This window comes from Talpa europaea (genome assembly GCF_964194135.1).
Source record: "Talpa europaea genome assembly, chromosome: 6".
Classification (NCBI taxonomy): domain Eukaryota; kingdom Metazoa; phylum Chordata; class Mammalia; order Eulipotyphla; family Talpidae; genus Talpa; species Talpa europaea.
The window spans coordinates 85,816,217-85,877,164 of record NC_140072.1 but is presented as its reverse complement, the minus strand read 5'-3'; the positions used below and the strand labels follow the sequence as shown (position 1 = coordinate 85,877,164).

General features: G+C 38.0%; 1 protein-coding gene across 1 annotated transcript; it reads right to left on the bottom strand.

Annotated features, from left to right (window-relative positions):
• Positions 1-12,594: 12,594 nt before the first annotated feature.
• SPART (spartin) lies at positions 12,595-28,549 on the bottom strand (the record flags this gene model as incomplete). The annotated part of the gene is made up of 8 exons (XM_084235305.1): positions 12,595-12,868; positions 16,942-17,032; positions 17,113-17,271; positions 18,703-18,897; positions 20,966-21,089; positions 21,798-21,965; positions 24,254-24,451; positions 27,746-28,549. 8 exons carry the CDS (start codon positions 28,547-28,549, stop codon positions 12,595-12,597), a joined length of 2,013 nt encoding a protein of 670 aa, XP_084091431.1.
• Between the last annotated feature and the right edge of the window lie 32,399 nt (positions 28,550-60,948).

Genomic DNA, 60,948 nt, shown 5'->3' with positions numbered 1-60,948 from the left:
CCCAGTTTTCTCTACCTTGAAATTGTGTCCTCTTAACCACTATACAAACAATACTGTTTGTGTCTAGCTACTTATTCAGGTATCTTATTTTAAAGCAGTTTTCTTTCAACTAGGTAACATTGGTTTAGAATGTTGTTTATGTTTTAAAGGTTTCATAGGACCTCCAGTGTTGGTACCACACCACACCCTCCATTCAAGCACCCATAGTCCACCTCTAATCCTCCATTGTGATCCTTCCTCTCTGGTTTGTCTCCCCTCATCCTTCCCCTCACTTTCTGGTAGCCTTGGTTCTACAGATAGATTTCTAGGGTTTCTTGTTAGGTTAGGTTTGTCTGATCCTTTGTTTCTCTATTCCACATATAAGTGACACCATCAAATATTTGTCTTTCTCCTTCGGACTTATTTTGCTTAGCAAAATCCTTTCTAGTTCTACCAATGTTGTCACAAATGGCATAATTAATCTTTTTTAATAGCTGAGTAATATCCATTGTGTATATGTACTATTTTGGAGATTCAGATTGTTTCCATAGCTTGGCTATTGTAAATAGTGCTGCAACACTATTTGGGCGTGCACATTTCCCTTCAAAGTAGTGTTTTTGTATTTTCTTTAAAAAAAAAAAAAAAGATTTATTTATTTATTTATACAAGAAACGGGGTACCAGATCTGGCCAGATCCACGGGAGAGTGAGAAGATTCACTAGAGACAGAGGAGGGAAAAGAACAGGCAGACTGATGAAATACACTGCTGAGGGGAGCAGCGGGCGAGGCAGGACAGGTCTGTTTCACCATGTGGTTCACCTCCCTGGCCAGGGATCAAACTCATGCTGCAGAGGCTGCAGGCAGCTTCACAGTGCTGTGCTCAACCGCCTGCGCCACCAGGGGAGGCCCAGTAGTGTTTTTGTATTCTTTAGGTAGATGTCTAGGAGAAGAACTTCTGGGTCATAGAGTAGAACTGCTTTTACTATTTTCAGAAACCTTCATACTGTTTCCTATAGGTGCTGGACCAATCTACATTCCCACCAACAGTGTAAGAGGGTTCTTTTTCTCTACATCCTTGCCAGCACTTGTTGATTTTTTTAAGGTGGGTCACTCTCGTAGGTAAGAAGTGATATCTTATTGTGGTTTTGATTTACATTTCTCTGATAAGTGTTGATGAGGATTTTTTTATGTGTCATCTGTATGCCTTCTTTGGAGCAGTATTTATTTAGCTCTTTAGCCCATTTTTCGATGGGGTTACTTGTTTTCTTTTTGTTGAGTTGTGTGAGCTCTTTGTAGGCCTTTGATATCAGCCCTTTATAAAGGCTATAAGTTAATGTAACCCAGAACCATCACCGATTTATATTTATATTTATACCAAAGTAGCTGTGTTGGCATTTCTGATTTCTTAGCAAGTGAATGGAAGAGAAGCCACAAAAATGGAGATTAATAAAATTTAAAATACCTTTTATTTTCTTTTCAGAAAATGATATTGGATCTCACAAGTCAGGTCAACTGTTCTTTTCTAAAACAGGACCACACTGAGTTTTATTTTTCCTACCACACTTTGTTCTGTGATAACCTGAAAATATTGTATTACTAAAAATGCTGTATTTGTAATGTTTGCATTATTTTTATGTCTTTGTTGAAATTATGTTTCAACTAGGGATAAAATTCACAGTTAAAAATAGCAAGTTTGGGCCTCCCTGGTGGCACAAGCGGTTGAGCACCGCACTGTGAAGCTGTAGCCTCTGCAGCGTGGGTTCAACCCCAGCCGGCCAGAGAGAAACCCACATGGCACAGCAGACCCCTTCTGTCTCTCCTGCTGCTTCCCTCAGCAGTGTAATTTTTTGTCAGTCTGCCTGTTCTGTTCCCCGCTGTCTCTGGTGAATCCTCTCACCCTCCCACACATCTGGCCTGGACCTGGTTCATGTATAAATAAATAAATCTATTTAAAAAAAATAGCAAGTTTGGGGCCTCCCTGGTGGCACAAGGGGTTAAGACACAACCTATGAGCTATCTGCAGCCACTGCAGCACAAGTTCGATCCCAGGCCAGGGAGGTGACCCACATGGTGAAACAGACCTCTCCTGACTCGCCTGCTGCGCCCTTCAGCAGTGTATTTCAGTACATCTGCCTTTTCTGCTCTCCACTCTGTCTCTGGTGAATCCTCTCACCCTCAGCACCTCTGACTTATACCCCAGTTCTTGTATGCATAAATAAATAAATCCTTAAAAAGATAGCAAATTTGGGGGAGAGATTTGATACTAGATTAATAGCAAGCATTTGGAATAGTCTTGATACAATGAGAAGTTCAGAATCATTTAGAACATGCACCAAGTAAGAAATGTGGTGGTGTCTTTGGACTGCCACAATAAACTTGATAGCAAAATACATGATACCTGATGCCTCTGAACACAAAAACAGTCTATTTAAGGATACCTTTGATGCATTTATTATTAATAAATCATTATTTAAAATACATTTTCTCTTTGGAGAAGTTTCTTTTTAGTTCTTCTGCCCATTTTTTGACTGGATTATTTATTTTGTTTTTGTTGAGTCTCATGAGCTCTTTGTAAATTCTTGTGATCAGTCCTTCATCATTAGTGTTGTGCGCAAAAATTTTCTCCCAGTCGGTGGGGTTTCTCTTTGTTTTGGTTTTATTGTCTCTTTGTTGTACAGAAGCTCTTTAATTCGATGTAGTCCCATGCAATTTGCAGCAACATGGATGGAGCTGGAAGGGGTGTCATGCTCAGTGAAATAAGCCAGAAAGAAAAAGAAAAATACCAGATGGCCTCACTCATAGCAGGAATTTAGAAAACCTAAGTAAGGGACCAGGAAAAAGACTAATTATAATAAAGAAAAAATCAAAATCAACAAGCACTGTAGACCAGAGACACACTACTAGGGGAGGTGGGAGGAGACAAGGGATTACGGTCAAAATAAGGGGGGTGGGAATTGTATGGGGAATATAACCAAAATGAAAATGCATACATTGTGCAAAATGAAAAATGATGTAAGAATTATATTAAATAATAAAAAATTAAAACAACAAAACAAAACAAAAATACCATAACTGTAACTCTATGAAACCATTGCTCCTGCAATAAACATGAAAACAAACAAAATAAGAATTGTACTTTTTAACAGAAAAATAAAATTACTTTGCAATCTCAAAGAAGGATTTTGTTTAGGATAAGTTCTAGAAAAATACAATCAAACCAAATATCGAAAAATTCTAGATGTTTGATTCATGGTCACATTTATTAATTGACCCTGGAAAGGGGCATTCATTGGGGGAGACTTCTCTTTGAAATATTGATTGATTGATTGATTGATTGATTGATTAATTTTTGCCAAAGAAAGACAATAATGTTAACAAAACAAAATTAAAGCAAACCATACTACACCATCATGCTAAATAATACATTTTTAAATGATAAGAACACAGCTGAATTTGTTGAGATTTGATGGAATTTAATAATTCAGTCATGTTTGTGTAGTTCACTATATTGAAGTTATGTTAATTTTAAAAGACTGTAGCGGTGGCACAGCAGGTTGAGCACAGTGCTGTGAAGCTGTCCATAGCCTCTGCAGCGCGGGTTCGATCCTGGCTGGCCAGGGAGATACCCACATGGCACAGCAGACCTCTCCTGTCTCGCTGTTCCCCTCAGCAGTGTATTTTGTCAGTCTGCCTGTTCTGTTCCCCGCTCTGTCTCTGGTGAATCCTCTCACCCTCCCGCGCATCTGGCCTGTACCCTGATTCTTGTATAAATAAATTAATTAAAAAAATTAACATGATAAAAGTAATACATAGTATTCCACCACTACTTCAAGAATATTTATTATGAAATATCACTTATAGAAAGCATGTTTGAGAACCAGGAGTCAGGCAAATAAAGGATTCTGATTACCCAGTTTCAGAAGGACACAAATTGGCAGCTTAGGGGGCTTTTGGTTTTAGTGCATACAGACTTCCTATTAAATGTGACTATTAGGGCCTCCCCGGTGGCGCAGCGGTTGAGCGCTGGGTTGCGAGGCTGCCCGCGGCCTCTGCGGCGCCGGTTCGATCCCCGGCTGCTCCCAGGCCACCAGAGGAGGGTCCCACATGGCGCGCAGACCTCTCCTGCCGCCCGCTGCTCCCCTCAGCAGTGTACTTGGGTCTTTCTGCCTGCTCTGCTCCCCGCTCTGGCTCTGGTGAATTCTCTCGCCCTCCCGCGCTTCTGACTGTACCCAGTGCATGTATAAACAAAGCAAGCAAACAAACAAATAAATAAATAAAACATGCCTCTATTAAAAAAAAAATAAATGTGACTATTAAACATGACTATTAAATATGACTCCAAGAAGTTGTATATCTGGTTTCTCAAAGCCCAGCAAATTAGCTACAAATTACTATGAAAAGAAATAGTTAGGGCAACAGGTAACAACTAACATTCTGAAACAAAAAAGGAAAACCTGGGCCTCCCCTGGTGGCGCAGCGGTTGAGTGCTGGGCTGCGAGGCTGCCAGCAGCCTCTGCATCGCTGGTTCATTCCCCAGCTGTCTGCAAGGGTCCCACCAAAAAAAAAAAAATACAAACACATTAACAAAAACAGCATTCCAGAGCTTATCTATTTAGGAAATTAGTAAAGAGCACATTAATTATCAAACTATAATGATAGAATAATTTATTCAATACATATTTTTGAATGTCTATTGTGTTCAATGCATTGCGCTAAAATGCTAGATGCTACAGTGAATAAGTGAATAAAACAATAATAGCAGCAGCTAAATCACCCTTTATATGCCTTTAAGTCAATATTAAGCCCTTTATATGCCTTTCACTCAGTCCTGGTAACAAATGCCTGAAGTATGATAAAGATTTGTAAAATGATATGAAAGTTGAGAAAACTGGTTTAAAGAGGTTCATGAACTTGCTCAAATTCCAGGTGATATTGACTGCTAAGAGCTTAGATTTGAATTTGTCCAGGATTCCTCTAAGGAATTTTCTCTTATCCTTCACTGTCTCGGGGAATACAGAACCTGTCTTCAGAGCACTTATAATCTACCACAAGATCAAGAAATAACCAATCCATTAAAATAGTGTGAAGCTACAACAGAGGACAGCAAAAGATGCTATAGGGATACATAGAGACCAGAATGAACTGAACCTGCAGGTGGGGTTAGGGTAAAAAAAAAAAAAAAAAAACACTTAGAATGTTCCAAAGATTTATAGGACGCACCCAGATTGAATATTTTTAAAAGTACATAAGAGGGGCATTATCTTTCACAAAACATCACCATTTCTTAAGTTCTTCTAAAGGGATAAAAGAGAAGTGTAACTAAATAAAACTTTATATCTGGAACAGACACCCTGAATTTAGTGGGTATCAAAACTAAACACATATGTACACAATACATACACTCCCATTTGATTTGATATTGAAAGGTAAAACATTCTATCTCAAAATCTGGCTATTTGTAATAACAAATGCTTGACTAGAAATAAATGATTCTTTCCTATGCAAGTCTTTAGATTTTGCCAGATCCACTGGGATATTAATCACACTGCTGGGGTCACATTGACCTCAGCACAGGCAGTGCTGGTGGAGGCCCTAGAGGGGCTGGGGCCTGTGCAAGGCTCTCCAACTCACTTCCTATGGATTTCTTTCTTTTTTTTTTTTTTTTTTGCATTTTATTTTTTTATTTTATATATTTTTTACAGCATTTTTCATTTTTTTGCAAATGTATGCATTTTCATCTGGGTTATAGTCCCCATACAATTCCCACCCCCCCTTATTTTGACCCTAATCCCTATCTCCCCCCCCACCCCGTGTGTCTGATTTATAGTTGCTTGTTGATTTTGATTTGACTTTATTATAATTAGTCTTTTTCTTAGTCCTTTATTAAGGTTTTCTTTTTTTTTCTTTTTTTTAAAGATTTATTTATGCATACAAGAGCTGGGGTACAGGCCAGAAATGGGGGTGGGGTGAGAGAATTCAGAGACAGAGTGGGGAACAGAACAGGGAGACTGACCGAAGTACACTGCTGAGGGGAGCAGCGGGCGAGAGGCTGCGGACAGCTTCACAGCGCGGCGCTCAACCCGCTGTGCCACCGGGGAGGCCCCCCCCTCCTTTTTATTTAGGTTTTCTATGGATTTCTTTTAGTAACTTTTTAAAGGCGTCCGGTGCTCACACCATCGAAGCTGTCGCCTCTTCCTTTCTCCATAGTGTCAGATCAAAGATCTCCTACACAGCTTAGAACACAAGCCCTGCAGAGCCCCCACGAGCAGAGGAGAAAGCACGTCACAGCCCGAGGACTCACCGTCGCGGCCTCCCCGCGCCCGGCGATGGCGTCACGGGGCCGCGCCGCGGGCGGGGAAAGGGCCGGCGGGCGGGGCGCGGGCGGGGCGGGACGGGGCGCGGGCGGGGCGGGGCGGGGCGGGGCGGGGCGGGGCGGGCGCACACAAGCTGGGGTCTGTGCAGCTAAAGCCGCCCCCGCTGTCTATCCTCGAACACGTCCTCCAGAAAAGCGCCATTGCAGGTGGGAAGATCGCGCTTCTTTCCCCAAACTGAAGGGGCGAGTCCTGCTTAGGGTTGGCAGGGGTAGGTGAGGGGTCGCGCCGGCCGCAGGCTGAGTGTTAGGGATTCACGAACTGGCGGCCTTGGCTGCTTCAACACTGACCCATGTACTTTTACTCTTAGCCCTGCTCAGAAAATGCTGAATCCCAGAAAGGTCATACCTTTTTCTTTGAGTCAATTTACTGCGCACCAGAGACTCGGGGTAGGAGAGTTCAAAGACGAATGAGACTTGAAGCACTGCCTAAACTGAGAGTTTGAGGGTCCAGGGCAGACAGTGTGAGTATAGGCAAATCTGGGGACTATCCACGGACATAACTCAAAGCTGCACACTACCACTTTGAATTTCATTTGTAATTTGCAAATTTTGTATTCTACTCCCGATGTATGTATGCCTTAGAATCATCCTTGACTCCCATCCATTTTTGAGTAAAAATACATGTCCTCTGTGGGCTGTATCTCTGACTCTGCTACATTTTTTTTCTTTTAAGATTTATTTATTTATTTATACAAGCACTGGGTACAGTCAGAAGCACAAGAGGGTGAGAGAATTCACCAGAGCCAGAGTGGGGAGCAGAGCAGGCAGACTGATGAAACACACTGCTGAGGGGAGCAGCAGGCGAAGCAGGAGAGGTCTGTCACGCCATGTGGGACTCTCGCCCTGGGGCTGGGGAGCTAACCAGCTGCTGCAGAGGCTGTGGGCAGCTTCGCAGCCCAGCATTCAACCGCTGCACCACCAGGGGAGGCCCTCTGGTACATTTTTCTTGTCTTGAATCTGAATCTGAGAAGTGTGAGCATGGGACCCTATTTTCTGACAATCAGCACAAGCAGTCTGGCAAAGAATTCCATTCTTCTGTTTACTGCCACATCTTCAGTGCTGAGAGGAATAACCCTAAGTAGTGGTTATAAACTGGTTATATACAGCAAATATAAAAGGAAGCTCAAAAAAAAGTAAGAGGAACATTTGGCCAATGCTTGTTTCTTTCACTTGGTTGGAACTTACCAACATAATTTTTGAAAACTGGTAGCAGAAAAACATGAGAGACAATGTAAAATAGACTATAGAATGGTTTGCAAGATAGATGCTGGAGTTAAGGAAAGTCTTCAATTAGATTTTGCTAAGAGGGAAGATAAGAGTTTATAAATTTGAAGATTCTGTACTGGGGGAGGTTTATACATGGGAACAGTTTAGTATTGAATTGTTAAAATAGAACATAGATTGAGAGTGTGCTTAATATCCAAAAGCACCACCAAATTTGTAAGCAAAAGATAATTTGAAGCATTTTGAGGATTCAGCTCAATTAATAGCAATTGACAGGTAATTATGTTCAAAGAAGTTTGTAGATGTTCAGTATGTTCACTGTTTCCACAGAACCCAGTATGAGAAAACAAATTTAACAAAAGAATTCTTGTATCAAGAAGTCATGTGACATGGAGGAAAGCCTTTACTCTTTTGTGTTCAGCCGGAGGCAGGTTGTGGGAAGCAAAGTGCCCATCTCCTCTTAAGACACTCACCATGTCTATTCTCTACCTTGGTGGCACAGTGCCCCCTTCTCCCCCAGAGCTCTGATAGAACGAGGGGTAAAGGGTGAGAGTGCCTGGGACAGGTAGAGCAGTAGTCATCTATTATATATTCCAATTCTGATTCACACCTAAACCATATTTTTAAAAATATCAAAAGGCAAGAGTTGATTTTTTTGTTGTTTTCTGGTTTCTCTGTGGAACTTCTAGGTCCTTTGGGTTAGATTACCACCTCTACAATTCTTGTGTAAAAACCCACTCCTGTGTAGCTCACATTCTTAGTGTAAATCCAATCTACCTCCCCCTTGCTTCACACAGACTTTCACTGTGTCTGCTTTAGTGAGTGACCTTTCCACTGACCAAGGCTTACAGGTCAATTTTGCACTTTAACTTGCAACTCTGATCACTTGACGCTACTTCCACAGCTACACTGTCACACAGTACCTCAAAAACCTTACTTTCTAAAACTGCCTACCAAAGCCTCATTAATTAGCACCCAACTCCGTTAACTCCCTAAATAGTAGTGTTTTTATTAATTAGGGATATTGTCTTTGGAGCTTCTTAAACATGTAAATGCTGGGGCCAAACCTTTATTGCAGAACTCTATCTTCTTTCTTTTATAGCATTCTAGCAATTTACTCTTCAACTGGCTTCCAAATTTGCCTTCCAATTTTGAACAGAATAGGGATGGAGATGTGGGGAGAAGGATGGTGGTGGAATGAATACTTTCCTCTTCTATGAAGTCACTGAACGAATATCTCCTCCAAGAGTGATCAAACCACATTGACAACTTCTGCATTGAATACAATTAAAGACATCATTTGCGGTTCTTGTCTTCTGACTTGTGTTCTTAAAGTTTTTTTTTTTAATAGAGGCATGTTTTATTTATTTGTTTATTTGTTCATACATGCACTGGGTACAGTCAGAAGTGCGGGAAGGTGAGAGAATTCACCAGAGCCAGAGCGGGGAGCAGAGCAGGCAGAAGGACCGAAGTACACTGCTGAGGGGAGAAGCGGGCGGCAGGAGAGGTCTGCGCGCCTTGTGGGACCCTCCTCCTCCGTGGCCGGGGAGCAGCCGGGGATCAAACCAGCGCAGCAGAGGCTGCGGGCAGCTTCGCAACCCAGCGCTCAACCACTGCGCCACCGGGGAGGCCCTTAAAGATTTTTTTAAAGTTAATCTTTCTGGATCTTTAAAATATGTGGTGAATAAAGAAAATTTCTGAAGACAAGCTATTCAGAAAAAAAAATCAATGAAATGTCCCCCTTTTAAGAATTTCTATTGCTACTCTAAATGCAAAAGAGCAAAACTCATTAGGTAGTCTGTTTAAAAACACCAAGTCCTGAGTTTGACAAGAGAAATAGTTTGTTTTGAGGACAGCATTATTTATCAGACTTACTTAAAAAGTAGAATATGAAATTTATAGCTAACAAGCTCTAAGCCTGGCTTTTCTTAATGTACTCTGTAATACCTATGAAGACAGAGAAAAAGGCAAAAGCTCACACTAGCACCAAAATCTTAAGACTGCTTATGTATTTGTTAATATCTTGGAAAACTTAATACAAAATATCAAACCAATGAATTGTAAATTAACACTAAACATACTAATAGTGTTAAACAACTGGAATCAGAATATCTAAAAACCAGTTTTCCTTCCCATCTACCTCTGTTAAAAAAAAAAAAAAAAGACATCTAGCCTAAATATTACTCTGCTGTGTAAATCCCTCCTTTTGGAGGCTAGTGAGATCTTCTTTCATACTGTTCTATTCAATTTTGTGAAGGTTACTTAAGGTCTCTATACCTGTTCCCTATTCTGTATAGTGAGGATTGTGAAATTACGTACCTCACAAGAATGCTGTGAGGTTGAAATGACTTAATATTTATGTAAAAGCACTTGCAACATTACTGGTACATAGCAAGCATTATATAAATATTACTGTCATTATTTCTATAGCTGGTTAGGGCTTGAGGTGGTCCCAGAAAACTATGTAGTACAGCATAGGGAAGAAACAGTCTGTAGAAGCAAGTGTAGAAAAACCCCAGTAGCAATAAATATTGAGAACTGTTTTTTATGAATCTGCTGAATCTCAAAAGAACTTAGAGCTAGGGGAAAAGTCTCGACAATGAAAACTAAGATGCTATAATAGTCAATTTTGTCAGCTTGACAGAGCCATGGGCTTTCCAGACATTTGGCCAGGTATTATTTTGGATGTTTATGAGGGTATTTCTGGATGAGATTAACATTTCAATCAGTAAGCTGAGTATGGCAGATTGCTCTCCCTAAGATGAGTTGTCCTCTTCCACTCAAATGAAGATCTGAATAGAATCTCCTAACTGCTTTAATTGGTATAGTGTCTTTCTTGGCCTTCAGACTTAGTGTGAAACAGGCTGTTATCGGGTCTCAAGCCTGCCAGCTTTCAGACCAGAACACAGTTGGCACTCCTGGTCCTCAGGCTATCATACTTGGACTTGGAACTCCAACTCACTAACAACAGGTCTTGGGAACGATCAGCTTCTGTAATTTCATGATTAAATTCCTGATAATCTTGCTCTCTCTCTCTCTTTATGTATGTACATACAAATAAAAAAGTAGCTGACCACTGAACAACATAGGTTAAACTCTGCTGTTCCACTTACATATGGATTTTCTTATAAATGGGAGATGTAAACTTATGGTATGAATAAATACAATCATGTAAATTTATTTGCTATGATTTTTTTAGTATTTTCAATAGCTTACTCTAAACATGTATATAACATATATAACATGTAAAAAAGTATGTGTGAATCAACTGTTTATGTTTTCAGTAAGGCTTCTAGTCAATAGTAGACTACTAAATTTTGTGGGGCCAACAGTTATATGCTGATTGCACAGGGGGTTGGTGCCCCTAACCTCTGTTGTACAAAAGTCAACTTCCGTTGACTCTGTTTCTCTGGAGAATGCAAACATTGCAGCTATTTTGATCAAAATTTATCTAGCTATTAATCCAAAGAATTAACCCACAACCAGGTAAACAGAACGAATTGAAATGGGTAACTACATACCTAGTTGGCAAATCCAGATTTGCTAACTTCTGGTCTAAGGTAACTTTTTAATCTTTAGGCTATACTATTTGTCATTCCATTTCTTAAACAAAGCAGAGATGGATCGGCAGCCATTTACCAAGTGAATTTTATTTCCATTTTAACACTAGTACAATATCCTTGGTTTTAGGGAAAGGCACTACCAATTCAATGTGTTCCTGAAATCCAAGCTCATGTATACATTTGAAGCCAATTAACTCAGGGGCACTTTATTCACAAATATATTCTTTGGACAATTTTACATGAATTCAATAAACTGTAGCCATTAGAGGTTCGGAAATATCAGAATGGACTACAGCCATAAAAACCAACACCAATCTTTTAAAATCAGTAAACAAAATTAAATGCCATTAGGTATTTACTTACATATTTATAGCTTATAAGTCTGTGAAACAGCTTGGTCTGCCAGAGTGTAAACTATTATGCCCACCCAAAATGGGTTAGTTAAAGCTACGTTCTTCACAACTTTATCCTGATTATGAATAGAAACTTTTCTAATAATATCCTTTGTTGGTTTCTTAATATATAAAATTCCACTGACTGAATCCCAAATAAAAATATATTTACCATCTGTAAACACAACTGTTTTGTGTTGGAGTTTTTACAAAATTTTAGTCTTCTGGAAAAACTTACAGAAGTAAATATGGTAACATGTTTTGTTAAAGTCCTCTTTTGTCTAATTAAGCTGGTAATAATCATTTCAAATTTTAGTAGGCTGCCACTCATCCCCCAATATTTCTAAGACTCCTAACAGATCAATACCAGTCTAAATCCAGAATATTTAAAAATCTGTACTTATTTTAAATAAAAAAGATAATCATGTTTTCTAACAGAGATAAGCTATCAAATAATTTTATAGAACCTCATTTTACTATTCACGAGTAGTCTCTTCATGTTTTGAAGGCTTTTAAATGTTAAATGAAAGTTCTTTTAGTTTAAGATTACAGTTTTTTAGCTTATACACTTAAAATTCTGACAAGCACCTATAAAAAAAAATTCACCATTAGTACATAAAGAGGAAACAATATTTTAAGTGATCCTTTGCCAGTACAAATTGAACTAAGTTTTATGTAAATATATAATCTCCTACCTTGTTACTTCCTCATACTTTCCTACTTTCTGAAAGATAGTAAATACAAAAATAGTTTAACAATAGGTTTAATGAGGTTTATAATATACATATGATTAGTCTTAACTGCAAAAATATTTTAGCCACATTTAGAAAAAAATAAACTTACTGAGAATATAACTGTATATTTCCAAGGGCCAGATGCAAGAATACTGATTCTTTTCCTTTTAAGTAGAATACATGCCATAAAGCTTATGAAACAAGTCACTTAGTAAGAATGAATACATTGTTTAAATACTGGTTAATCTGTGGGAAATCCACATCTGCCTATTTAACAAAACTGCATTCATTTTATAAGGCTTTGGTATAGGTAATTCACAGCATTTCCATCATTTATCGTTCTTCTTTGACTCCTTCTTCTTTAGTTCCTTGGTCTGATCATCATTCTCCCCTTTCACATTTACATTTTCTCCCACTTCTTGATTTCCCCCCTTAGAATTATCAACTAGTTTATAGTCCTCAAGGAGTGTATGTCCAGTTTGTTTTGCAGTTCTCTTCACCATTGCTTTGATACCAATGTTGTCAATATTATAGGCAGTTACACCAACATTGATGGCAGAATCTACTGCATCATGTGTAGCTTCTCCCGCAGTATGCCCATACCTTTAAAAGAAATAATAAAGAAACTACAATGTTATAAATTAAGATCTTCTGAGTTAATATTAAATAAGTCACACAATTAGTATGTTATCCCTGAAAGCAAAATCAAAGGTTAGTTTTCAACTTAATAGCTTAAGACATAGTAACGGATAAAATCACACTATATAACAAGGCTGTATTTTTTCTTTTAGCAAAAACTGTGAAAATAAACTCAGGTTAATTGAAATTAATGTGATAAATAAAGACTATGTTGAAGAATAAAACGTAAGTTTTAATAAAAGTTGTTAATCAGTCATTATTAACAACTTCTCGAAGTATAAGAGAATTTTCATTGAAGCAACTGCAGGACACCAGTAATTTAGTCACCAAAAATGGTTTGAGGTCTACCAAAGGTTAAGTCTTTTAAACTACTAGAATCTGAGTTTGTCTTTAAGCTGCGATTCTCTAATACTATTTCCCTCACTCCACACTTTACTACAGACTCACTGGTAGACCAGCTGGACTTTGAACCCACCAAGCACAATATGCCACCTTAGGACCTTTGGACTGGCTGGTATTTGCTCAGACTACTCTCATTCCAAGTATTCACACAGCTAACTGCCTTACCTTCTTTAAGTTTGCCTACTAATTAAGCTGCCTTATCCCACATGCCCCACTCCACTGTCAATCGATTCCCCTTTAAACTGCTTTTTTTTTTCTTCTATAACTTATCACCTGCCATTTACTATAGAACTTATTTACAGCTATTGTTTCTTTTTCGTTTATTGTCTTACTAGACTATAAGGTCCCACATGAGAAGGAACTCTTTCCTTTGTTCATTAATTTACCTAAGCAATCAAAACAGTTACTGGCATTCAATATTTGTTTCTTCCTTAGTCAATTTCACAGTTTCTAAATCATTCAATGTATACAAAGTACTTGAAAAATTACAAAGAACTACAGAAATGTACTTATTTTTTATGATAAAAATATCCTACATGTCATTTATATGAGAAAATACAATTTGAGGACCCATACAAGGTTACTAAAACTTACCCTGTTTTAAGTACCAGTCTTTTATAACTTTCTTGCCATAGATTTCCTCAGTTACAGGACTGTTTAAACAACAGACAGGTAAAACTTTGACAATTTTGTCTTAATACACTGAAGATTCCTAGGTGTTTTGTAAACTGTAACTGGACATTTTAGACTAACACAGGATTTGTGCTTTGAATGAAAGAAATCCTCTATGACATTAACCTGGCCTAGATCCATGATTTGCAATCCTACTGGCTTAAGCTTGGTTTTCTGAACCTCAGTATTAGAAATGTGAGGTAATTTCACTGTTATGCTCCTGAATAATGATTCTGTTGTGTCCTTTGCCTTAATAATTAGTCAGAGAATAGCAGAAGCCACAATCTGTCAAGCACTCCTGACAGGAATAGTCTCACCAGAAAACAGACTGAAATGCTTCCTATAACCGCCTTCTACCAGTTACCTTGCAACCCTCAATTACACATAATTTGCTGTGTTGCAAAGACTTGGGGCCTTCCCATTGTCACAAATATCATCAGTTGGCACTGGCTAAAACCAAATGAGAAAAAGCAGTGTTGGCAGTTTTAGCACTGGAAGAATAACCTTAATTTCAGTTGAGCACATTTCCATTAAAGCTTCTCTCTTCAGGATTTTGTGAACTCCAGTGAAGTGATATCAAAACAAGAATTTCCCCCATCAGTGTTTTTGAACACTGGAATTCCTCCACATAAAAATTTCCACTTCTGAATACTGGATGTCCCTTATTCTACTGGTCCAGTTTGATAGATCTAACTGCCCTCATGATGTTTCTTCTATATGTATTACAATTCTAAAAGCTGTATTATTTTTAACAATGTATTAAAAAGGGATCTGTTTTGGTACCCTGATGATTTTACTTGTTTTCCATGAAGACTTCTCTTGTATGCCATATTTATCAAGTGCAAAAATCTTACCAACACTGTATTCAATCTGATCATAACGTATCTGGTATATTAGATTCACTTCTCGGTGCCATGTTTTGAGACCACCAGTAAAGGACTTGGAAACCATACTGTATATAGAAACCATACTGTTACAGAAACTAGGAAGGATATTTACAATACAAGAAAAAATAAATGAAGGACATTGTGATGGTGTTTAAATATTTATATAGTTACCATATTCAAAAGAGATGGTTGATTCTGTAAGTCCTGACTAGTACATGTTATATAGCAGATTTGGGGTAGTATGACATCTGCCAAAGGAGTTAACCTTATCAGATTTAAATTACCCCTTCGCCCAGGGCAAATTTAAGGACAGTTTAGTTAAAATTCACTAAACAAACTAATAAAATATATTTAAAAAGTAAATTCTTTACAGAAAAATATTTTTTGCTAAGTTTATTCTTCACAAATAAGTGTTCTAAGAAAATATTCTAAGGGGAAAACAAAAACCTAATTTACTGAAGTGGTATTATTTTCCCCTGAACAATTTAGAGTGGAAACAAAGGAGCTTCAATGTGATATTTAGCTACTAGTGATAAATTATCTAATAGATACCATATTGCATTTAAACTATAGCAGGTTGACTTATTGCTTTTCATTATTCCTGTCTTAATGATCCTAAAATGAAAGTACTAAGGTAGCTGATAAAGGTAAACTATTAACAATTCTATACATTTTCCTAAACATTTTAAGAGCATAATTATATGAATCCTTTTGTGAACCATTCATAACCCTGAATCACAATCAAAACCATAAAAGGCATGGATAAATATTCCTTTAATACAATCTACTTTTGAACATGCTTAAATAACAAGATATTCCTCTGTATTGACCGATACCACCAGAACTCTCATACAGAAGTTCAATAACACATTTGTTTTCCTCCTGAGCATAATACATATAATTAAGGCAATTTAAAACAACTATTGCCTATTAGCATAGGAGGGATTACCATAGGCAGTAAGAACACCTTGTATTTTCTTTTCCAGATCTTTTTTCTTGACACATCAAGATGTTTTGCCATGTTGCTTCTATTCAAATATATGCATGCCCAAGACTGAACAGATCAAACTAACTTGGGCTGGAAAAAGTTAGTATTTCCTAAGTCAAAGACAATTCACTGTGTGGTGGGGGGTAATTTAAAGACATGCCAGACAGTGGTGGAAAATAACTCCATATATTAAAGTTAAACAAATAACCCACCGAGGAGAATGGTGATGCAGCACCATTCTCTGACAGTGCATGACAGAGAGAGATTTGGTTTATATCCCAGCTATACTACTTAATAGGGCATAATCTCTAACAAGGTACTTAACATTCTGTGCTTTGGTTTCCTCATCTAGAAAATGGAGGGAATAGTGATGAAGATAAAATAATACAGATGAAAAACTCTAAATAAAATGTCTGATACTTAAGTATAAATTCAAATGTATAAATTCAAATGTTTGAATCCTGTGAGTGGATAATTAACACAGATCACCAAGAGGAGAGAATACCATTAAGAGAATATGCTTTCTAAATAAACATTAAATACTAAGATCTAAGATCTAAATGAACTCAAAGCTAAGAAAAGCAACTCAGGTTCTTCATACTAGATTTAGGTTTTTGTTTATTTTTAAGTTTGATTCCTCTAGTATTTGTAAGGACAGTATTAAGAACTAAAATCAGAAGATCCTATTTTTTTAGTCTCATCTTTAAAACACTTATGGGCAAATCATTCTACTTTTGTCCATTTTGTATTACATGGAATAGATGACATCCATCTGACATCCATCTAAAACAGCTTAATTATAATTCAAGTTTTTCCCATAAAACCTATAGACAAATATCATACATCATGAACATAATTAAGGCATATAGTAACTCTAGGCACTAATGGTAAACAAATATTGATAATAAATAGTAAATTATAAACAAAATCACAGCAATCCTATTAATTTGTTAAAAACATGTTTCTTCCTACTTAAGAAAAATAGTGAAAAAATTGTTTTGTCAGACACTTAATAAAAATAACTTCTTTGATGTCCTGGATTTCTATAAATGCATAAGAGGCATACAAACTGACAAAATTCAACTTACTTGTATCTGACAGTTTGTACGGTTTCTGCTGAAACATTGTTAACAATGCATTTAGCTGCACATTCCAATCCTTGCCAGACAGTTGAAAATCCTGAAAATACATTTAAAAGTAAGTAAAACTGGCCTAAGCCAATAGACCTTCCTAGTTAAATTTCTGGGCCTTTATGTTACCTTGAACACTACTTGCTGCTACAACCATGGCACCATCCAGAGGAGACTTCCCATTTCTGTCTTTTTTAAGAGATTCGGGAACAAGTTTGCTTCCATGCTTCTTGACATGTGGAGCTAGTTCCTTTCCAACACAATTTGCTACAGTGCAAACTCCATCTACTAATACAACCGGTAAAAAAAAAATCTTAGGAAAAAAATGTGTTCTTTCCTTGATGTTATGAGTTTTATTTAACAAAATTCTTACAGGGGCATCTAAACTTGTTTTACTGCATAATGTTAGCATTTCTATTTAAGGATAGAACTAAAATTGGCTGTTTTTTAAACAAAAGCTATTATTTAGTTTAAGGAATATTTGCTGAGCCTACATTAGTAGCAAATTACCTGCCTCTTATAACTACATGTCTCTCAAATACAATGTTCTTTTTGGTATTTTTACTTAAAAGAAAACCTTTTCTATCTGATTGTTGCAATGCAAAATGGGTAGGTTCACTTTTTGTGTTTTCCAGTTAAGTGTACTTGATTTTTTTTTCTACATCAGCAAACTCACTGAAATAGAAATGAAAATTAAGTTTATATAGAAGTAAAAAAAAAAAAATCTGATTTAAAAGAACACTAAATACCCAACTTTTTTTTTTTAAATAATTAAATGATAATACTGTAAGTAGCTATTTGACCACTTTAAAATACCGAATTTAGAGCTCTGATTCTCAAGAGAAGGGATTAAAAAGGAAATGTTTGGGAAGGCTGGCACAAGAATCTATTAAACATCCTTTCTCAAACAATACCTCCTGCCTCCCAGGCTCTTGGCTACTAAGGAGTCAGTTGTCCTTGAAAGAATGTATCATATTCATATTCAGAGAAATAAGTCAGAAGGAAAAAGAAAAACATGGGATTGTTTCACTAATAGGAATATAGGGAAACCAAATAAGGGATCAGGGAAAAAATAATAAAAATAAACACAACAAAACAAAAATAATCAGGCAACTATAAATCAGAGACATTGTGTGGGGGAGGAGGAGGAAGAGGTATCAAAAGGAGGGCGGGAAGAGCACACTATGGTGATGGTACACTGGCGAATTGGCGGTGGAAATTCTATGGGGACTACACCTGAGAAAAGTAAGCAAACATTGTACAAAAATGAACAATGATATAAAATATATATAAATAATTTATTTTTAAAAAGTTAGAATTATGTTTTTCATGAGGGAAGATAAAAAAATAAATGTATCATATTCCAGGATAGCACATATAGTCAAAACCATTCCAAAGGCAAAGACAAATCCCCTCTCCAACACATTAAAACAACCCTTTAACCAGTGTTTCTTGAACTTTAGTATGTAAATAAGAGACATCTAGGAATTTTAAGGAAAAAATGCAGGTTCTTAATCAGATGTGGCAAGTGCTTAAAATTCTTATTTCTAAGACTCAGATAAATACATGTTTTTCTGTAGATCCCACTGTAGTAGCAAGGTAAAACTTTGTTCTTAGAAAAAATTCTTTATTCTTAAACCATCTAAATGAGCACTTAGGTTAACCTGGATTAACAAATTATTTTTAATTTAACTGAAAAGTAATCTAAAGTTACTTTACCCAAGAACTGGCTGACTTTCGCTGCTCCTCCTGTGGCCTGCTTTGCTATATGAAGTCCCCTGGTCACAGCTGGGCTAACTTCCACAGGTTTTTCTTCTGGCTGAATCCGTTCTCGAAGTTTAGAAGCGCCTTTCTGGATTGCTTTGCCAGTAAATTCTGCACCTTTGACTAAACCCCAACTCACCCAGGAAGCACCTTTTCAAAGAAAAATGTTAAGTTGAATAATATTAAGGCTAATTATACTTTTAAATCCTAATTTAATTAATAACCGATTAATAGGAAAAATATTCAATTTTAGATGCCATAAATTTTCAAGCAAACTTCCCACTTACAGTTTTCTAAATAAATTTATCTTTCAACATTTATATATCACTCAGTAGCAGAATTCTGTATTAATCTATGTTGCCATGTGTAGGCATCTCTATGTTACAACAGTATACTACTAAAGATGGCATTTGACTAGCAGACCCAGCTATCCTTGTTCTAGTTGCCTTAGTCCAGGTACCACTTCCTTCCTCACAAACCCTCTTCATCCCCCTCCACCTCCCCTTGAAGAGCTGAAGGAGAATGACACAAACAACACAAACCATTATAGAAATGAACAAATCTTTACCACTATCTACTCCTGCTTGTTTGATTTAGGCTAAAAGCGCAGAGCAGGTGATCCCATTCCTCCCTAAATCCCACATCTTAACACCTTGACCTTAAGCACCTTTAAGCTTCTAACATAAAACTGACTGACTGAGAGACATAAAAACACCCAAAGAAAGTGCAAGAAGAAAAAAACCCAAGAGATTAAAACTGAGAGGCCTAGATGATTTAATTTATTTTTCATGGGAGCAGCCCCCAGTTGTTTCTTGCTGCATGAACAAAGGGATAGGGAGAATACAGACACTTCTCTAAAGAGAAAGGCCCCGAGGGAGGGAACATGTGAGAAAAGGGGAAATGGGAACTAGATGAGAGAAGCAAAGAAAGACACATAAGGAGGAAGGGTTGTCCCCTAAAAAGCAAAGTATTACTCTCCTCTGGAAAGAACTTATAATTTTAAATAGTCCCTTTGTGATTATACCCTGAAAAAAAAAAATGGAACTTTTAAAGTTAGACATATGAAATACTTGAGGTGCTTCTCCCCTAAGGTCTGTGGAATGGTTTGTACATAATTACTTTAGCCATTGAGTGAGAAGACATCCAGTGATCATGGAAAAATCAGACCTGTTTATTTAAAAATACTAAGCCAAAATTCTATAAAGGTAAATTTAAAGGATAAGACTATAGCTTTTACTGATCTTTATTCATCCTTCAACAGTGGACAGGAACCAGTGATGGGCTATGGTGAATGAGCTCAATTTAGATCTCTGGTTCTAGTTACTCATCTTGTGAAGTTAAGATACATGATGCGAGTGCAAGTACAATCACATTAAAAGTCTCTTGACAGGTAATTTTTCATATATATATTCTCTGTGCCTTTCTTTGTCATTTGTACCTTAAGTATTGGTGAGCTAATTGTTTTTTATTGTACCTATTAAAAAGAACAAAAGAAGACATATACTTATAGCCAGCTAGGAAGTTTGAATATTACCATTATGCCTATTACTAAACTCTAGCCCTGAGGTTATAAGATGAAAAGGAAAAGAATTACAAACATGAAGACAATGAGATCAGCAGAATGTAGTTTTTGTTCATTTTTAAATGATGCACTGCTTAGAGTTCTTTTGAAATATCTGAAGAGATCTTTTCCAGAATTAACTGGGTCTAAGAAGCTCTATTCCTTTGAGTAGAATCAGTGTGTGGAATCTATGTGCTAGCAGACTTTTTTTTTCCCTGTAGTAGCTGACTTTTCCAAAAATGGCCAGCAGCCATATCTCCTGTTTCATATATTCTTTCAACATAATCTTGACATTCCCCTCTTAAGAAATGGTTTCCCCTGAATCTGGAAAGATGTGTTTATAATGAATGATGCTGGAAATTTCCAAGAATATGCCAGATTATATGCAGCTTATGCCTGTTTGCTAGACCATTCACCCTTGGAGCGAGACTAACTTAAGACTGCCATGTCAATTTTACAGAGTACAAACAGAGAATAACTGGCCACGAAAAACTTACACCTATATGACAATTGATGTTCTAAGCGATGTTCCTTCTATTTTTGTTTAAATATTTATAACTGATTATCTAGAACTAAAATACAAAATATAGCTCAGTATTCCCTTATGGATACCAAAAGTTTCACATTACAGTGAATAAAAGTCTGTTACTGTAATACCTGACAAAATGTTCTGAGCCACTTTTTCACTCCATTCAGGTAATTCCTTTGCTTTTTCTTCTGAAACTGGCTCATAGGGTACAATGTTACTCAGATTAACTTCTTCATTTGAAGTATCTTTTGTCTAAAAGTAAAAATGTTTCAAAATGTGAAATAGTAAGGTAGTAAGGGGCAAATTGTAAACATTATATAAAAAAATACTAGATGTAGTTAATGAAAATATCTCCAACCAACCTAGTTACCAGAATACTTTAAAACAAAATGCAATACCATGATAGAATGAAATTTTCTCTTTGCTGATCTGCTTATCAAGTAAATTTCTCAAGTTAAAAATCTGAACTTTTGCCACTGCATTCTAACACTTTAACATTTATAGAATAGTATCTACTCAGACTAAGAAATGAAAAAGAAATTAGTAAGTATATTTTTAAAAATCCAATCTCTGTCTTATTGACCACCCATGAAGAAATAAGAAACCCGAATAAAAACAGCAGTGGAAGAAACACGAGACAGGAGCATACCTAGTCCTAAGATCCTGGCATATTTATATACAGGAAGGTAGAGAAGACCACAACACAAAACTAAAAAAAAGTATATGCATCACTAATGTAATTATAAAAATATTTCAATTAGTTGAAAAAATATCTATTCCTCCTCCCAATACGAAATATCTTTTAAAACAATTCAAGCAACGGAAAGGGACATTCTAATTACTTTTACCAGTATTTACTGACTGACACCACAAGTTGCAGAAGGGGATCTCATAAATAATTGGAACTGGTGAAAGGTATCATCAGAATAGACACGCACACCTTACTGCTCTTTTACTTACCTTTTTCCCTCGTTTTCCTTTATGACGCACATCCTTACTGCCTTGGTCCAATGAAGGATCTAACTGTCTCACATCAGTGCCACTGGCTTCTTTCAATTGGTCAGGGGGAGCTCTTGATCTTCCAGGGATTTGGAATTCATTTTCTCCTTCTGCCCGGTTCCAGTTGGTCTAAAGAGTAAAGGACTAAGCTTAGGTCAAATCCAGATTTTCTCAAATGACTTCCCTCTAAGCTCTGTCCAATGCTCTAATAATACATGTGCTCAAATGTTAGTATTTTCCTTTAGATTTTTTTCAAATGTCAGTGTTTGACAATCTATAGATACAACTACTTTTGCCTATTTTTTCCCCATACTTTTGTTTTATCTCATATCAAACCTCAAACCTTTTTCTTTGGTTCAGAGCTTATGGCCTAAAGCAATTTTCAAAAGGTATTATAAAAGATAAACTTAAAGCTTGTTGGTATAAATGATAAATCAGATGCAGCCACATTTGAATTTAAGTAATTACTACTGAATTGAATTAAATAGTAAGGCTTAGAAAAACACACATAAGACTAAATGAATTTAAAGGCAATTAAGAAAACACGTGCAGGTCAAAAACTCTGCAAGGTTGATTTTGTTTTTTTGGTTGCCTTTGCACTTAATACTAAATTTATTCTGCAAGCATACACTTTGCTGGATGAATGCTTAAGAGAAAAGACAATTAAATCAACGAATTACCGTTTGTTTACAGCTAAAGTTCTGGGACAATAGAGCATGCTAAAAATAACATGCAACCAAAAAACAAAACTGAACAGAGAAAAAAAATAACCTATAAGACAGTTTAATGTCTTTCCAGTAATATAGGTTGAATGAATGTTAAGGGTCAAGGGACAAACAACTCTCTAATACGTCAGAAGGATTTTAGAATGTCCACTTCATTGAAGTAGTAAATTTCCAAGCTAAGATTTGAATCTATATCCATTTGACCATGTTCCTGCCTTTGTGAACTCTCCATTAGCACACCGTACAGGGATCAAGTATTTTGTTAATATAGTTCAAATGTACAGCACTGGCTATGCTAACATATATGTTAGTAATCAGGTCATTTTCATATATAGTTTATACAGCCTAATACTTAGGGAACTCTCTGACCTTCTGCTTAGCTGATGATATGCTCTATCACTTTTGATATTTTAAAGGACTGAAAATGTGTCCTGCTTACTGAGAAAATATGAACAACTCTTTTAAGACTAAAATTCAATGGGAAAAATTTTATGAAATTCCCCCAACCTCCTTCCTGAACTTTGCATATACTTTTACTTCATTTCTTATCACACTGCGCTGTGCTTATCAAGACTATAAGATGCCTGATATAGGAGTTGTTACACATATATAATATTTATAGTCTCCCGTTCTCTCTTCTTGTCCCAACATTTAACACCATACACCTAGTTAAATAATAGATTCTAAATAATATGCTGAGAATGAAAGATTGTACTATCATGCTGTCAATCTACTTCAACCCCAGATAACAATTCAAATATTCACAATAAAAAATATTTCCCCATCTTGTTCTATATTACGGTAGGCAGTAACCCCTAAACAAAGCTTTTCCGGAGCCTCCCTGGTGGCCTAGGGGTTAAGTCTCAGCTCTATCACTGTTACCAGGGAGCTAACCCATATACAGTCAGCAGACTCTCCTGTCTCACTTGCTGCTCCCCTTAGCAACATATTTCAGTAAATCCAACTACTCTGCTCCTCACTCTGTCCCTGATGAATTCTCTCACCACCCGTACCTTTGGCCTACACCTCAGTTCTTCAACACAAAAAAAAGGGGAAAAAAAGTTAAAAAAAGAAAGGTTTTCCATGATATTTCAGCTCCCTTTAACAGATAAGGGCATGCACAATGGAGACAGGATAAAATTCACATTTTAATTTTTTGCCTTTATTTGGCCTTTATTTACCATTAGAACAAAGATAATTCTCACAAACAAAAACTGTTTCTATTTCAAAATGCCAGTCATACGTATACCCTGAAATTACTTGCACTTCACTATTTAGTTCCATTAACCCACTTTTCCAATTGAGCAGCAAAGCAGTAATATTCACAGAACATTACCACTTGCTAGCACTGATATAAATGCCTTAAGGTATTAAATTTTAGTCTTTACCATGGCCCAAGGAAGTGGATGTTATTATTATCCCCATTTTATGGTAAGAGAACTAAGTTTAGAGAAGATCCGTAAACTGAGATAAATAGCTGTAGTAAGTGAGGGAAATTTGAATTAAAAAACCAGGCAATTTGATTCCAAAGTCCACAATTTTAATCATCATTTGCAGCCAATCCCCAATTTGTATATGTGAATACACATGCACATTGCATACACAGATTCCTAACTTTGATCATATTAGAGCCTACAACAATTTCTCATGTTAGGGTAGATTTTCATCCTGAACATTATCATACAAAGTCACCTGGAGCCGAAGGTCAGACATTTGTCTTAACAGATCCTCAAAGAGTTCTCTATCATCTTCCGGTAATTCAGAAGACAAGACGACTCCCACAAAGCATCCTGATGCTTGTAACATTGTATCAGGAAACATGTAGGCTCCCACAGTACATTTAAGAACTGGAGATCTATCAGGAACTAAAGGATACAACCAGTCACAAACCTGAAGAGATTAGTTAAAAAATATATATAATTAGAACAAGATTTTCACCAAGGGTTTTAAAATTCACATAACAAAAAATAACTATTTTCAAGTTTGAAGTACCTTTTACCAGATCTTTAAAAAAATATCAGCGTCAACAAATCCTCCATGAAAAATCTACCACTTGCTAGTTTGATGCTCCTGTAAACTACTCAGGAAGAACTGTGCTACAAATCACTAATCATAACTTAAAACCTGGGCTTTATATAGTCCACTGTTAACCAATAATGAGAATCACTTTGAATAAATACTGGTCAAAGTAAATTAACATTTATTCAAATTAGACATCGTTTTTTGTGGAAATTTAAAAAAGCAAACATTTTTCAAGGACTCTACATTGATTTGCTGGTTTAATTCTCATCAATAATCCCATAAAGTTGGTTAAGGTTGTCCTTTTATGTACAAAAAACATGAAGCACAGAGAAGTTGCTCAGTCAATAACTAAAAAGTGGAACACATGCAATCTGGCACGAGAGAAGCAAAAAATTATTTTAATTAGAAGCCAGTAATCTAGGGGGCCTCCCTGGTGGCACAGGCTGTTGAGCACAGCACTGTGAAGCAATCTGCAGCCTCTGCAGCATGAGTTCGATCCCCACCAGCCTTGGAGCAACCCATATTGTGACCAGACCTCTCCTGTCTCACCCGCTGCTCCCCTCAAAATACAGCAGTGTATTTTGCCAGTCTGCCTGTTCTGTTCCCCGCTCTGCCTCTGGTGAATCCTCTCACTGTCCCGTGCATCTGGCCTGTACCCCAGAGCTTGTATAAATAAAATAAATCTTTTAAAAAAAAAAGAAACCAGTAATCAACACACTGAATAATTTTTTTTTTTTAAAGATTTATTTATTTATTTATACAAGCACTGGGTACAGTCAGAAGCGCAGGAGGGTGAGAGAATTCACCAGAGCCAGAGCAGGGAGCAGAGCAGGCAGAAGGACCGAAGCACACCGCTGAGAGGAGCAGCGGGCGGCAGGAGAGGTCTGCACGCCATGTGGGACCCTTCTCCGGTGGCCGGGGAGCAGCCGGGGATCGAACCGGTGCTGCAGAGGCTTCAGGCAGCTTCGCAGCCCAGCGCTCAACCGCTGTGCCACCGGGGAGGCCCTGAATAATTTTTTAAAGCCCAACAGAAGTGAAATGACAGAGCTAGAATGGAATATATTATTTTTATCGCTAAATCAGAATGACACAAAGCTGCCCTGAAATGTCACCTGAGAGGTTAGACTGTTGATGCACGAAGACTTAAGCTTACATTTTGAAGCTCTAACTTGAGAAGAGTCTAAGTTAAAATTCAAATATCCAAACATATTAATTGCCATTAACATACATGCTTTAAGTGAGCAGAATATAACTGTGCCCCTCTCTCAGGACACTATCTTCCTAATCTTAGAAAAGCTGCAAGGACAATTTACCATGGAAACATTGTATGGTGTATATGAGTCAAAGACCATGAAAAATTTTATGTACCAATGGAAAATTCTACATTGGTAGAATTGGTAGAATTCTACATCATCTCTCACAGAATATAAATGTGGAGGGATAAGGCTACCCACGTATGACTCTTTCCTTGATAGTGCTTAATAAAAAATTTCAAATTAATTTTCTTGATGTATTTTTTTCATTGTCTCAAAAGCTACTATCGCATATAAAGTTAGAATAAAACACTACTGTTTTTTCAAAGTATTATACATAAGCATCTATGGTATGTGAAATAATTTCAAGTACTATGCAAACTATTTAAATTTGAATAGCTAAACATTTTTACATTAGGGATAAATAAAATAGCTTTCCCTCAATTTCAGTTGTTACTGGTTAGGATGAAATTCATAAATGAAACATTAAAATAACAATATTTTAAAAAAATAAAATTTGACAAAAAGTTTGTAATGGTTATACTTAAATAACTACCCTTTAGCTAAAGTTTCTTGTACTATGCCATGAGTTCTGTAAGATTAACTGGAGAACCCCCAAAAATCCCCAAACAAAATCTACTGACTTTTCTTAGAGTGGATTATTACAAACTGATGAACTCATCCATTACTGGCTGATTTTTTCCAGTTTCACTTTGAAAGGGTAAACTGACATAAATGTTTGTATGAATGACGTGCAGGTTAAACAGGTTTTAAAAGTCTGTCAAAACTCAAAGCATGAGAAAAAATAGCTTTTAGAGACCCTAGACTTTTTTAAAAAACATTTATCAGAAGAGATGAGCTTTAATACTACATGAATACACACACATCCATTTGCAAAGGAAAAATACATAGGAATGGTAATTTAAGGAACATATTTTAGGATGATTATTCTCCTATAAGGCGGATATATTTATTTAAATAATCACCACAGGGTAGATGGCCTAAATTCTAAGCCTGCCTACTTAAAATCAAATTATCTTACTCTGATTTCTAAAACAGACTATTGCAATTAAAGCATAAATTGTATTTAACGTCTCATAACTGGCTTATTGTTTTTTAGAATAAAAAATTCAATAAGCATGTGAAAATTCTCTTTTAAGACACTAAAAGATGCTACAAATATCTTAATACATACAAATGAGAGCCACTTAAAAGAGACTCAAACTTTGAATGCAATTTTATTTTTTATTTAGGACCATAAATAGGAGATATCTGTAGTGCTAGTCTTTGATCTTGGACTGAGAGCATTTGATAAATTTTCATGCTTGGAGTCTCAGTACTGCACCTTAAATCATCAGTCTACTTCCACACCAGGGTTTCTCAAACTTGGCACTACTGACATACTTGGTTGGACAATTTTTTTATTGATGGGAGCTCAATTGTTTAAATGTTGAAGAGCACCCCTGGCCTCTTAACTATTATATGTCAGTAGCAACAGCAACTCTCCCTGGTCCAGTTGTGACAGCTGGTCACTAGACTGAACCTAGCCCAGTTTAGCCCCTCAGCTGGTGCATGACAACAGTTGTGAATATTTATAGGTATATATTCACATGAATTATAGTTTGAAATTAGTTATTAGGTTTTTTTCTTCAGATAAAGGATTAAAAATTCAAGGATGAATATTCTGCTACCCTTCAGGTCTATCTTAATACTAATAAAAGATTTCATATCTTAAAAAAGAAAAAGGCTACCAAACACATGGATGTTGAAGCCCCATACATTTTATGAAATCAATTTTAAAAGAGAACTGACGATCTTTTGGTTCAGTGTACTGGACACATTATAAATATTAACAAACAAAAATGATGAATTCTACATCTAAGTCAAATTATGGTATTCTCTGGCTTACCTGAAGAAACCCAGGAGGACGGTTTAGTACTGTGTCAAGAGAATTGTCCAGGAACCGCACGATTCGAAGGTACCCAGGATATGAAGGTGCGCTAACCTCTCCTGCAGGATTTACAAAAAAAATCTGGACTCCATTTGGTATCAAAATCAACTCATCTGCGTCTAGCCCTAAGGTCTCAAGAGGAGGTGGCTGGGAATGATTTCTATAAAACTCTTCTCCAACTGATGAAAATTCCCCAGATTCTGTTCCATAGGATACAGTGTAGTGACCCTCAGCAGCTTGCGGGGTATAAGCAGGAGGTGCTTCTGCTGGATGACTCGGAGATGGTAAGGCTACAGAATTAGGTGCAGGAAGTGGCCCTGTATTTGAAGTATTTCCATTTACTTCAGGGTGCAGAGTAGGTGAACTAATGGATGGAGGCTCTGGAGACTTTTCAGACATGTCTTTAGGAGGAAATTCTGGATATAACTTGGGTACCTCCTGAAGATCATTACGTAGAGAAGTGGCAAGACCTTTCTCTAGAATTTCCAACCTGGTACGTACGTTCTGTAGTGTTTCTTTCAATTTCTGTTGCATCTGTCTAGCAGATTCCCACTCAGGGCCTGTGTGTTCAGGCTCTGTTGATGAAATGCTGATTCCTCTGAGCAGATGTCCTATTCCTTGCTTGTAATAGTTCTTTGCTTCTTCCTTCTGCCCTAATTCATCTGTACTCAGTCCTTTATTAACAAACAGAAAGGCTTTCTCGTATGCTTCCTTAATGATCTTAATTTCAGCAGGTTCTCCATTTTGTGGTTCTTGATCCATTTCTGCAAAACAGATATTATCTTTAATTATCTTATTTAGCTATTTCTTTACTAATATCATCTCTGGCTGAGTATATTTCAAGAGAACAGGAGTCTTGCTTGTCTGTCTTGTTCACTATGTATTACTTCAACCTACTATTAGATCTGAAATGTAGTAAACCACTCAACATGGATTTGTTAAATGAATAATGCTGTTGGCCCTAAATGTCTTTTTAATTTAAAATAGCAAAGAATAAGTTAGAATATATCTATTGAAGGATTTCCTTGTTCCAGTTTAAGAAATAAAAGTTTCCTATCATAATATTTAAGGTTGGAATCAAAGAGGCACATGTAAATTTGTTAAAATATAAATGCAGAGTATATCCAACTAATTAAAAATGAGGCTGAAGGATGCACTGGAGAGGACAAAAGTCAGGAAAATATTGGGATGAAGCTTTAAATTTCTCTGCATTCTATTTAAAGGTGACCAGTGACTTGGAAGCAGGTAGCCCAGTTTCCTCCCAAAACACCATTAAAATAACTAACAAGATTATTTAAAAGCAACCATTCTTTTAATGAAAAAGGCAAACAGGCACTTCTTTAAAAAGAATATTTAAATGGGGGGCCTCCCTGGTGGCACAAGGGGTTAAGCACCCCCCTATGAAGCAATCCGCAGCCTCCGCAGCATGTGTTCAATCCCTGGCTGGCCAGGGAGCAACCCACATGGCGAGGCAGTCCTCTCCCGTCTCACCGGCTGCTCCCCTCAGCAGTGTACTTCAGTTGATCCACCTGTTCTGTTCCCCACTGTCTCTGGTAAATCCTGTCACCCCCGCCACCCATCTCTGGCCTGTGCCCCAGCTCTTGTATGCATAAATAAATAAATCTTTAAAAAAAAAGAATATTTAAATGGCATGTGAAATAGTATTTATTACTATATTCCTCAGGCTAATGATATTAAAATCCACAATATGACCAAACACTGAAAAGACTGGCAAGTATTAAGGAAGCCATTTGAGGCCTCATAGTTTGCTGGCAGAAGTAAAAAAAAAAAAAAAAAAAAAAAAAAATGGTTTAGCCACTTTGGCAAACTGGTAATTTCCAGTAAAACCAAACATTCACCCACTCTATGACACACCAATTCCTCTAGAAGGTATATAACCAAGAGAAATGAATATCTACTTCAAGAACACATACAACAATATTCACAGTAGCCTTATTCACAAAACCAGAAATGCAAAATAATCCAAATGTCCACTTACAAGAAAAGGAATAAATGGTGGACATTTATACAATGCAGTCAATATACAGAAATTACACAAAACTAGAAAGAATCCTGCAATACCCAAGAATTTCACCAATCTTTGAGCAAAAGAAGTCAGATACAAATGACTTCATGAGACTATATAGTAAAAGACTTTGTAAGTGAAGTTGAAGAACAAGCAAAACCTGTCTGTGATGACAGAAATAAAAACAATGCTGACAGGTGGGGGATGACCTTATGGTAAATGGAAATGTTCTGTAACCTTGATCTGACTATTACATGTGTGTATACAGTATGTCATTATGTTGTAAATTCAATTACACTATACACACTTTCTGTGTGTGCACTATACACACACAGAAAGTGTGCACTATACACACTTTCTGTTATTCCTTAATTGAACAGATAAATGAACTCACAAGGACAAAGAAGGCAGAAGAAGAATTAACAGCGCTTTGGTTCTGAAAAAGACAGAGAAGCGGTAACTCACAAAACACAGTTTAAGAAAGGTGAAGCCTAAGCTAAGGTGGGGGGGTTAGAGAAACAGCTTCATTTATATCACATCACAGTATCTCCAAAAGGCAAAACAACTGATGGAATTCAATCTTCTTTGGAAGAGGGAGTCTATGTAGCAACAGAGCTTATTAAAAAGCTATTTACTGGGCCTCCCCTGGTGGCGCAGCGGTTGAGCACTGGGCTGCGAGGCTGCCCGCCAGCCTCTGCAGCGCCGGTTCATTCCCCAGCTGCCGGTGAGGATCCCACAAAAAAAAAAAAAAAAAGCTATTTACTAAATAAGACCCTTGGGAGGAAGGGACCTCAGATTTTCACTATAAGACTTATAAAAATATTTAATTCTATATGAATGATAAATTACTAATTTAGAAAACAGTTACAATGCAAGCTATATACTTAAATTTGCTTGCAGCAACATCAAAAAGAAAAAAGAGGTGAAATTAATTTCAGTGACATTTTATTTATCCAAATACATCCAAAATACTATTTAACATGTAGTCAAATAAAAAATTTGAGATATTTTATCTTCTTTTTTGAATTCAGTCTTCCAAACTCAGTGTGTATTTTGTCTACAAAACATATCTCAATTCCACCTAGTCCCATTTCAAATGCTCAATACCCACATGCCCATTGTTATTGGATACCACAGTTTGAGATTTTTTTTTTCCCTGTCATCTCATTAAACTGTGGCAGGATAATCTAAATGGTCTAAGGCTGTTTTAGCAACAATCTACACTATCAAAACATCACAGAAACTGTGGTCTAGTTTTTGATTAAGTACCTTCCAACCTGAAAAATAGAGAAACTGTTGGTCCAAGAACTTCATTATTGTTAGTATATTTAGTCCTCAATTTACAAAACATCACATATAACTGACCACAAACAGACCAACCTCACCCTCCCTACCTCAAAACCCCTTATCAAAATTAACAATCCCTTTCCCTGCAATTCTGGCCTTTGCTTTTGACTTGTCATTAAAACACCCTAGCCTTTCCACAGACCCCACCTCTTTCTTCCCTCAGAACAAGAGGACAGGAATTCTGTTCTCTACCTTCCATAGGGTAAAGGAAAACTCAGAGTTCAGGAAACAAGACAGCAGAGGTTACGCAAGTTTTTGTGAGCTGATTGAGGAACTTAACCAGCATGTGAAGTTTTGTCCAATTGACTTTAATAAGGTCTTGAACAACACTGTGACTTGGCAGTCAGTTCTTCGGGTACATGCTAAAGTACCACAACAAGCAAGCATTGTTCACAGTGTTTAATGTGTGCTAGACACTATACTATTCCATGTATTTATCTCATTGAATCTTACAGACAATTCTTGAGGCATTATACTATTACTACTTTGCAGAGAAAAGTTGATGTTTGAACCTGTCAATTGCCCTAGATCACCTGTTTCTCAAAGAACCCAGAATTGAGAATTTACATTTTAAACTACTATAAAACAAAGGGTGTAAAGGGTATAAAAGCCATGATATATGGCCTTGAAAGCCCAGAATATTTACTATCTGACACTTAGACTCAAAACTGCCGAAATCAAGGTTTCCCAACCTCAGCATCATCAACATTTTGAGGTGGATAATTCTTTGTCAGTGGAGTCCTATTCACCTCGTAGGATGTTCAGCAGCATCTCAGATCTCTATTTACTGGGTGCCAATAGCAGCACCTTTTTGTACCACCATGACACAAAATGTCTCAAAGACACTGCAAAATACATCTGAGCAGTAAAATCATCCCTGTCTATAATCACCACTGTAAATGGTCTTCAAACCAATGAATGTGTCCCGCTGGGGCATACGAAGACTTCAAAGGAACATTATAATTTTTAGAAAATAGCTTCCAGATCCTTCTGCTTCCATTTTTGCATGCCTAAAACTCATCTCTCTGGGAATATGCTTGCAGTCCAGCTATCATGTTGTTCTTCTATTCTCCCAGGTTCATTTCACAATCTTCCCACTTGACAAAAACAAAGTCATACCTCTCACCCACTCCCATTCTTACTATGGTGCTTCACCCAGGATGGAAAAGCCCCTCTAAAAGAACAGCTCAAAGTCAATGGTGTAAAATGTAATTTAGGCCTAACTCTAACCTCCCTCCATTAAGACAAATTTCCACTGAATTTTGACTTTTCATGTTTACTATTTAATAAAATCTGACCAACTGCTCCCACCTGTAGTAACTCAATCCAGAAGAAAACAATCTCCTAGAGTCGTAGAAATTCTTAAATTAGTTTCAATTTATACAAATATTTTTATTAAAGTTATATATGACAGAACAGAAAGCTTTCAAGTGTAAACAAATTACATTAAGATAACCTTCGGTGGGGGGTATAAATCAATATACAATTTCAATAAAAAGGAATTGTGTGAAATACCATGTATTTTTAAAATTGATGATGATGGATACAAAAGTGCAATATTATACTTTTTTAGTACAGTTAAGAGTGACGAACAAATTTTATATTAGAATGTCAGCAACTATACCATGTGAAATTGCATCTTTAAATGTTAAGAATCAGTTGAAATGTGTGTGGGGAGGGCAGTTTTACAAAGATTACCTTTAGGGGTACAAACAAAAGCACTACTCTTAAACTACTCACTATGAGTTATAGTGCCAACATAAAATACATATGATTTCTGGCCCTTAGAATCACCACCATAACTTACTGGGTTTTTTTTTAAAGATTTATTTGTTTGTTTATTTATTTATACAAGAGCTGGGGTTCAGGACAGATGTGTGGGAGGGTGAGAGAATTCACCAGAGACAGAGTGGGGAGCAGAACAGGCACACTGACTGAAATACACTGCTGAGGGGAGCAGCAGGCAAGACAGGAGAGGTCTGCCGCTCCATGTGGGACTCTCGCCAGCCAGCCAGGATTGACCCCGTGCTGCAGAGACTGCGGACAGCTTCACAGCACAGCGCCACCAGGGGAGGCCCCATCAATTACTGTTTATCATCAGATTCTTTGAATATATTTGGCATTGTTCTGGCGTCCATTTAATTCTCACATACTTGCAGTTTAATATCTGATGCAGAGACTGTTTTAGAAATATTAAGCATCTTGGCCAAGACAGATTGTAAATAAATATAAGGATTCAAAAAAAGAATAAGGCTCAACAGATATTTGTGAAGAAAATGAAATTAAATGTCTGATTCCAAAGCTAAAGTTCTTACCATGCTTACAAGTTAAGAGTTCGAGGAAGGGATATGGTGCTTGTAGTTTTACAGTTGGAAGATTTTTGTTTTAAACCTTAAAGAATAGATACCATTAGAAGGAAAGCATGATGAAAGAACTCTAGATAGAAGCAATATTACCTTTGTTTACTTTAATTTCAAAGCTCTTTTTTACTTGGTGTGTAGCCGTATTTCCTAAACAATGTGTCACTGGAAAAAACAGAAATGGAAAGGGAAGGGGAGAGGGTGCGCACTGCAGCTGAACTGCCTTCCTTGCTGGGCATTTTTAAAAAAATGTTTAGCAGAAGAGACTAGATGTTAAGCCAGTGGTATGTAGTCAGTCATCTCAGCACAGAAAGAAATAAGTTCCTATTAAAATATTATATGTTTATTTTATGATTTATTCTGGATTTGCTATATTTCTCCATAATTGGAGTGCTTCACAGGAATAGGGACTACAGAATGGTGAATTAAAAAAAAAACAAAACACTATCAAACCCCTAGGCACAATTACATATTTACCAGGCATCTTTTGAAAAGATAAAAAAAATTATTACATGAAATCACATACTTTAATTTTTAAAGTTGATTAAGTCTTTTAAGTGTCGATCTGATTTAAAAACCAGAATCTACACAAGTATAATCGTTCTAAATTACAAACCAAAACTAGTTCAGATACCAAAGGTGCATTGAAGTTGTTTCCTAAACAACTTCTTTCTAGTAAAAGAAGTAAAATATATTTTTTGTTTTAAGCGGGGGGGGGGGGGGGGGGGGGCGCTAGAGCAAGGTGTGGAGAGAAGGGAGGCAGCAGGGCATGCTCACTCTTTAAAAAATACTCAGAAACAAAAGGCAAATTTCTGAGCCAAACGTTTGGCTCAATCCCATAAACAGCATAAACAACCGTGCTTACTACAGCATTTCTCTCCCTAGAACGAGCAGAAGTTGCTCCACTGTTAGCCTATATGGCACTTTACAAAAACACACACACACACACACACAACTTTCCAAGTGACTATGCAACTCCCCGTGGTAGAATCCCACACTGTTCTGGCTTACTAGACCTATATATATATATACATTTCAGAAAGCCCCACAGCTGAGAGAAGGCCAGGTGAGAGAAAAGCTTCCCATTCTACTAAGTCACCTTGTTCGTTTTGCTTTCGGAAATTTAAAGGTAAAACTTTAATTCTTTAATTACTTAATGCCATATTTCAGCGGCAACAAAGATCTAGAGGGTGAATTCATTAAATTTCAATACAATATAAAGCAAATTTCGAGGAACCTCAGGAGATGCAGTAAAACAACTTAGTACACTTAGAACGAACAACTGGGCCAACCCCTGTAACGCAATAATGCCTTGTCGCGAAACTGCACCTTCCAAAACAAACTCTTTCCAGTCGCAGAAATGAGGTCGGAGGAATCCTCCGTGGTGCTCAAACCCAAAGAAACCGAGTAAACAGCAACAAACGAACTTGAAAGAGTCAAATCGCGCGCGAGCCACTCCCAACATAATTGCTGTGACTTGCTGATCTTTTTGAAAAGAAAATTTACCGCACTTTCAAAAAACCGCGCAGGTGAGGGAGAAAAAGCTGCGCGATTTTCCAGCCCAGCGCAAACAGCGGGGGGGTGGGGCCGCGAGAGCCGGCGCGGGAGACGCTCCCGCAGGGCGCCGTTCCTGGGGTCGCGGGGTGCGCCGCGTCCTCCAGCCCCACAGTAACTAGAGGCGAGGGGGCGCCGGGGCCTCGAAGTTACAGAAACATGGCGTGGGAGTTAGCTAATAACAACTTCCCAAACTAGTCCCTCTCGAACTTGCTCCCTTCAATCAAAGTCTCACCGCCCAGACCTGGATGAAAGACCCAGGCCTGAAGGGCTCCTCCCCACCCACCCCCGCCCACCCCCGCCCACCCCCGCCCCCAAGTACGCGGGGTCCGGGGCGCTCCAGCCACCGCCGGCCCCGCTTGGGGGCCCCCGCAGGGCGCCTCCCTCCCCACCCGCGGCCGAGCCCCACCTGTCCTTCCAGACCTCAAGCGCTGTGGCGCCGCCCGGGGAGCTCCCCGACCGGTCCCTGCAGCCAGGGGCCCGCTCCCTCCGACCCAGCGCCAGGGAGAAGCTCAACCCCGACCGGCCCCGAGCTTCTCGGTGCCCCGCACGCCGGGACTCACAAAGCGGCCCCGACCGCGCGCCACGTCACGCGGCCGCGCCAGCCCCGCCCGTCACATCCACGGCGCGCGGCCGCCGAACAGCTGCGCTCACGCGACGCCGCGCGGCCCCTTCCCCACGGGCTCGTCAGCTGCCGGCGCGGCCTACGCTCTGGACACTCTGACCTGCGAAGTGGTGTCCGGGGAGGCGGCAGTTCGCTTCGAAGCTCGGAGTCAGACTCTCCGGGGAGATCAGGAACGCGCGCACTGGGCCTCGAGAGCGGCGCGGACTGGCGCCTCGGCGCCCACCCCTGGCCAAGGTCTCCGGCGGCCACGTCGGCGGCCGCGGCGCTTGCGCAATCTGGACGGAGGCAGCTGGAAGGAGGCAGCTGGAGGGACTTGGGAAATAGTGCTGGACAGTGAGAGCTGTGACAGCTAGAGGGAACCCTGGCGCCGGGCGCGTGGGAGAACAAAGGCCGATTCAACTCGGGAAGCTGACCTTTGTGACTAATAATCCAGAGGAAGAATAGGTACTTCGAAAAACCCACGTAGGCTACGTGGTAGAAGGCTCAGTAGTGTGTGTGCGCTGAAAGTCTTTAGCAATGCAGTTAACCAAAAAAAAAAAAAAAAGAGAGAGAGAGAGAAACTAAATCCCTGATTCCAGAAGACAATTAGCAGCTGTGCCAAGACCATTCATGGTTATGGAAAACTAAAAAGAGAAAATAAAGTGACTATATTTTACCATTGTTCAAAAGTTCTTTAAAATCAGTAGAATACTATAGATGGCAGATTTTATACTCTTAAAAATAGGCTTACCTTGCAAAAATTATATGCATACACATGTATACATATATACATATATATGTAGTCCCCTGAGCATGTACAATTAGCTGTGTGATTTTCCTTTAACAGCTTGTCAAAGATGGTAGCAATTTAATTCCAGATGAATTTTTACTCCCCCAATCAGAATTTAATTAATGATGACAACTGTTGAATAACTACAGTGGGAGGCTTTTAAATTTGAAGTTAGAAGCTCTTTGGTAATGTTCTCTAATCTCAGAAAGGGAACAAATATCCACAGAGGAAAAACCTAATAAGGTAGTACACAATAGAGTGGTTTAGATGTTCTTGAATAATTTTATTTCATGTTCTATTTGCTCCAAACTTTTAAGTGGTTTTTTTAAAAAAATAATGTACATCAGTTTTTCTGGAGAATAGTCTGCAGAGCTCCTCACAGCAAAAGTGGAGCTCTTGATAAACTAGATTTTAATTGCTTTATTAAAAGTGTAAACAAATCTAAAGTCATGTTTTAATTTTCATTTGTTTTATCCAATATAATTTGGTTTATTTGGTCATTAAATAGTACCATTATATTTAAAATCTTCAATGTTTTACTTGGTTAGCGATTAGGGCCCCTTATTTGCTCAGGCTCTTTCCAAGACAGCCCTTCAGATGAGCTCACATATTTCTTTTACTAAACTTCAGAGAAAGATTTTAGCCATAATCTGTTAAGAAGACTGACTCTCCTTGACTTTCCCTCCTGTCCTTGATGTTGTAATAGTTGTGGCATTTTAAGGCTCAGCATAAAGAGAAGTTGAGTTGGATGTACATTTTTTTTATGAGATATGTTTATAATTGCTTGTGTGTATGGTTAGGTTATTGATAGCTATAGAGGTGTAGCATTACTTCCAGGAATATTTCTCTACTGGCTAATCTAGCACTTACCTAACATAAAGATGCCAGTCAAGGGTCATATTGCCTTATAAATGTATCCTACAGTGCATAGTCCTGGAAGTATGAGTAAAAGTGAAACGTGGGTAGAAGTTTGAAATATAGGGGACCAGAAACTAATCTTCAGAACATTATTCCAGTCATCAGATTTGTAAAAGTATAAGCAAATAATGGTTCTCATCAATGCCTAGTCAGAACCAATATTAGTGGTTCATATAATCTTGACAACAATCATAAAAATTTATATAACATTGATATTAAATTATGAAGAAGAAATAAACTTTTTATATGATAATTTTCAAAATTAATCTTGATAAATCAAGCAGAGGGAAAATTGAATTCTCTCTGTTGTCTCTATGGGGTATATTGTAAAAATCATTTCACATGAAATAAGAGTACAGAGCCAAGAAAATTAAGAAGAAAAGGGATATAGCAATCACCTAGTTAATTAAAAATTTATGTTTTTTCTGGTCTTTGTTATGTCTTTAGTATTCATCAGCTTTTTAAAATTAGCAATTTTATTTATTTTAGATTCAAAATATTCATTTGTTGCTAATGTTTTTAATTCATTTGTTGCTAATCTTTTTTAAAGATTATTTATGCATACAAGAACTGGGGTGTAGTATAGGCCAGAGGGGGCGCAGGTAGGGGAGCAGCTGCCTGCTGAGGGGAGCAGCAGGCAAGACAGAAGAGGTCTGCTGAGCCCTGTGAGTTACCTCCCTGGCCCCAGGGAAGGAACTCCTGCTGCGGTGCCTGACAATTTCTTCACAGTGCTAATGCTTAACCCCTTGCTCCACGAGGGAGGTCCCAATTTTTTATTTCCTTGAAGAATGCTGTACAAATGGTAAAAACATTAGCACTTATACAGTCAGGATCTGCTGAAGTGGTACTTCAGAATAGCACAAAATAATTACATCTAAAAACATAAAAATCCATTTTCAACATTTGGTATATGTTACTGAGATAAAAGAAAGAATCATACAGTCAAAGCAGATTAATAAGAATTAGAATGTTTATCCAGTATTAAACTTTACTAATAATTAAAAAAAATTACAGGTGACTATAAGACACAAGAAAATACTGGAGATGTCTGAAATATCCCAGCTCCCCAGGGTCTTCCATGCCACCTTATAACACATGCTGGCCCAGATCTAGCATTTGAGGTTACTAATTAAAGTATGCTAGGTGTCACTTATACAAGAGGAATTACTTCAGTCATGAACTATCTCCACTTTACACTGAAATAATTATATGAGGGACACTGATTTTGTCCAATTGGCTATTGTATTTCAGGTTCATCTACCTTAAACTATCTGCACAGATCAGGTAAAGCATTTCATAGACAAGGACTCTCTGTTATCTTTCCACTAGTATATACCTTAGTCCAGTTAGCATGTTCGCAAGGAGATTGACTTGGTCTTTTCCATGAGGGTATCTCAGGATATTAACTGTTGGCTACAGACCAGCAGCTAATCCTTTAACTTCCAAGTTATTATCCCTGTCTTTTGTTGTTACTAGATTCTTCTTAAAAGGTAATTCGTTCTGTAACAATACTGAAGAATTCAGAAGTACGTACTGAAGATACTGAAGACTTTAAATGAAATTACTGAAGACTTTAAATGAAAATTATCATTATTCACACCCCCCACAATATACCTGATTTTTTTTTTAAATATTTGTTTTAAAGATTTATTTATTTATTTATATAAGCACTGGGTACAGTCAGAAGTGCAGGAGGGTGAGAGATTTCACCAGAGCCAGAGCGGGGAACAGAACAGACAGACTGAGGATACACTGCTGAGGGGAGCAGCGGGCAGCAGGAGAGGTCTGCGCGCCATGTGGGACCCTCGCTCGGTGGCCAGGGATCGAACCTGCGCTGCAGAGGCTGCGGGCAGCCTCACAACCCAGCGCACAACCGCTGCGCCATCGGGGAGGCCCACAATATATCTGATTTAATACATCTACTCCCCTCAATAATCTTCCTTTTCAAAGACCTAAACCTAAAAGAAGTTTATCTGTCCAAGACAGAGAAAGACAGGAAACCTCAAGAATGGTTTATGGTGGTCTAAAGGAGGCTTCTCCTCAAATATGTTGAATTGTCCTTTTATTTAGCATTCAAGGTTTTTTTTCCCTTACAAATGCAGCAGAGTATGATTTGGAGAGGTGAGAGTTGTGCATTTCTTGGGTAAAGTGAGAGAAGTGTTTTTGTTTGTTTTTAAGATTTATTTTTTATTTATACAAGAACTAGGGACTAGGTCAGATGCGCAGGAGGGTGAGAGGATTCACCAGACATAGAGCGGGGAACAGAACAGGCAGACTGACTGAAATACACTGCTGAGGGGAGCAGTAGGTGAGACAGGAGAGGTCTGCTTGCCATGTGGGTTGCTCGGAGGCCAGCAGGGATGGAACCGGCACTGTAGAGGCTGCTGACAGCTTCACAGCACTGCGCTCAACTGCCTGCTCTTCCAAGGTGGCCCCATAAGTGGGAGAAGTTTTAAAATGCAAGGCCAAGTCAGAAAAGATGCTAAGAAATACATAGGAAATTAAAACCTAGTCACTGATCATCTTGAAATTCTTTCATCCTTAAGTTTTTGTGCACACCCCAGGGGTATACATGACCAACATTAAAAATTTTACATCACGTACCTGATTGAGTGCCTATAACATGGGCTCTGGAATGTGAGTGCCTGGGTAAGAATCCACCCTCATCTCACAATTGTTATTACTTAATCATGCTATAAAAAGGTAGTGAGATAATAGGAACTACCTCTTAGGGTAGCTACCTATATTAACTGAAATAACCCCTTTAAATTTGGTTGTCAAAAAATATTGGAATATTTGATATTCTTCTCTCACTGCATTTTTATTTTATTTTTATTTTTATTTTTTTTTAATTTTCTAGAGGCATGTCTTATTTATTTATCTATTTGTTTGTTTGTTTGTTTGGTTTATACATGCACTGGGTACAGTCAGAAGCCGGGAGGGTGAGAGAATTCACCAGAGCCAGAGCAGGGAGCAGAACAGGCAGAAGGACCAAAGTACACTGCTGAGGGGAGCAGCGGGCGGCAGGAGAGGTCTGCGTGCCATGTGGGACCCTCCTCCGGTGGCCGGGGAGCAGCCGGGGATCGAACCGGCGCCGCAGAGGCCGCGGGCAGCCTGGCAACCCAGCGCTCAACTGCTGCGCCACCTGGGAGGCCCTCTCACTGTATTTTTAATGACGACCAAACAGTGATTTTGTTCTAAGCAAATCTGAATATTTTTTAAAAATTTTGTCTCCATTCAGGATGATTTTCTTTAATCAAAAATTTACTTCATAGTACAAAATAAAACCAAATGTGAATATAAATACTATTTTAATCATTTCCCAGTGCCAGTAATAAAATCAGTAATATTATATATGTTTTATATATGTTTTGATAACAAAAATTTTCTCAGAAGAAAAAAATCTACTTGTTACTGGACTTGAGGAATATTATACCCTATAAAGATATTTAAATATGCTATTACCATTACAATTTCTTCATGAAATTAAATTACCCATAAGTTAAGCACTTTTGGGTAGAAGTCTGCATTTTAGCCATGAATGTGCTGAAAGTTTTATCATAAATTACACTAGATTCAGTTTCATTTAGGTTGTCCAGTTTTCTTTTGTCTATCTATTGAAAATACATATTTCTCTCACCTATAATATAATATTACCAAAGGACTTTGGAAAACCCATAGAATGTATCACATAATTATGAATATCTCTAAAATGAAAAATATTCAAATTACTTTAGACATGAATTGAGTTAGATGTTAGTGGATCCATTTCACTACCTGATCTAGGTTATTTATCACTGGTGATATAACCTAATTGCTCCAAGCTCATGTTGATATCAAGAGGATGACTCAGTGCAAAGCTCGCGGTAAGTACATTATGTTGATGGCTAATGTGATAATAATATCCTAAGCGTTCCCCTTCATTTCTCTTCCTTATACTGTTTATATATGGAAAGCAAGCATTTGACAAAAGATTAGTTTGCTGTGTTTTAGTACAACATAATTTTCCTCTTGCAGACCAAATAGTTGATGATAGATAAGTTTAACATTTAAAAAGCTGTAATAAATAGATAAAGCAATTTTTTACTCATAAAATTGAGCATGTATACATAGGATTTCTGAATTCCATTATTCTACAAAAAAGTATCCAGTCTTTAATAAATATGTGTGCTTAAAAAAAGCAATCTACTGATTAAAAAAATAAGAACAATAACATTTCTTATTAACCTGATTTGGTTTTGTTCTCAAAAATAAATAATATTAGGGCCTCCCCCGGTGGCGCAGGCGGTTGAGCTCAGCACTGTGAAGCTGCCTGCTGTCTCTGCAGTGCAGGTTCTATCCAGGCCGGCCAGCGAGGGTCCCACAGCGATCCCCACCCAGGGAGATGCCCACATGGTGCAGCAGACCTCTCCTGTCTTGCCCGCTGCTCCCCTCAGCAGTGTATTTCAGTCAGTCTGCCTGTTCTGTTCCCTGCTCTGTCTCTGGTGAATCCTCTCACCCTCCCACTAATCTGGCCTGTACCCCAGTTTTTGTGTAAATAAACAAATAAAAAAATCTTTAAAAAAATAATAATAATTTTATATTATACTATGAAGAGGCTAATAACTTGTTCAGCAAAGTACTTTATTTTCATATATGGGGGTGGGATGGAGTTTTTTTTTTTAAAGATTTGTTTATTCTTGCATATAAGAACTGGTGTACAGGCCAGAGGTGTGGGGGGTGAGAGGATTCACCAGAGACAGAGTGGGGAACAGAACAGGCAGACTGACTGAAACACTGCCGAGAGGAGCAGCGGGCAAGTCAGGAGAGGTCTGCTGCACCATGTGGGCATCTCCCTGGGTGGGGATCGAACTTGTGCTTCAGTGGCTGTGGACAGCTTCATAGGTTGTGTCTTAACCCCTTGTTCCACCAGGGAGGCCCTGTGGTGGGTTGGAGTTTTATAATGTGAAACCAAAATCACTTTCTTTTACAGTTGAAAGGATAGGTTTATTAGAAAAAGGAAAAGAGAGAAGATCTTGTACAGACACAAGAGGGCAGAAAGAACTGTTGCTCCTGCTTTGCAAAGGGGAAAGTTTTGTGGGAAAAAAACAAAACAAAACCAAAAAGCACCTGCAAAGTCACAGGCAGACAGGATAGCTGCTGCCCAAAATTCTTCTTACAGTCACTGCATTACTCTAAGAAATACAGGTAAGCCTCTCAGAGTCAAGGTGAGTACCTAAGGATAAAGAAAAATTCTTTTGTTTTTACTATTGTGATTTAAGAAGGATAAATCTCCTGCATCCTTCAGTGTGGCTTGCAAAAATTGCTTTGTGTATTATTTTTGTTTTGTTTTGGCTCGAAATTTAGGAAAGAGGCTCAATATCTATTTTGTTTAAATGGTACAAAACAAGACAAATATGTGAATGATGCTAAGAGTACCCATGAGCTGAGCTAAATTAGGGTAAGTGAAGGCTCAGAGCCAGAGGTACCCTTGAGACTGCAACCCCCTTGAAGATCGCATCAGATTTTCTGCAAGAGATAAAGGTAGAGGTGCAAAGAAAATGTCATTGTTCTCCAGTGGGAAAATCTAGGTCCAGAAATTCCATCTCTAGCACTCTCAGTTCTTGAGGTTGTGCATCCCAGCCTGAATGGCCAAAGAAACTAATGTTACAATGAATGACCAGGAAGACAACATTCAACATAACGCAAATCTGAACACATCAGTCCATAGATCGTTCATAAACAAAAATGATGCTCATTGGGAGGGGAGGTGTAGAGAAAAGCCTACTATTTTATGAAACTTTGCAAACATACATCATGGGTTACATTTGTATAGTTAAAACTTTCAAATAATTCTTTCCAGAAAGTCTTTCTTTATTTTTCAGTCATTTTTTTTACATTTGGATTCTCATATTTCTTTAAAAATAAAGTACTTTTTTCTAAAGTAATATAAACTTTAAAACCATTCACCTCCCTCACATAGCTACAATGGCATGATGCCATGACTGATATATAAAGATGAGATATCAAATATATTTGAATTTATCTATATTTTCCTGCAGTCCCAGTTTGTTTTGAACAATTGGTATTGTTGTTACCAACAAAAAGATGTTATTTGCTATTTAAAAAATTGCATTTAAGATAGAAGTAGATCCTCAGAATACCTGTTTCTTTTTTAAAAGCCAAATCTGCCATCCAAAAAATTTTCCTTAGTAATTTACATATAGACAAGGCGCTATGGCTTCAGATCACAGCATAACTAAGGATCACTGAACTGTATTTAGTTACAAAGCTTGATTATGAGAGTGAGGTGCCTGTTGTGAAGTTCTGAAGTGGTAGAAATTAAAATGCTAACAAAATCTGGTTTGAACAGCCCACAGAAACTGTATATATTAAGCCTACTCTCTGAGACTATAAATTACCCCATCAGAATAAGTTAAGTAAGGACTTTTGGAATTTGATTAGCTTCTTTAGATAAAAAGTTTCCATTAAATTTTCTGAAAATTTAACTTGGGACAATAATATTAAATATCATTTTTCGAAATCCACTATGTGGAAGGTCCTCTACAAATCATTTTTCCTCCCTCATTGCATTTAATCTTCCCCAATGAACCAATAAAGATATGAAGGAATGGAAATTCAGAAAGTTTATGTGATACAGTCCAAACCACAAAGCAAGTACCTTATAAATCTAAGATTGCCAGTGATTGCTTTCAGAATTTTTGTAGAAATTAAAATTTTGTTGAACTTATTAATGTATATTCAGTAACAGTATTTTCCATATATTATCATTTAATTCCTCCTAAAACCATATGGAATATGGTGACATGATCAAAATCTCATGGCTACATAGTGGTACAGCTATAATTTAAACCAGGGTCTTGACTTTAAAACGCTAGCATTTTCTGCTATAACTCTGTGCCTTATTATTGGTCATCCAGTTCCTAAAAGGTAACGTACTTTCAAAGAATCTGAAACATCTTTGTAAAGAGAAAAATTTGCCAAGACTTGAAATTTGGTAGTTTCTTCAGTTTAGCTCTAAAAATAAACACTGAAACATGGACTATATCAAATGAAGTCCTGTCGACTGTTAGCAGGCTTACCTACTACCCACATAAATTTGGACAATTTGTCCTTACACTTTAGCTCTTACCTTAGTATAATTGAGATAACCATAACTACTCCACATGCTTATGATTAAGCTTATGATTAAGATAATGTATGCACTGCTGTGTATCCCATAATAGGCTACCAAATGGAGTGGTTAAGTGTCCAGGCCCTAAAACCAGCTGCATAGTTCAAATTTGGGCCTCCCACTATTGGGCTCCGTGATCTTGGGCATATTTACTCTCTGTGCTACCGGTTCCTCATTGGTAAAACCAAGAACACAGCAGTAACTAATTCATAGTCAGTATGGGTAAAGTGCTCAGGATAAAAATAGTTTAAATTAAAAGTACCTGGCACGTTGTAAACACTATTAAAAGGTGGTTACACTTTAAGCACAGTAGATACTGATATAAATGGCAGCTATTTTATTCTGCAACACTTGGGTGATTTAAAATTTATAAGTTTTTTATATTTATACATAAGCTGTATTTAAAATGTATATATATATTTAAAATTTTGATCTTTGAAGAAAATTCATTCATTGCTATAAAATAAAACTAAATCATCAGCCACAGAATATTTAGTCATATCACTACCCTACTAAGTTAGCTGGAGTTGGGAAAGAAGAGGTAGAGAGGAAGGTTTTGAGAGTGCTTTCAGAATTGGGGTTAAGCAACTGGATGTTCCTGAAGGTGCAATTTCCTGAAATGGGGAAAAGTATTACACACAGGGGAAAAGGAGAAAGAGACTAACATTTGTTTACTGTCTCCCAGATATCTGATGGAGTGCTAGGGATTTTGTGTACACATTCCCTCATTTTGTGCTCAGAACCACACTGAGGGCATTAAGCTCTCCATTTTACACATCTATGAAAATCTTAGAGGTGTTTGATATAGTGCCATATATGCAAGTGAATCAACTTGTCAAATAAAGATGGGGTATTTTTGCATAATGTAGTGAGAATTTCTTTTTTCTCATTTTCTTCCCTTGCCTTTAAGCCCTGGATTTTCAGTAGTCCTTCAATGCCTCCAAAGACAAATAACCTATTGCAATGCCATGGAGGCTCTAAAAGTTCAGCAATAACTTGGAAATCTGTAGTGACTACATCCTGGCTCAGAAGTGGCACGCAAGTCATGGGATTTCTCTACTGCTCACTGTGGGCACCGACATATAATTATGGAGTTAAAATTCATGGCTTAGCAATATTGCACATTAAATTGGGAATGTTTTCTATATCAGTGTCAACATTAATATAATGTAATTGATTCCACTAGAAGAAAACCATCTATGTTTCTATTCCAGTCTTCTGAATACTGGATGGCATCTGTCTTATCTCAAACCTTTGTGATCAGAAAGCATAAAACTAAACAGAACTGCAAGTAGTCAAAAGAATTTATCTTTTTAAGGGGGATCATTCTGAACTCTCTAATAACAACAACAACAACAAAAACAAGTTTTGAATCATAAAACCCAAAAGGCTGTCAAACAAAAGCACCACAAGAGAAATTTTTTTTTTTTTAATTTGTACTGATACAAGCACTTTTCATACGGTTCCACTGAACAGAGCATAAACCTCAGGGAAATTAATTACCACAATTATTTTTCAATCCTTTTGCATCCTTCAGAAACCTTCTTTTTATTCTGATGGAAAACTAACCTAAATACTCCCTACACTTTGCTAAGCATTTATTGATACTATTTTCTTTTTAAATTACATTACAACATTCTTATAATAAGTTATACTGATTACAATTTAATTTTTTTTGTTCTTTTAAGACCAATTCTTGATATAGTGAATATCAGTGATAAAAATCATTATCAATTCTTGATATTGTGAACATTGGTAATATATCTTAGGTTTCACGATTGTTAGCATATGTGTGCCAATGGAACCTTTATTTTAGGTGGACATTATTATTAACACTCCAACATGCACACTGCCCAATTGGAAATATTATCCACATTTAAGGAAGGAGAAATGGAGTAAGGTGACCTGCATTAAAAGACCTTGGCTAAACCCAAACCTCATGAGTCATAACTGGGTGTAATATATTTTTTATGTCTCTCTTTAAACAACCTGTTCAGTAGTAACTCAGTTATTGGGGGAAAATAAATTTTAATACCACTTAGTAAAGGAGGTACTGCTGTCAGAGAGGGCAATCTCCTGGGACAGGCCCTCTACTTCCTCTCTCCCCTTTGGCTTCTCCTTGCATGTGCTTCAGCCCTGGTGAGGCAGCATCCACAAGGCAGTGAAAAGGAAACTCAAGGCCTTGGATGGGTGTCGGAGCCCCAATTATGGGCCCCTCCCCTACACTGAGATCACCCTCAGGAGTTGCTTGTGCCTGAGAAAGCCCCACTGCCTGCTGCCTCTCAGTTGTTAACAAGATATCAGACCATCACAAGGAAGAAGAGGACCTTTTTTAAAAAAGAGATTTTGGGTGTCCCTGGTGGCACAAGGGGGTAAGTCTCAGCACTATGAAGCTATCATGAGCCACTGAAGCATGAGTTTGATGCCCCACTTGGGAGCTAAACCACATGACGCAGCAGACCTCTCCTGTCTCGCCCGCGGCACCCCTTGCAGTATACTTCAGTCATTCTTCCTGTTCTGCTCCCCACTCTGTCTCTGGGGAATCCTCTCACTCCCTCTGGCCTACTCCCAACTCTTGTATGCATAAATAAATAAAATAAATCTTTAAAAAGAGAAAAAGAGATTTTGTTCCAAGATAGTCACAAAATATTATTTCACTGTTCTTTTCAGATATGTGAGATTATTTCCCATGTGTGACAATAATTGTCTTTTTTATTAACTAATTTCTGTTGGTGATTATGAATGTAGTAGAAAGGCAGAATTGGCTAAATCAAGGATTTGTATTCTTTAATATGCATAATTGAGGCTTGAATATTCTGTAAGTGAAAAACAGATTCAGATTCAGTGGAAATGGGGTGGGGCCTAAGAGTCTGCATTTCTGGCAAGCCCCTAAGGGGATTTCTGGTCCAGTGTTGCTGGTCCACAGATCATATCTGAGTAGCAAGGAATCAAATTGCTTTATTAAAGGAGCACCTATTAGAATATGGCAAACCTAAAGATTATGATTTTTATTTTTCCTGAAGGCAACAATAATCAAAAAGAAATCTAACTAATTTTATTTTTTCTTTGTTAATTTTTCTTACAGAGTATCTGAATGACATAGAATTCTCTTTCTTAGTGTCTGGGACTAACATCAGATACTAGGTATTGGGTTGCATAGACTTTAAGTCTCTCTATGATCCCCAGTGCCACAGAGAAATGCTTAATGGCTGCCTTCTGGCACAGCCCCTCCCTATTTGAATCTTCCCATCTAGTTTTTGCTGCCTCTTCTAGATTCTTTTTTTTTTTTCCTATAAAGATTTAGGGTTTTTATTGACTGGAGACAGATTGCAGCAGGAATGCCACAGTTGCTTTTCCTTGTGCAGTTGGTTGCATTCTTTGGAAATTAGCCTGAAATGAGATCACTGCTCAAGAGAACCTTAAAATAATATCAGCACACAATATCTGATTCCAAATTTCCAGCAACTTTAGGTTGGGCATGTCCACAGTGATACTGATACAACCTCACTATTTTATTTTTTTTTTTTACAACCTCATTTTTTTTTAAAGATATTATTTATGCATACAAGAACTGGGGAACAGGCCAGAGGTGCAGGGGGGTAGGAAGATTCACCAGAGACAGAGTGGGGAACAGAACAAGCAGAATGACTGAAATGCATTGCTGAAGGGAGCAGCGGGCAAGACAGGAGAGGTTTGCTGTGCTATGTGGGTAGCTCCCAGGCCAGCTGGGGATGCAACTTGCTGCAGAGAGATAGCTTCACAGTGCTGTGCTTAACCCCTTGTGCCACCAGAGAGGCCCTACAACCTCATTATTAATATTACTTTTTACTTTAAAATAAAGACTCTAGAAGATGCAAAACTAGTGGTGTTGTGTATTCATTACCCAGCTGCCCCTCAAGGATAATATCTTACATAATCACAGTATATTATCAAAACCAGGATATTTACATTGGTTCAGTACTATTAACTCAACTACAGACCTCGTTTTGATTTTAGCAGTTTTTACATGCACTCTTTTTTGGGAAGAGGGAAGCATTCAGTACTATGAAATTGAGACACAGGGCAAGCTAGGAATTATGCAGTTTTAGGGACAGTGCAGGAGGGGACCTCTGAAGAATTTAGGGAGGCTTCAGAGATAAGGACAACCAAGGGAAAGTAACCCATTCCACTAGGAAAAACAAACATCCCAGGACCAAGGACAACACTGTTAATGCTAGTCCTGGTTTCCTTCAGGTGGTAAAGGGAGGCGGAGATTGGAGAAATGGAGAGTGGCTTAATTTATGGACACATTAGAAGGGCAGCTGTTTAACTTCAATGCAGGGATGTCCATCCAGAGGACTGGGCCATAAATTTAAAGATGCAACAAATGGGGAAAGACAAAGCTGTTAGATAAGGAATGTGAAGATCCCCACTCAGTAGCAAATTAAGTGAGACAGCTGAGAACTAACCAATCACAAAGAGACTGGTGGAACTTTAGAATAATGAGGGAAAAAGGTATATATTCCCTGAGACACGACTCCACTTTGGCTTCCTTGCCCCTCCCAGGCCTGGTTTCCTGGCCTGGGAGTCCCACTTTATTTCTGCTCTTTTTCTCCTCAATAAACTTTTTCTTTCTTCTAAACAAACTGCCTCTTCTCGCTTGCTTGCCTGAGCGTCTGCGAAGTTCCTGCTGCAGCTTTGTGAGACACCAACCCGTGGGGGTCTAGTGGCTGGGGCTCAGCGCTGCCCTGCAGCCTGGGATCCGTTCCTGGCTGGGAGACTAGGCCTGACAATTCCGGTATCAAAATGTTACATAGATTCATGTAATCACCATCACAATCTGCCTGATTGTTAATAGCTGGGTGTCCCCCAGGATTCTGACCTAAGCCCTATTCAATTTTCAACCTTCATACTCTTTCTGGGCTTTTCCATCCATAATGATGACTTTAACTATCTTTTACATTTGAACAATTCCCAAATTGATAACTTTAAACTCAATCTTGATCTCTATAGCTAATTATTTCATGGCTTACTTCTGGGCATCCACTGGGAACATTTCCTCTCTACTTTGAACTTCAATGTATCTAAAATCGAACTGTAACAGGGTGGTCCCCAGGAAAGGGGGAGGTTCCAGGTTCCCTGCCCCACCCAAGGAAGGGTGGAGCTGAGCAGGAAGAGGAGAAACAGCAGAAGAGACTGAGGAAGGAAGGAAGCAGGATGGAGCCAGGAGACCTGGAGGAGGCGCATGGAGCCGAGAGACACGTGAAGAAACTGCACTTGTCTTTGGGTTGTGGACTGGGTGACACAGACGTGGGTGAGACCCATGGGGAGGTGACAATGGCAGCTTTTATCTTGATGTTGATTTTGCTCTTTTCCTTCCGGGCTTGTCCGGTTGTTTGTGACCCTTTTCTGTGGGTCCCCACTGGAAGATGCTTTAGACTTGTGGCAGGCTTTGGGGCCTTGTTCTGGGCCGATCCCATATGGATGGACTTTTACCCACGAGGGGACGGGTAACTTTGGGTGCTTCATTTAGAAACTAGACTCTTTGCCTTACCTGTATTGTTTCCTAGTTTTATTAAAGATCCTTCCCATTAGTCTCATGTGTTTTGTGTTGATGCGGCGGATGGCAGAACCCATTTAGAATAGGCAGGTTTGCGGGGCTTGGGCTGCCCCTCTCCCTGTCCTATAACAGATTCAGTATTCCTTAATTTTTTAATGAAATAGTCTCTATCTGGGGTGATAGCACCCTGCAGTACAAGCCAGGGATCATCCTAGATGTATCTGCCAGCTATATTCCACCTTCACATAATAAAAACTCACCCCTATTGTAGGCAACATATGGCACACATCCTACAGAGATGAGCTCATTTCACCCTGAGAGCAAGCCTACATGTTGTCAGCAATGCTTCCAACTTTCCTGAGGCTTGAATCTTGTACAGTTTTAGGAGCCTTTTAAAAGAAAGTGAACAGAAAAGTACAAATACCAGGAACCCTTGCAATATGCTAGAGCAAGGATGGATCTTAAAGAAAGAGTGAAATAAACCAGTCACAAGACACACCCTGCAAGAGTGTGATTCCACTGCAAAAGTCAAACTCCTATCAGGGAGTAGGGTGGGGGCTACTAGGCCTGGCAGGAAGGGAAATGGGAAGTTGCTATTCAATGGGCTTAAAGTCTCTGTCATGCAAATGAATGAGTTCCAGAGATTAGTTATAGAACATGGTGCCTATGGTTTACAACCCTGAATTGTATACTTAAATTTCATTAAGAGGGTAGACCTCAGGCTAAGTGTTTTTACCACAAGAAAAGAAAATTACAAATATGAGAGTTAGTACTTTCAAAAGGAAATACTTGGACTTGCGGGTGAGAGGTCTTGAAATAATCTTGCTTAGCTTCCTGATGCATCTACCTTTGAGGTCATATGTGTTGCAGTACCTTTTTAACATTATTCTTAGTCTTCTGACTGTGTAGTTATGAGAAATTTTACATATCATTGGCAACTTTATAATAATGACCGTATCTTTTTTATCCCTGTAGCTCCAGAATAACATAATGCCTGCCACAGATTAGGTAGTATGGATACCGTGGAGCGAATGAAGGTCCATCACCTTACTTTACAGTGCCCAGTGGGCTTGGGGGTAAGGTCTTATCCTCTGATTTCCTTGCCCTTTCTCACACAGAAATAATTGTCAAATCCTGTGAATTCTACCTTCAAAGCATCCTTAAACATCCCACCAGCACAACCCTAAATCAGGCTATTGTCACTTCTTAGCTGCATTTCTACAATAGTCTTACCTATACCTGGGCTCCCTAATCTAATTCTTTCTCCATCTGTGACCAGAACTTTTTAAAACACATTCTGTTCACTTCACTCTCCTGCTTAAAGCATCTTAGAGATTCCATATTGTCTGGAGAATAAATCTAAACTCTTTAGAAAGACAAACGAGATTGCTAGTAAATCTGGTCTCTCTGTCCATCTCAGCTGCTTCTGTTCCTTTCCTCTGTTTACATCTTCTATGCTCCAACAATACTACATTTTCAGCTGTTCTGGGAACAGACCTTGCTTTTCACGACTCTTTGTTTTCTAGATCTCCCTAAATCCCACAAATTCCATAGAACCTTTTCCATCTCTCCAAGCAAATTTTCACACTATCACAACCATAAGCACCCCCACTACCACCCTTACTTTGCATCACTCCCTCTAAGCCTATGCTCTTCCTCATTATTTCAAAGAATCTTATATTTCCCTCGCCAGCTTTCTGACTACACAGAAATTTTGCATTGCACAGCTGAGTTCGGAAAGTATATTAGTTATAAAAAAGGCATACAATCTTTTTTTGTTTGTTTCAAAATAGTTAAAATAGGAAAAAAAGCTCTACGAACACCTCTTAGAACAGAAGACGTGAGAGCAAGTAGGGAGGTAGATGGCAGTTTTTTCTCAGTCTTGTTAGCTAAGCAGACAAAAGAGAAGCAGAATTACTACTTTGCCAGTGACACCTTACTCACCAGTTAGATTCTAGTTGAAGTAAATAGATCCTAAATAATTTTTAGTTCAAACATGGCAATAGACAAAAAATAATAAAATTGCTTTTATTAAGCTTTAAAAATCGTAAAATATTCTTTGAAGGATCAATAATTATCTACATTTACATATTTACTGTGTGTAATTTTTTTGTGAATTCCCCATTCTTGTTGCAACATGCTTTAGGTTGGAATATTATAAACATGAAAAAATTCAATATACATATCTGAATATTCATAAATCCCGAGCAATGGCACATGGTTGATCATGGCTATAAAACTTTAAGGTTATAGTTACAGGATCACATATAGCATAATTTATCTCTAAACATTCTGCAATTTAACCATTGCCTTTTGTCTGCTCTGAGTTTTCATTTTCATTTGAACCTATAACTGTCTTGCCCACTTATGGAAATTGTCTGCACTCTAGTTTGGAGTGTTCTTTAAAGTAAATGATCAGTCAAGGATATCTTAAGCGTGACAACAAAAGTACTCTTTATTCATTCCTTCCTTTCTCTCATCCATTTTGCCAACATGTGCAAGGCATTTCATTAGCTATGGAGGATACAGGAATTAACAACACTGGCATATCCTTTAATTTAACAGTGTTATATGAGTTTCCAAATAAACAGAAACCAATCAGGAAATCTTGGAAGGAAAAAGAGGTATTAAAAGAGGGACAGAGTTTCAGCATCAGATCATATTTATCAATCATTAAAACAGAATATCACTTTCCTACAATCTGCAAGATTCTCTAGTTGAGGTATTTTTACTCCTTGTTCCTTGTTACCTGAAAAAAAAAAATATTGTCTATAGGAAGTCATTTCCAGCATGTCATTTGTGTGTCTTTCCGAAGAAAACTGCCAAAGAGTTAGAACTTAAGACATCTTGTTGATTTAATCAGTCAGTTGCTGTGTCAAATTCAATATTAAAGAAGTCAACTTATCTACATTAGATTTTTGTTTTGCATTCCCCAGTCACTATTAAAGCTACAATTTAAAACCCTAATATATTAATATTTATTACACTGTACCTTTTTGAGCCCAAACATGATTTAAAAAAATAAATTGTAGAATTAAAACAAGCTTCTAATTTTCTCTAATTTAGATCAGCTCCCAAGTCAACCTTTTGCCTCCCATCTTTTTTCTCCCAGATGTCAATGTCTTGTTCACTTCACTGTTTATGAAGGCTTTAAACAGCAAGAGGCACAGGCCAAATGAAAAAACATATTAATTCATTTAGCCACTTAGAAGCTACAGCAGAAATTTTAGAAGGAGAAAATAATGGAAATATTGGGAATTTTGCAATGAAGGGTTTATTAACACTTTAGTTTATACTCCCCAGCATGATAGGAGTTGATCTATTATAGTATTATAATTATAGGTTCACATATAGCATAATTTATCTCCAAACCATGTGCTATGTAACCATTGCCTTTTGCCTGCTCTGAGCCTATAACTGTCTTACCCACTATGGAAACTGTCTACACTCTGGTTTGGAGTGTTTCCAAACCCAAGATACTTTCCTCCAAGAAAATATGAACATCTCTTTGCAAAGACTTGCAAACATAAAAGATTTGTTTTTCCATGCTGTAGGGTAAGGTAAAAAATCAGGCTTTTCTGCCCTCTCACCATCAGGATAGATGAGGGAACCCTGTGATCCTGAATGCATGCCTGATGGTGGGCACCTGAAGTGGGTACACCTGCACTAAGACTGTGCCTTTAAGGGCGGCGTCACCGGGATGCCAGTAGAAGCTGAAAGAGAAGCCGAGAAAGAAGTAGCAGAAGCCCAGAGAGAAGCAGAGAACGCCAGAGAGCCCAGATACAGTGAAGATTTGCTGGGGGCTGGGAGGACTGCCAGCCTCCCAGGCCCCCAGCACTCCTGCCTGCCACATACCCGCTGAACCCCAATAAAAGACCTGCAAAAAACCACTGAGGACTCTGACTCCTCCTTTACCCAGTCTGCATGGGATCAGAAAACCTGCACTGTGTCCTGTTCTGCCCTTACACATGCTTTACTTCAAGGTGATCTTAGCATGATTCCATGTCTTCTTACCAATTTACTCTTAAAAGTACAATAAAAAGCAAAGGATTCAATTCTCAGAAACTATCCCTTTCATTTGACAAATGGAAAAATTTCCCTATTGAAGTCTGGTAGAAGACAGGATAGACAACCAGCCCTTAGAAATGAAGTCCTCCCTTAAATAGGTTCTGAAAGAAGGAGCATTACAGTGCATAAATATAAAGGATAGTAATTAATAATTATAATAAAGCTTATCCTTTTACTCACTCAAGAGAAATCCTCCCTGGGCAGTCACTATGATTTTCTTCTAGAATTAAAGAATGCATTCACAGATGGAAGGTGAGGGCTATTACGGGTGCTGTGGTTGGCATGGGGGAAGGAAGAAGCAGGGAATGAAAAGCCTCTTTCATTTCCTTGGCAAGGGCAGCCTTGCAGCTGGAGCCAGTCTGCTCTGCTGATCCGGGGCCTCCTGAGAGAGCATGTGTTCCTCCGATGATATGAGTCTTAGCCACCAGCCTCTGGCAGGAGCCGGGAGGTGGGGAGGACAGTTAAATGAGCCATTTAACTTCATAAAATGTGGGTAAATATCTTATTCCACCCATTCCCAGGCCCCAAATCAAGATCATCTACTCAGTGTAAAACTTTTACCTGCTATGGAACCTCTTCCTCAGATCCTGGAATGTGAATTTCTGTTTAACCTGGCCATGTCACTAAATCCTGGCTTCGTCAGTTTCCTCATATATTAAATATGAAGATGTAACAGATGTTCCTAAGTTCATTCCACTTGAAAACAAATTGGATTTTTAACTCAATAGAATTTCAGGTGACTCTCAATTGACTGTTAAGAAAAAGAAAATTAAAAAGCTATTTGTATATTTTCCTGTTGGCCTTTTTTCCTAACCTATTCATCCACATTATTGTTGTGTTTATTATTTTTTCAACTCACACCACTGAATAAAACAAGCACAAATTTAAGGTTATTATCGTCCTCCAAAATTTTAAAGACACACAATTCACGCACACACACACATACACCACAAGAGTGGATTTTACAGCATGGAAAATTTCAAAAGCCTAATTGAAACATAACTCCAGTGGTTCCTAAGCTTTAGCAGGTATTAGAGCCATCTGGAAGATTCATTAAGCACATATTGCTGGACATCACTGCATTTTTCAATACTGTAGGTAACACCCAGTCCAAGATTAAATGTAGCTAACAAGTTCCAGGTGAGTCCCATATTGTTAGTCAGGATCCATGTGAGAACTGCTGCTTTTCAGCATAAGCATGAAGACCTTGCTATATCCTCAGAATCTGTGCTCCTCAAATCCCTTAGTCATGATTTGCTTTAGGCAATAGTTTCTCCCCTCTACTGTTTGTCATTGTTAAGCAAGTCCTAATGATAAAGAAGTTTTTCATCATACAAAGCACTTTCTACCTATTCTTAATCAATTGCCTGCTGCTTTCTCAGTTTTCTTCACTATTTCCTTAAAAGGATTACAACCCACTCTAAAACCTGCATTTTAATATTTAACTTAATGTTCTTACTTTTTTTTTGGTAGCAGACTAAGAACTACCACTAGTACTGTAATCGTGTGATATCCATAGAAAGGGGAGGTTCCAGGTTCCCTGCTCCACTAAGGAAGGGTGGAGCAGAGCAGCGAGGAGAAGCCAAAAAAGACTGGGGAAAGGCTGGAAGGGAGAAGAAAAGGAAGAAGGCTAAGAGACAACCAGGAGGAGGCACATGGAGCAGAGAGACATGTGAAGAAGATGTTGCATTTGTTTCTTGGCCTTGGACTTGCCCCAGGGACTTGAGGAACACGGAAGGAGACACTTGAAAGAGACAGAGCCAATGGTGAAAGACCCGCAGAGAAGCTGACAATGGCAGCCTGTATCTTGACTGATATTTTTAGTTTGCTCTTTTCCTTCCAGACTTGCCTGCCCCTTCTATTCCTTTCTCTGGTTCCCTACCAGAAGGTGCCTTAGACTTGTGGCAAGCTTAAGGGCCTCAGTGGCACCACTTTGGGCCAACCCTGTTAGACTGGCCATTTACCCATGAGGGGATGGGTAAATTTGGGTGTTTCATGGGAAAACTATTTTAACTATATTCTTTTTAGTTTCTTTCTATTGCACACTAATTGTTTCTCTATTGCACACTAATTGTAGTAAAGTTGTTTTTGATTGAAGGTCTTAATGCACTAAGAGTGTGATTGCCTTGATGACAGAACCCATTCAGAGCAGGCAGGTTTGTGGATCCCAGGCTGCCCCTTATATGCCTGTTAACTGTACCAATAGCACTACTGCCTTGGCTACTGTAGCCGAAAGTCATTGTTGGAAGTTCTGCTCTGCTTGGAACACAAAATAAATGGAAGTACAAGAGGCCATCAAGCCAGGGTGGCTAGGCAGCCTGTTTGCAGTGCATTTAGCTAATGCTCACAGAGGGACAGTCAAGTGTCTGTTATAACACACTTTCATCTTTGTTTTAAGCAGAATATGTGCCTAGATCGTTCAAGGAAGGATTCAGTTTAAAAATTTTATATTGTAGTGTTTGTGTAGACAGTCTTCAACAACATAGTTACAGCTTTATATCCCTAGTTGCAGGAAATGGTCTTCAAATAGTGCTTCCTTGTAATCATTATGTTCTCAGGAAACTGTCCTCTAATAGGCATCGAGAGAATAAATTATTCTGGGAAGTTTGTAATATAACAAATGAAAAAGAGTAATTTTTTTGCATGGAATAAAACCAAAATATAAAAAGGCATTTATGATTTAATTTCTTAAAATATCAAAACCTCATTCTAGATAAAACTGTTTTCTCATCTCATCTTACCAATAAAATAGATTAATCCTGATGTCTTGTTAGATTTTCAGCATTTTAAACAAAACAAAACCTAATCTGTTTAGCATTCCTCTTTCAAGATGATGAGCAAAGTCTACTCCTCTGTTCGCTGTCCCTCATTGCCACTTCCCTCCCTGCCCAGAATCGAGTCCTGGCATTTGATAGGAAGAGGAGTGTTGCAGGAGGAGGCCAGTCAGCACTCTGGAAGCAGAGGACTGCTGCTGGAGGTGACTGCATGGATTTGGATAATTTCACCCCATACTAAAAACACCCAAGCTTAATTTGCAAAAAAATTTGCTCAAGTCAACCATTCATCCCACCCTTCCAAGTTCAGTTCACCCAGTGGCCCTCTCAGCTACTAAGGCATTTCTCATTCATGGTTGTCTATGCCATTTTTTAAATTTGCATGTGTGTTTGAAGTGTGTGTGTGTGTATTGTCTGGGGTAAGGATCACTAGACTTTAGGCTTCACTATTTTAAATATTGCCTTCCATCTCAGGATTTCAAAATGCATGTTGTCTAATGCTTCTGAATTAGTAACTTCCTGTTAAAATGAATCTACAGAATAGAACTTCTACTCTGCCTTTGAAATTAATTAAATGTGGCAAATAAGTTCTTTTCCAGAAACTACTAAATGATATTCTTAACACTTTACTTTTCCAGAAATATCTATAAATACCTTACCAAAAAGATTCCAATGTCACAGAAAACTCACTCACCACATTGCCTTGACTCTAGTGGCTGTGTTGTGAATTATTACTGTGGGCAGGAGCTATAGTATTACTCCATGACTTTTATCAGTATAGATGGGCAAAAACCTAAATAGTGACTTGTTTTAGTTTTTTTGACTTTTATTTCTAATTTGACTGAGGCACTTGAGTGGCCATTCCTTCTTTAAGTATGAATATCTTTATTTTTATTGCCATTTATAATGCAAAGATAGACACTCCCTCATTATTAACTATGGCCAGGTGTATTATCTATATCTAGACTGCTAATGTTCTATGGTCTGTAAACCATCAGGTAATCTATGGTTCTGTTACTGCTTTAAATTTTGTTTTCCACTTAATTATAACCTTGAGCTAGTATAGATGTTTTTTTAGCTTTTCATTAGGTATTCAGGTCAAGAAGATAACAGATCTCCTGCTTGGACTCTATTTGAACATAGAAACTCCTCTGAGGAACGTCTAAGAATTAAATATCTTCAAGGCTGAAACTGCTGTTCCAATCAGTTGTAAATCTAGATTAGGTTTCGGGATGTAGTTATACACACTCTGGAGTCGCTGGGACAATAAATATCGAGGATTACGCTCTATGATATGACTGCCAGAGGGCGGGGGTAGTGCCAGAGGGAGAAAACAGCTGCGAAGTCCTTACTTTTTCTTTGCTGCTTGTAAAAAAAAGAGCATTTTCCAAAAACATCCTTTCTCCCAAAAGATTGAGCCTGAATGCCACTGTGTTTGACACATACTCTGGTGTCTCTAGAGGGGAAGCGTGATGGCTGACAAACTTCAACCAGCTGGAGGCACCTAAGAAGACCAGAGGAAGAGCTCACTACAATACTTTTGAAAGGGAGTCAGAACGGAACCATATTTTCAAACAGAAAAATGATATTTGTCATGAAAGTGATTTTACCTCTTTATCCTGTAATTTCAAGCTTCTGAATAAATACTGGTGACAACCCTTATAAGTCTAGGGGTCCACATTGCTTAGTTTCAGAACAAAGTCACATTCCAGAAGCAGGATTTAGCAGATACAGGAAATTTTATGAAATGATACGTTCTTTTATTCACCGAGGAATATTAGACATTGTTTGCACCCTGGGCAACAACCATAAAATCCCCTCCCCCATTTTCCCATGTGCTCCAGAATCTCTCCTATATCTGTGCTCTAAAACTGTCCCTCCTGGCTCTGCGTACATAAAATTTTTGCTCCTCTTTTCTGTTATTGTGATCTTGACTTTTATCCCAGCAATCAAAAAATGTCTTAGTGGCAGAGAAAAGGGAGCTGTTAGGTAGATGTTGTATTTACTGATTTACTGGAATGGGTTTTGGAAGTGAAGGACCAGGGCAGACTGTTGAACTTACATAATAATTTTTGTAGTTAATACTTTCTGCTGCAGCACAATAGCTGCCCTTTTTGATGCTATTACCATAATGCAAGCCCATATTAGATGAGGTATTTGTATTTTCTCATTTCTGTCTTAATACCACCATTATAAATAAGAGATATTTGAGCTCCAGAAATGATGCTTAATTTCTCCATGGGCACATAGCCTGAAAGTGGAAAAGTCAGGCTGTGAACTCAAATGTTTCTCCCTCTAAAGTCTGTACATCTGCCAATGTTCAGTTATCTTAAAGAATTAATTCAAAGGGAAACAAGTCATTTATGCATGCTACTTAGATCAAATATTGGTCAACAACCCAAGGCCTCAACATATAAAGATGATCAAGTAAATCATTATCTAATAACTTAATAAACACATGCAGCCAAAGTAATGACTGGTAAAAAGTTCAATGAAGTGTAGTATGCATATAATTATGGCCATTTAAAACTAAGCAAGCAAACAGTTAAAAATCATAAAGATGCAAAGTATGTCAATCAGGGTGAAGGGAAGGGGAATTGCATTTTTCTCCAAGGTTAAATGACTTGTATTTGTCTTTTGAGAGAAAAAAGATTGTCAATTTCTGGGTATGCTGATTCTGCTGAATGCAAGTTTTATGAACTCAAGCAGCTAAACTCTTAATTTGGCAGGTTGAGATGATTCAGGCTCTTCATCTCTTTATTCCATTTCTACCTAAATAATACTTGACCTTGGAATAAACCTAAACACATCAACACAAACCCTGTTTTCCTGCCCTGCAGGGGACACTGTGGCTTACTTAAATCCAAGACTGGCAGTACCAGCCCAACTCCAAGTGCTAAATTGGCACTGTTTAGCTTTGAAGCTCAGACTTGAAGCCTATTACTCTAAAAATATTTCATACTCTTCCTTTCTGTTCCACCTGACTGCTCTGACAGTCATTAAAGATTGGTCTCATCTGAAGTGTGATTCCTCTTATAAAGATTTACAGCAAATCTCAAAGCATTGTTCTCTAAAGGAAATGGAGACCCTAAGCTAAAGGGACTTTGAAGCGTTGTTAAGAAGATACACTTAAATCCAGACTCACCTATTTGAAGAAGACTCAAAACTCATCTTTTTTGCTGGTGGTGAGACTGCCTTCTTGAGGGGTTGTATCCTTAGAGGTAAAATGCTCTTTTTTTTTTTTTTACAATAGCTTTGGTGTTTATAACTTTCACAAAAACATGAATCTTGAAAAGGAGATTTCCAGAGTATATAAAACAGCTCTCCATGTTTATATATCAAGTCATGCATTTCCTCTGCATTTTTTCTTTCTGAAATTGCATGTGGATTCTCTCTTACTAAAAAATGGTGTGAAAGTCCAGGATTCCACTCTACCACTCTCTTTGGAAGATTTGTTTTAAATTCAGGTTTTTATAATTCATCATAGGATTTCTCACTTAATTCCAAATGTCAGGCTTTGTTTCAGACTCATACTACATGCTTGGGGAGAGAACTCATAGTTAATGGTATATGATTCAAGAAGACATTTCATAAGCAACATCATTTTATCTTATGCTGCTCTCTGTGTATTTCAGTTGCATTCTTATATTCATTGTATTCAAGAAGGTGCATAATAACAAACATCCAACAATTTCATCCCCCATCCCATCTCCTGTTTCTTCTACTTCATCTAATGTGTCTGATTTAGGCATGGAGCCCTCTGGCATGGTCCAGGGCTGACACTATGGACTGATGAACCACTTAAAGAGATTTTTCTTAATGAGGAACAGTGGTCCATAGTCCATAACACTGGATGATGCCTACTGGATCCAAATACTGTATGATGCCTATTGGATCTAAACTGGATGAAATTGAAATCCTATATATCTAGAAGATAAAACAAATCATGTTTTATTCTTCTTATTCATAGCATGACATTGTTGAGGAACAAACTAAAATGAGCTGTT